This window comes from Bos mutus, chromosome 7 (genome assembly GCF_027580195.1).
Source record: "Bos mutus isolate GX-2022 chromosome 7, NWIPB_WYAK_1.1, whole genome shotgun sequence".
NCBI lineage: Eukaryota > Metazoa > Chordata > Mammalia > Artiodactyla > Bovidae > Bos > Bos mutus.
In genome coordinates, this window is record NC_091623.1 from 102,150,309 (window position 1) to 102,219,626 (window position 69,318).

Here is a 69,318-nt window from a genome sequence, read left to right on the forward strand (position 1 = left end):
AATCCTTGGGTGGTGAAGACCCCCTGTAGGAAGGTGTGGCAACTCACTCCAGACACTGACAAGGAACACAGGCATGCACACCCCCTGGGGAAGCTTGAGACAGTCAGATACTGCCACCTACTGGCAGTTCCTAGTTCTGCCTGCCTCCCTCCAGAGAGGTGAGCCACTGTTGGGTGGTCCCAGAGTTGGGTCTCATTTTACTTTTTTAAAAACTGTTTGGCTATACTACATAACTTGTGGGGTCCTAGGTCCCCGACCAGGGATTTAACTTGGGTTCCCAGCGGTGGAACTGTGGAGTCCTAACTACTGGACCACCAGGGAATTTCTGGGTCTATTTTATTTTATTATTTTTTATTTATATTTTTAGGCCACACTGCACTGCCTGTGGGATATTAGTCCCCTGACCAGGGACCAAACCCACACCCCCTGCATTGAAAGCACAGAGTCTTAACCACTGGAACACCAGGGGGGTCCCCCCAGGTCACACTTTAAATTCATTTGAGAACGGCACCCCAGACTGCTCACATGGCCACCAGGAAGAACCTTTTCCTCCACCACTCCTCTAAAAGCCTGTTTTAGTGCCTGGCATTTCTCCATAGGACTCGAGGGTCACTTCTGTCTAAGGAAAAGCACATAAGGGGTTTCACTTGGCACAAAGATTGTTTTCTGCTCTGGGGTCTTACGAGGACACTTAGTTTTGGGCAGGCAGCTCACTGAGAGGATAAAGAGATGGGGAAGCAGTGTACTAAAGGAAGACAGGCTTAAAAATCACAGACCCACTTTTCTCATTGTTTCATTCCTCATTATAAAAATAATGGGTGTGCATTATAGATAATCAAAAGATGAAAAAAAATTAAAGCCATGATTTTACAATCCAAAGATAGCCTACAGCATCACATCATTCTTTATCATAACACAATATTATTACTGTATTATAATAGCAATAATAGCAACATTTACGGAGAACTTTCGTGCCACTGGAGAAGGGAATGGCAAACCACTTCAGTATTCTTGCCTTGGGAAGCCCATGAACAGTATGAAAAGACAAAAAGATAGGACGCTGAAAGAGGAACTCCCCAGGTCGGTAGGTGCCCAATATGCTACTGGAGATCAGTGGAAAAATAGCTCCAGAAAGAAAGAAGAGACAGGGCCAAAGCAAAAACAATACCCAGTTGTGGGTGCAACTGGTGATGGAAGCAAGGTCCGATGCTGTAAAGAACAATATTGCATAGGAATCTGGTATGTTAGGTCCATGAATCAAGGCAAATTGGAAGTGGTCAAACAGGAGATGGCAAGAGTGAATATCTACATTTTAGGAATCAGCAAACTAAAATGGACTGAAATGGGTGAATTTAACTCAGATGACCATTATATCTACTACTGTGGGCAGGAATCCCTCAGAAGAAATGGAGTAGCCATCATAGTCAACAAAAAGTCCGAAATGCAGTACTTGGATGCAATCTCAAAAACAACAGAATAATCTCTGTTCGTTTTCAAGGCAAACCATTCAATATCACAGTAATCCAAGTCTATGTCCCAACCAGTAACGCTGAAGAAGCTGAAGTTTAATGATTCTATGAAGACCTACAAGACCTTTTAGAACTAACACCCAAAAAAGATGTCCTTTTCATTGTAGGGGACTGGAATGCAAAAGTAGGAAGTCAAGAAACACCTGGAATAACAGGCAAATTTTGACCTTGGAGTATAGAATGAAGCAGGGCAAAGGCTAATAGAGTTTTACCAATAGAACTCACTAGTCATAGCAAACAGCCTCTTCCAACAACACAAGAGAAGACTCTACACATGGACATCACCAGATTTTCAACATCAAAATCAGATTGATTATATTCTTTGCAGCCAAAGATGGAGACGCTCTGTACAGTCAACAAAAACAAGACCGGAAGCTGACTGTGGCTCAGATCATGAACTCCTTATTGCCAAATTCAGACTTAAATTGAAGAAAGTAGGGAAAACCACCAGACCATTCAGGTATGACCTATATCAAATCCCTTACAGATATACAGTGGAAGTGAGAAATAGATTTAAGGGACTAGATCTGATAGACAGAGTGCCTGATGAACTATGGATGGAGGTTCGTGACATTGTACAGGAGACAGGGATCAAGACTATCCCCAAGAAAAAGAAATGCAAAAAAGCAAAATGGCTGTCTGAGGAGGCCTTCCAAATAGCTGTGAAAAGAAGAGAAGCGAAAAGCAAAGGAGAAAAGGAAAGATATACCCATTTGAATGCAGAGTTCCAAAGAATAGCAAGGAGAGATAAGAAAGCCTTCCACAGTGATCAGTGCAAAGAAATAAAGCAAAACAATAGAATGGGAAAGACTAGAGATCTCTTCAAGAAAATTAGAGATACTGAGGGAACGTTTCATGCCAAGATGGGCTGAATAAAGGACAGAAATGGTAATGGACCTAACAGAAGCAGAAGATATTAAGAAGAGATGGCAAGAATACACAGAAGAACTGTACAAAAAAAGATCTTCATGACTCAGATAATCACGATGGTGTGATCACTCACCTAGAGCCAGACATCCTTGAATGTGAAGTCAAGCAGGCCTAGGAAGCATCACTATGAACAAAGCTAGGGGAGGGGATGGAATTCCAGTTGCGCTATTTCAAATCCTAAAAGATGATGCTGTGAAAGTGCTGAACTCAATATGCCAGCAAATTTGGAAAACTCAGCAGTGGCCACAGGACTGGAAAAGGTCAGTTTTCATTCCAATCCCAATGAAACACAAGGCAAAGAATGCTCAAACTACCGCACAATTGCACTCATCTCAGTCCAGTTCAGTTCAGTTCAGTCGCTCAGTCATGTCCGACTCTTTGCAACACCATGAATTGCAGCATGCCAGGCCTCCCTGTCCATCACCAACTCCCAGAGTTCATTCAAACTCAAGTCCATCGAGTTGGTGATGCCATTCAGCCATCTCATCCTCTGTCGTCCCCTTCTCCTCCTGCCCTCAATCCCTCCCAGCATCAGAGTCTTTTCCAATGAGTCAACTCTTCGCATGAGGTGGCCAAAGTAGTGGAGTTTCAGTAGCATCATTCTTTGCAAAGAACACCCAGGACTGATCTCCTTTAGAATGGACTGGTTGGATCTCCTTGCAGTCCAAGGGACTCTCAAGAGTCTTCTCCAACACCATAGTTCAAAAACATCAATTCTTTGGCACTCAGCTTTCCTCACAGTCCAACTCTCACATCCATACCTGACTACTGGAAAAACCATAGCCTTGACTAGATGGACCTTTGTTGGCAAAGTAATGTCTCTGCTTTTGAATATGCTATCTAGGTTGGTCATAACTTTCCTTCCAAGGAGTAAGTGTCTTTTAATTTCATGGCTGCAATCACCATCTGCAGCGATTTTGGAGCCCCCCCCCAAAATAAAGTCTGACACTGTTTCCACTGTTTCCCCATCTATTTCCCATGAAGTGATGGAACCAGATGTCATGCGTTAGTAAAGTAATGCTCAAAATTCTCCAAGCCAGGCTTCAACAATACATGAACCGTGAACTTCCAGATGTTCATGCTGGTTTTAGAAAAGGCAGAGGAACCAGAGATCAAATTGCCAACATCTGCTGGATCATTGAAAAAGCAAGAGAGTTCCAGAAAAACTATTTCTGCTTTGTTGACTATGCCAAAGCCTTTGACTGTGTGGATCACAATAAACTGTGGAAAATTGTTTAAGAGATGGGAATACCAGGCCACCTGACCTGCCTCTTGAGAAACCTGTATGCAGGTCAGGAAGCAACAGTTAGAACTGGACATGGAACAACAGACTGGTTCCAAACAGGAAAAGGAGTACATCAAGGCTGTATATTGTCATGAGAAATGCTGGGCTGGATGAAGCACAAGCTGGAGTCAAGATTGCTGGGAGAAATATCAATAACCTCAGATATGCAGATGACACCACGCTTATGGCAGAAAGTGAAGAGGAACTAAAGAGCCTCTTGATGAAAGTGAAAGAGAAGAGTGAAAAAGTTGGCTTAAAGCTCAACATTCAGAAAACTCAGATCATGGCATCTGGTCCCATTACTTCATGGCAAATAGATGGGGAAACAGTGGCAGCCGTTTTGGGCTCCAAAATCACAGCAGATGGTGATTGCAGCCATGAAATTAAAAGACACTTACTCCTTGGAAGGAAAGTTGTGACCAACTTAGATAACATTATTAAAAAGCAGAGACATTACTTTGCCAACAAAGGTCCATCTAGTCAAGGCTATGGTTTTTCCAGTAGTCAGGTATGAATGTGAGAGTTGAACTATAAAGAAAGCTGAGCACTGAAGAATTGATGCTTTTGAACTGTTGTGTTGGAGAAGACTCTTGAGAGTCCCTTGGACTGCAAGGAGATCCAACCAGTCCATCCTAAAGGAAATCAGTCCTGAATATTCATTGGAAGGACTGATGCTGAAGCTGAAACTCCAATACTTTGGCCACCTGAAGAACTGACTCACTAGAAAAGACCCTGATGCTGGGAAAGATCGAAGGCAGAAGGAGAAGGGATGACAGAGGATGAGACGGTTGGATGGTATCACCGACTCAATGGACATGAGTTTGAGTAAACTACAGGAGTTGGTGGTGGAGAGTGAGGCCTGGCATGCTGCAGTCCATGGGGTTGCAAAAAGTCGGACACGACTGAGTGAGTGAACTGAACTGAACTATGTGCCACACACAGACTTTTCTTTGCAAAAAAACTGTAACATATTGAAAATATTTTTTAATAAGTTGATTTTTATTTTTTTCACAAATAACTTGTTTTTAAAAGTCGTATTTATTTATTTATTTTTGACTGTGCCATGAAGCCTGTGGGCTCCTATTTCCCTGACCAGGGATTGAACCCGAACACTCTGCAAAGTCTTAATTGATGGACCACGAGGGAAGTCTTGCAAATATTACTTTATCCTCCATAAATCTTTATTTTAAACATTTTTTCATGCAATTGAATATTGTTATTCAAAACATTTAAGTAGCTGGATCAAATTCCTTTCCATGATAATAGTATAATTTACTTATCTAATTGCCTGATGTTGAATGTTTAGGTTGATTCTGTTTTTTTCAGCACACTTTTGAGATTATTTTCTAAAACTTGAATTCCAAATAAAAAGAGTAGTGAATATTTTTTGAGGCTTCTGATAAATATTACCAAATTACCCTCCATTTAGAGGAAATCAGTGTACACTGTCAAAGAGAAACCCCTGAACTGTAGAATCATTACCTGTATTTCATACATCAAGAAACACGTTGTCCTCCATTATCTCAGCACAGTTGAGGCAGACAGATCTGGTGCTATAGTCCCATCTAAAGGACATGGAACCTGAGACCCCAGGAAGCTCCGTGACTGAGTCACATAACACAGCTAGTTAGTGCCCAAGCTCAGACTCGAACTCAGGTTCTCTCACTGTGTCTCTTGAGTCTCATAAGCAAACTCACTTCTTTTACATTTGACACCACATCTAGGTCTTCAGTTTTCTTCCCATTTGCCATGAAGTGATGGGACCCGATGCCATGATGTTCATTTTTTGAATGTTGAGTTTTCAGCCAGCTTTTTTAAAGCCAGCTTTTCAACCAAGTGACTGAACAACAACAACAACAACAACATCTATGTCTTCAGAAGGCTTCTTCGACTGGAGAATGTACTGTGGACCCTCCAGACAGCTCATCACCCCACAGCAAAGCTGAACTACGAGATTCCCTTAACCCCTAAGGAGAAGGTCACAGCAAAGCTAGGGTCATGGTGGAAAAAGCAGACTTGAAAGCCACCGTAATTAGAAAAGGAGGCATAGTACAGTGCTTTAGAGCAGGCTTTTTTTTTTTTTTTTGCCCTGAGGCATGTGAGATCTTAGTTCCCCAACCAGGGATTGAACCCTTGTCCCCTGCATTGGAAGGCAGATTTTTAACCACTGGACCACCAGGGAAGTCTCTAGAGCATAGTCTTTAAATTAAAAAGCAAATAACCATCAAAGCTGTAGGGGTCTGGTTCCACCACATCTAGCAGAGCAACTGTGAACCCTTTATTTTTCTGAGATTCTGTTTTTTCAGTTACAATACATGGATATTATAAAAGTATCTACCTTGCAAGTTTGATGTTGGAATTTACTGATATAATGATATAAATCCCTTAGCAGCAATTAGCACTTAGTAGAGACTATCAATTTAAGCATCATTATGGCTCAGTCAGTAAAGAATCTGTCTGCAATGCAGGAGACCCTGGCTCGATTCCTGGGTAGGGAAGATCCCCTGGAGAAGGAAATGGCAATCCACTCCAGTATTCTTGCCTGGAAAATCCCATGGACAAAGGAACCTGGCAGGCTATAGTCCATGGTGTTGCAAGAGTCGAACTTGACTTATCGACTAAGCCACCACCAAGCTGCCACCACCATGATTACTATTTATTAAATGGATGTTATCCTGGTCTGTAAATAGTAAGAGGCAGGAGCTACTCTGGCTGGGTTATATGACCTTGCAGTGTAGTTTTTGTTTTGTTACTATCTGTACATTAGTAGAGAGGAGGGGATGGGGAAAAAAATGATCTCTTAAGATTGCCTTTCTATTTGTCTGTGAAGATTTAGTCTGTAACATTCTAAGATTCCATTTGCTGTTGAGGAATCTGTTTCTTTCAAGATTCTGTGAGATGAAGGCTCTGTAACTTTAAGGTCATCTCTCTGGGATTCTGAAATCCCATGCCTCACTCACAATTCTATTGAAAGAGTCCATTTGCATGGAATGAGAGCTTTCCTTCAAAGCTTGCCTGACTAGCTCTCATTATTCTTGTGGGTTTCTCCTTAAATAGCACTTCTTCAGAAATTCCTTTCAGCCCTTCCTCCAGTGCACTTTATACACCCTTCTCCATTGTCTCTCATGGAATCCTATCCTTTTTCATCACAACTTGGGCCCCAGTTGGTATTTATATATTTACTTGTGTGTTTGGTTAATGACTGTCTTCATGTCTCCACTGATTGTAGATTTTCATTCATCACTTCGGATGAATGAAAAATAAACTGGTAGCGCAGTGGTTAGGGGTCCACCTGCCAGTGCAGGGGACATGGATTCGATTTCTGGTCTGGGAGGAGTCCACATGCCAAGCAAAAGCGAGGCCTGTGTGTCACAAGTTCTGAGCCTGTGTGCGGCAACTACTGAAGTCTGCACGCCTAGAGCCTGTGCTCTTCAAAAAGAGAAGCCACCAAAACGAGAAGCCTGCGAACCACTTCAGAAAAGTAGCTCCTGCTCGATGCAACTAGAGAAAGTCCACACAAAGCAACAAAGACTCAGCGCAGCCATAAATAAACACATTCCACAATTTTAAGATTCCATGAGTGTTTAGTCCCACCCTTACCCCTTCGGAGGGCTGACAGGAAGGCAGTGACCTTTCCAATTCCATGATGTTTCCTCCACCATTTATGTCCTGCCCCCCTCTATTCCCCACCTTTCTGTTACTTGCCACTTTGGGAGCTCTTGGATTAGAGAAGAGGCTGGGCTATGTCCCTCTGTTGAAACCAGCCTGGAGCAGTTCATTCAGTCATTCATTCAGCACATGTGTGTCTAGTGCCCACAAAGTGCCAGGCAGCGTGCAGGAGGCTGGAACAAGGTGGGAGCCAAGCAGACCTGGTCCCAGCTTCACAGAGCTCACACCCTAGAGCGTTGCAGGTGAACAATCACAAATTATCATAAAATTACAAACTGAGTTAGATGCTGTGGGACAAAGAGGGATGGGGTCTCTGAGATTGTGTAATGACCTGCAGTCTAGACCCAGAATCTTGAGTGGCTCCGCCACGCTCATTATCTGGGACACATGGCTGCTCTCCTGGTGAAACTGCTCCCTTAGGGAATGGTCAACAAAAGCTTGAGTATGAAGTGGTGACTTGCCCAGCATCTAGCACCTCCATTAAGAGCACTGTGCCCATGAAACTGGGAGTTAAACCGGGAGCTCTAGGTGTCTCCTCTTGGAACTGATGGGGAAACTGAGGCCCAAAGGGAAGAAGAGGCTCCTCAAGGTCACACAGAAAGTGGCAAAGTGAGCACCAGACCCCAAGCCCCTCAGGCCCCCCATGCTCTGCTGCCTCCTGCCGCTACACACTACTTCCCTCCTTCTAAGAATGACTGTTAAACATATATACATGGGGAGTCTTGTCTCAACAAAGAGACAGGAGGGTTTCTACCAGCTCACAAACCACAGAATGTTGGTTAGAATGTTGACCAGACTTTGCAGGAGAGCAAGGGCCCCACCAGGCTCTGTTTAGAAAGACTTGCATGGTCGTGTTCACGTAGGTCACAAACATATGTGAATGAAAACCCATCCATGACATGCCTGTGTTGAATATATTCTTTTCCTTTAACAAACATTTTCTTGGAGTAAATGTAGCTATGTGAGCCTTGAAATGCTAGTTCCTGCTCACTGTAGCATGGTTTCCTGTAGCAAAAAAAATGGAAACGACTGCTACTGAAACAGCCTAATTAACATCTGTTGCTAAAGCAACAGATGAACGGTGGTAGAACCAAGGCATCGGCCACTCGGTAGCACTTTAAAAGGACAGCGGTAGGCCTGTACAGGGGGCTACTGCTCATTGTTGAGTTAAAAAAAAAGAAAAAGCAAGTTTAGGAAAAATATCTACAGTGTAAAACCACATACAGAAAACAAAAGAACTCATGAAACAATCCTGTATCTTTCTGTGGATACACATGTGCTTATATAAATGTAGAAATAAAATCTGGAAAAACACACACCAAGTTAATAAATAACATCAGAGGCAAGGGGAAGGGGCCATGTATTGGGGGAAGAGGTTATGTATTGGGGGAGGGACTGGTCAAATGGAACCTCATCAGCAAAAGAGACAGAGATGTATAGTCTTTTGGACTCTGTGAGAGAAGGCGAGGGAGGGATGATTTGGGAGAATGACATTGAAACATGTATATTATAATATGTGAAATGAATCGCCAGTCTGATGCATGAGACAGGGTGCTTGGGGCTGGTGCACTGGGATGACCCAGAGGGATGGGATGGGGAGGGAGGTGGGAGTGGGGTTCAGGGTGGGGAACACATGAATCCTGTGGCGGATTCTGACATGAATCCTGACATGAATCCTGTGGCGGATTCATGTCAATGTATGGCAAAACCACTACAATATTGTAATTAGCCTCTGATTAAAATAAATAAATTTATTAAAAAAAGAATAGACAAGAAAAAATTTATTTGCACATTATTTACTTAAACTATTTTAAATTATTTATCTATTTATCAATATTTATATTTTGGCCATGCTGTGTGGCATGTGGGATCTTAGTTCCCCAACAAGGGATCAAAGCTGTGTCCCCTGCATTGGAAATGCAGAGTTTTAACCACTGGACTACCAGGGGAGTCCCAAGTTACACTAGTTTATAGAAATACTATACTTTTTTTTATATTGGAGTATAATTGATTTACAGAGTTGTATAGTTTCAGATGTACAGCAAAGTGATTCAGTTATACACATTTCATATACTATTCTTTTACAGATTCTTTTCCCATTTAGGTTATTACAAAATATTATATATTGAGTAGAATTCCCTGTGCTATGGGCTTCCCAGGGGTTCAAGTGGTAAAGAATTTGCCTGCCAATGCAGGAGCTGCAGGAGATGTGTATTTGATCCCTGGATCGGGGAGGTCCCCTGAAGGAGGAAATGGCAACCTACTCCAATATTCTTGCTGGGAAATCCCATGGACAGAGGAGGAGCCTGGTGGGCTACAGTCCAGGAGTCAGAGAGTCAGACATGACTGAGCAACTGAGCATATATAGCCCCCTGTGCTAAACCGTAGGTCCTTGATGGTTATCTATTTTATATACAGTACACTGTGGTGGGTATATGCTAATCCCAAACTCCTAATTTATCCCTTGCCCCACCTTTGCCCTTTGGGAACCATAAATTTATTTTCTAAGTCTGTGAGTCTGTTTCTGCTTTGTCAATAAATTCATTTGTATGGTGTGTGTGTGTGTGTGTGTTTTAGATTTCACATATAAGTGATATCATATGATATTTGTCTTTCTCTGTCTAACTTCACTTAGTATGATAATCTCTAGCTCCATCCATGTTGCTGCAAATGGCATGAAAAATACCTTTAGAGCCAGGGCTGACAAAGTTTTCCTGTCTGTGAAGTGAAGTGAGAGTCTCTCAGTTGTGTCTGACTCATTGCAACCCATGGACTGTAGCCTGTCAGGCTCCTCTGTCCATGGAATTCTCCAGGTAAGAATACTGGAATGGGTAGCTGTTCCCTTCTCCAGGGGATCTTCACAACCCAGGGATCAAACCCAGGTCTCCTGCATTGCAGGTGGATTCTTTTACTGTTGGAGCTACCAGAGAAGCCCAGAGGTAGCAGTAAATATTTTAGGCTCTGTGGGCTATAGTCTGCTGTCGTAAGTGCAAATGCAGCCCTGAACAGTACATACAAGAATGAGTGTGGCCGTTTTCAAATACGACTTTATTTATGGACACTAAAATTTGAATTTCACATATTTTCATATGTCATCAAATATTTTCTCTAACCATTTTAAAATGTTAAGACTATTCTCAGGTCACTGGCTCTCTTGAAGCAGGCAACAGGAGATCTGGCACCAAGGCAGTAGCCAGACCCTGCTCTAAGTCCAGTCAAACCCCTCCCTGCTAGCCACACACATTTTTTTTGTCCTCAAGTATTCCTGTCCTTCAGGCTCCCTCATGGCCCTCTAGTGACCTGCAGTGGCCCCTCCAGCTGCCTCCTAGGTCCACCTGTCTGCCCTTTGGGACCCACCTTGCAGAGCTGCAGGGCCGTTTTTCACTGAGCTAGGCCTCTGAATGGCTCCATTCACCTTAGCAGGGGGAACACAGAGAAAATAATTGTGTGTGGAGCCTACTGGAGGAACCAGAACTTTGATTTGCCTTTGAAATTAGCCCTCTCCTCCCCTGCTGTTCCCAGGATCCCTCCCACTTCCCTAATCACACCTTGCTTTTGCCATCTCTCCCCTGCAGGCCCACAGCTGCATCAGCATCTCAGTTCCAGGTGGCTCCACCATGGACCCCAGAGCTTCTTGCTTCCTGTCCTGGTGTCTGCTCATCTGAGTCACGTCAGGTATGGACGACTTCTTCCATCTCAGCAGATCTTTTTCCTCCCCAGTCCTCTTGAGGACTCCCTGCCCCAACCTTGCCTCTTCTTTCCCAGGAGTGTCTCTTGACAGCACTGGAGTGATGCTGGAACTGAGCACTCAGCCCAGCTCCTCCCTCACTGTCTGTGGCCCACTCTCTGTGCTGGGTCCTGTCACCTCTTTGAGCTCAGCTTCCTTATTTCATAGTGACAAGGACGGACTGTGTGCATTATCTCCCATGTCTCTTCCAGACCCAACAAGCCTATCTGGTCTGAAAGTCAGAAACTATGAAGTCTAGTAGTCTGGGGTTCACCTGTGGTTCAGTGTGTGGAACTCTGAAATCTGACAGAATAAAACCTGGCTCCTATGATCACTGATAAGATTTAACAAAACCAAGACTCAGTTTATTTGTGAGTAGAGTGGGTATAACAGTTAATCATAGAATTATAGAGTAGTTTCAATGATTAATTTATATAATGCATATAAACATCTTTCTTTAGTGCTTAGCTTTCTTTATAGTCCAACTCTCACATCCATACATGACTTCTGGAAAAACCAAAGCTTTAACTAGACAGACCTTTGCTGGTAAAGAAATGTCTCTGCTTTTAAATATGCTGTCTAGGTTGGTCATATAAAGATGCTGAGCACCGAAGAATTGATGCTTTTGAACTGTGGCGTTGGAGAAGACTTAAGAGTCCCTTGGACAGCAAGGAGATCCAACCAGTCCATCCTAAAGGAAATAAGTTCTGAATATTTATTGGAAGGACTGATGCTGAAGCTGAAACTCCAATACCTTGGCCATCTGATGTGAAGAGCTGACTCCTTGGGAAAGACCCTGATGCTGGGAATGATTGAAGGCAGGAGGAGAAGGGGATGACAGAGGATGAGATGGTTGGATGGCATCACTGACTCAATGGATATGAGCTTGAGTAAGCTCTGGGAGTTGGTGATGGACAGGGAAGCATGGTGTGCTGCAGTCCATGGGTCACAAGAGTCGGACACGACTGAGCGACTGAACTGAACTGAACTGATATAAACATCTGGCCTGGAGCCTCACACACAAACACTCAATAAGTGGTAGCACTATTAATTTAAAGGAACTTGATTATACTTGATCATACCAAGATTATGTAATTCTAAGCATCTAGAAGTGTTTATTTCTAGATTCTATGACTCTGTTAGTTGCTCAGTCATGTCCAGGTCTTTGTGACACCATGGACTATAGCCTGCCAGGCTCCTCTGTCCATGGGATTCTCTAGGCAAGAACACTGGAGTGGGTAGCCATTCCCTTCTCCAGGGGATCTTCCCAACCCAGGGGTTGAACCTGGGTTTCCTGCATTGCAGGCAGATTCTTTACCATCTGAGCCACCAAGGAAGCCCCTCTCTAAGAATCTCTGATTTTTCTCACAAAGATCAACAGTTGTAGGGCTCCATCAGGCATACAGCCTGAAGGATTTCTGACAGTCAGTAAATGCTCAGGGGAGGCTCAGTCCCCAGGGAGACGTTCTTCTATCTCTCTGCTTCTAACCATCCCAGGAAGAGGCTGGGGCCGTAACAATCTCTGCGAGATTTCAGCTGTGGCTGAAATAGGATTTAGAGAGCTTGCATCACCCCAGATGTCCTCTCCCAGATGTGTCTGGTCATTGGCACCAGGTATTCCCATGTGGTGCTATCAGATGCTCTTTAGAGAGCCTCAGATGGAAGGGAAGGGCGGGCACCCTCTTGATAATAAGGCAGCAGTTTAAGAAAGGGTTAATTGTTGAGACTGGAGGGTTTATTTGAAGGGGAAGGAGTTGGAGGATGGGGATACTGGAGGTGATGTGGTCATACATTTAGAGCATGGGCACTGAGAATGATCCTTGAGAGCTCATCCAGACCAGAAATTTAAAAATGATGCCTGAAGGAATCCATTCTATTGCCTTACTGCCTACTTTGGGGTCAGGACAAGAGACGGGGAGAGTAATGTTTGAAAAGCTGGTTGGGTGAGTCTACAGCCCCCTCAATTCTTCAACCAGAAGGATCCCACCCCCCTTTTTTTTCTCAACATGTCTAGAGAGGGTTCTGTTATCCAGAGTGTGTCTATTCATTGGTTTGTTTTTTAAAATGGAAAATCTTGGTTTTCCAACCTCTTCATTTTATAAGTACAAAAACGGAGGTCCAGAGACAACAAGATGAGGAATAAAGAGGTAGCATCTAAGAATCTCCATCCTGGGAGGTCCGGCCTCTGCTAGTGAAGTGTTTGCAGCCACCCTGTAATCAGGGCTTGCTCTGGGTACTGGCTGAATCCAGCCAGGACAACCCTAGCACTGGGAGCTGCTCTATCCCAGTCAGTGGTCACATTTTAACTCCAGACCAAATAGGGTTTCAGACCCAAGTCCCAGAGATACCCCCAGCTGGTTGCTCTGATAAGATCTTCTCAATTTGGGCAATCAAAGAACCAGCCAGTGTTCCTGGCCCCTCTTTTATCCTGCTCACTGATTGGTTGATTCACTGAAGGCTCCTATCCATAGAGGTTTGCCTATTAAAACATTAGCTTTAGTTTTAAAAAATATACTATGGCCTCCCAAAGATGTCCACATCTTCATCCCCAGAACCTTATATAGCAGAGGCATTAAGCTCACAGATAGAGTTAAGGTTGCTGGTCAACTGACTTAAAATAAGGATAGTGTGCTGGGTTATTCATTCAGGTGGGCCCAATGTAATCACAAGGATCCTTAAACATGGAAGAAATGAAACTTTGGGTTAAATCCGGTTCACCTACCTTCACTAATCCAGGTCATCGTAAAACTTGCATGTCCCCCAAGCATCATGAAGCCTAAAGGATAAGATGTTTGCCCAAGTTATTTTCTAGGACTTGGAATCAGCCATGTCTAGTTTGAGCTGAGCTGGTGAAGATTGGGTGGACCACAGACCTTTCAACTGGGCAATCGCTAGTGACCTTTGGACATCAGAGGGTGGAAAACGCCATGTTCAGAACATGTGGCCTAGTTACGCCTGCACAGAATAATACTTACTGAACCTTTTCCGAATCACCTTTCCCCATGCCTCAGACCAAGCTGCTTCTTTATTTTTCATCCTGTAGACACTCCGAGCCCCTTGCCTTTGGGATGTGAATTTGAGACTTGGTCTTCCTGTTCTCAAACTCCAGTGGCGTCACAGTGCTTGACCGTCTATTCACTGAAAAAAACAAACTTGGTCTGTAACAAAGGGACTCACAGGAGAGGATCAGAGAGGTGGCACCACGATGAAGACTTGGTCCAACGAGGCTGGCTTTGAAGACAGAGAAAAGGGGAACATAAGCCAAGGAATATGGGCAGCCTCTAGAAATCGGAAAAGACAAACATCTTCCACGAGGCCCTGCTGACACCTGAGTTTTAGCCCCATGAGAACCATTTCAGGCTTTTGACCTCCAGAACTATAAGATAATAAATTTACGTCATTCTAAACCACTGAGTTTGTTACAGCACCAGTAGGAAATGAATAAATTATTCATGATAACTCTTTATTGAACTTCTGTCATATTTCAGGCACTGTGTTAAGTGTTTCACATTTATTACTTAATACATATAATAGTTCTATAAAGCAGGGGTTCTTGTTCCCATTTTCTAAATTTAGAAAATGGGACTCAGGGAAATTTAGTGACTTGGCCAAGGTCACACAGCTAGTGTGTAGCAGAGCAAAGATTCAAAGTCTAACACCTCTAGCTCTAAACGCCATGTACCATCAGCTTGTCCAGGCTCACCTCTGCTTATCTGGAGTGGCTTAGAGAGTACCTCCTCAGGGAATCTTTGTTTTCAGATGCCAGACCTCAGTGTCTAGGCCAGGGGTCCCCAGCCTCTGGTCCCCAGTACCTCCTGTCGGATCAGTAACAGCATTAGCTTAAAGTGCAGTATAAAAGTAACGTGCGTGAATCGCCCTGAAACCACCCCCACCACTTCCCAGTCTGTGAAAAAATCGTCTTCCACGAAACCGGTCCACTAGGCCAAAAAGGCTGGGGAGCACAGTTCCAGGCCGCCTCTCCAGTATTTTGAGTCCAACTGTTCTCTCAGAGGCTTAGTTTCTTGTAAAAAGAGGGTCATAATGCTCATTGGGTGCTCTTCTGGGCTATGGCAAGATTTAAACCAGAATGTGGGTGGTAAAATTCTCTGAACTGTTAAGTGTTCTCCATGTAAGTAATTCAGAATAAACCTCTTCAAAGTACCAAGACTTCCCAAACCATTGCAACATCCTTTCCCTCCAAGGCTAGGAGGGGCTCCCAGGATACTTAACCCACCAGGGACACCAGGGAGACCTTTTATACTGTAGTGAAATAACAGAAAAAAATATACACCGGTCCTCAGTTCCTGACACCAGTTCCTAAAATCCCTCGGAATTTCCCAAGTGATAGGTGCACTGGAAGCGTCTTAAAATGTTTGGTCTTTGATCCCAGTTCCCAACAGAGTTCCTAGAGCTCTTTGGATTTCCCAGGTGACAGGAGTGTCTTTTGTTCTAACGAGGTGACTCTTGTGGGCTCCTGGATGAGGGCTGGTCACCAGAAAGAGCAAACCATGGTTAGAAGCTTGGAACTTTCAGCTCTACCCGTGTCCTCTGGGAAGGAGAGAGGGGCTGGAGACTGAGTTGATGGAGGATGTCTACATGAAGAAGCCTCCACAAAAAATTTTAAATTGAAGTATAGTTGATTTACAATGTTGTCTTAGTTTCAGGTGTACAGCAAAGCGAATCTGTTATACGAATACATATATCCACTCTTTTTCAGACTCTTTTCCCATATAGGTCATCACAGAGTATTAAGTAGAGTTCCTCGTGCTGTAAGTAGATCCTCAATAGTTATCTCTTTTTATCTAGTAGTGTGTGTGTGTCAATCCCAATCTTCCAATTTATCCTCCCCAACCCCCAGTAACAACAAGTTTATTTTCTGTATCTGTAACTTTATTTCAGTTTTATAGATAAGTTCATTTGTAGCCTTTATTTTAGATTCCACATATAAGCAATATCATATGATATTTGTCTTTATCTGACTTAGTTCACCTAGTGTGATAATCTCCAGATCCATCCATGTTGTACAAATGGCATTATTTCATTCCTTTTATTGACTGAGTAATATTCCACTGCCTCTCACATCTTCTGTATCCATTGCTCTGTCCATGGCCACTTAGGTGCTTCCACATCTTGGCTATTGAAATATTGCTGCTAAGAATGTTGAGGGCACATGTATCTTCTTGGATTAGAATTTTGTCTAAATGTATGCTCAAGAGTGGGATTGCTGGATCATATGGTAGCTCTATTTTTAGTTTTTTTTTTAAGGAACCTCCATACTGTTTTCCATAGTGGCCGCACCAATTTACCTTCCCACCAACACTGTAGAAGGGTTCTCTTTTATCCACACCCTCTCCAGCATTCGTTTGTAGACTTTTTGATGATGGCCTTTCTGACTGGTGTGAGGTGATTTCTTATCATAGATTTGATTTGCATTTTGCTAATAATTAATGATGTTGAGCATCTTTTCATGTGCTCTTTGGCCATTTTTATGTCTTCTTTGGAGAAATGTCTGTTTACATCTTCTGCCCATTTTTTGATTTTTTAAAAAAATATAATTATAACATTATTGAGCTGCATGAGCTGTTTGTAAATTTTGGAGATTAATCCCTTGTTGGTCCCATTGTTTGCAAATATTTTCTCCCATCTTGTGGGTTGTCTTTGAATTTTGTTTATGGTTTCCTTTGCTGTGCAAAAGCTTTTGAGTTTAATTAGGTCCGGTTTGTTTGTTTTTGCTTTTCTGTTACTCTAGGAGATAGATCAAAAAAGATCTTGCTGTGATTTATCTCAAAGAGTGTTCTGCCTATGTTTTCCTCTAAGAGTTTTTTATAGTTTTGGTCTTATATTTAGGTCTGTAATCCATTCGAGTTTATTTTTGTGTATGGTGTTAGAGAATGTCCTAATTTCATCCTTTTACAAGTAGCTGTCCAGTGCAACCAGCAGCACTTACTGAAGTGACTATCTTTTCTTCATTGTATAATCTTACCTCCTTTGTCATGGATTAATTGACCATAGGTGCGTAGGCTTCTTTTGAGGCTTTATATCCTGCAAGGGCTTTTTTCTAGTTCCAGAGAGCTGGGGCTACTCTCTAGTTTCTGTGTGCACGTGGTAATTCCACCAGCAGCGTATCTGCTCGAGGCAGCAAATACTGCCTGTAGGGAGAAATGTGGCAGTGGTAAGGCCAAGAAGAATGACCTGTCGGTGCTTGGATGCCAGGCTGGAGACATCCTTCTGTCAAGGACTCCATCACAGGGAAGGCAGGAATAAAGGCAAAATCGGTCCCACAGCGTTGCCCCTTTGAGTCCAGGGGAAAATTGGGCAGAGGCTGGGAAATAAAGACTGAGTTCAGATTTCTCCTCTCTCGATTGAGTCTCTTAAAATAAGATTTCCTGGGACTCTGCCTGTTTTGGCAGATGGAGGTATTCAGAGGGCATTTGCTGGCCTGAACAAAGGGACACAAGCAAGAAGCCAAGAAGGGCAAAGGGATTTGTGAAATTCCATTTGCAAAGTGTGGGCAAGGTCAATGATGGTGGTGGGGAGGGGAGTGGTAGATGGACCACTTAGAAGCTGCACTTGAGGCCAGTGGGGTAGGAGAGCTGGTCAAACTGTGGGTGGGGAGAATTCCCTGGCCATCCAGTGGTTAGGACACCATGCGTGTTGGGTTCATCTCTGGCCAGGAAATTAAGATCTTGCAAGCCATGGTGGGTAGGGCCAGAGACCAATACAAATCCCGACAGCTTGACTGGGGACGAGGGGAAGACTGAGTGGGTGGAGTGATAAAAGCTGGGGAAGGGGACTGTCAGCTGAACAAATGCTGCTCACTAGGTGTCTCAGCTCTTGCCCATCCCCTGCCCACCCAAGCTAGCACCCCAGAATGAAGCCAGCACAGTCAGTTCAGCTGAGAGACTCCGTGGGTACAGACACAGGGAAATACAGCTGCTGGGCTCTGCACTGCCAGGACAGCACAAATGCAGAAGGAGAGGGCCACCAGGGAAAGACCTGCATCTTCACAAGGGCCCTGGAGTCAGGGTCTCCAAGAACCTCAACTCAGAAAGTCCTTCACACCTGCCTTAAGTATCTCTTCTTAGACCCACCTGTAAACTGAGGGAGCTGCACTAGCGGTTCTCTAAGATCCTTCTTGTGACATTCTGGGATTTATGGCTAGTTCCACGTGGAACGGGGGAGTCAGAGTCCACCTTTGTCCAACAGAGGAAAGAGATGACTCTTCTAGACTCAACGGTGTCTCTCCCTTACTCAATTCCAACCGTAACAGTAACGATGATCCAATTTAGAAGGTCTTGACCATGACTATCAGCATCACTTGGGAGGCTGTTAAAAACAGATTCTTAGACCCCCCCTGCCATTAAGTCTGGACAGATTCTAGAAGCCTAACAAGTCCTATAGGTGATTTCAATCTTCAGGAAGATTTGATAAGCAGTGTGTCTCAACTATAGCTGCACAGTAGGGTCACCTGGGGAGTTTTCTTTTTAATATTTTTTATTGATTTATTATTTTGCTGTGCCAGGTCCTAGTTGCGGCACACAGGATCTTCTGTCTTCATTGCTGCATGTGAACTCTTAGTTGCAGCATGCAGGATCTAGTTCCCTGAACAGAGATTGAACCTGGGCTCCTGCATTGGGAGCATGGAGTCTTAGCCACTGGATCACTAGGGAAGTCCCCAACTGGGGAACTTCAAAACTACTGGCACTAAATCCTCACCTCAAGCCATGTTCCAATGGGTTTGGTCTGGGGGTGGGGCCCAGGAATTGGTTATCTTACAGGCACCTCAGTGACTCTACTGTGCAGCCAAAGTTAAGAAATCTATGCATTTGTCTACCTCTGAGCTGCTTCACCCAATACAGAAGGCTTTTAACAGATGTGGCTATTTAAATCCAAATTAACTAAAAGCTTAAAATTCTGTTCCCAAGTTGCACTAGCTACATTTGAAGAACCCTATAGCTACATGTCTGGGGAGTCTGGGGAGTCTGGCTGTCTGGGGAGGCCTTACAAATAGCTGTGAAAAGAAGAGAAGCGAAAAGCAAAGGAGAAAAGGAAAGATATAAACATCTGAATGCAGAGTTCCAAGGAATAGCAAGAAGAGATAAGAAAGCCTTCTTCAGTGATCAATGCAAAGAAATAGAGAAAAACAACAGAATGGGAAAGACTAGGGATCTCTTCAAGAAAATCAGAGATACCAAAGGAACATTTCATGCAAAGATGAGCTCGATACAGGACAGAAATGGTATGGACCTAACAGAAGCAGAAGATATTAAGAAGAGGTGGCAAGAATACACAGAAGAACTGTACAAAAAAGATCTTCACGACCCAGAACTGACCTAGAGCCAGACATCCTGGAATTTGAAGTCAAGTGGGCCTTAGAAAGCATCACTACGAACAAAGCTAGTGGAGGTGATGGAATTCCAGTGGAGCTATTCCAAATCCTGAAAGATGATGCTGTGAAAGTGCTGAACTCAATATGCCAGCAAATTTGGAAAACTCAGCAGTGGTCACAGGACTGGAAAAGGTCAGTTTTCATTCCAATCCCAAAGAAAGGCAATGCCAAAGAATGCTCAAACTACTGCACAATTGCACTCATCTCACATGCTAGTAAAGTAATGCTCAAAGTTCTCCAAGCCAGGCTTCAGCAGTATGTGAACTGTGAACTTCCTGATGTTCAAGCTGGTTTTAGAAAAGGCAGAGGAATGAATCAGAGATCAAATTGCCAACATCCGCTGGATCATGGAAAAAGCAAGAGAGTTCCAGAAAAGCATCTATTTCTGCTTTATTGACTATGCCAAAGCCTTTGACTGTGTGGATCACAATAAACTGTGGAAAATTCTGAAAGAGATGGGAATACCAGACCACCTGATCTGACTCTTGAGAAATTTATATGCAGGTCAGGAAGCAACAGTGAGAACTGGACATGGACCAACAGACTGGTTCCAAATAGGAAAAGGAGTTCGTCAAGGCTGTATATTGTCACCCTGTTTATTTAACTTACATGCAGAGTACATCATGAGAAATGCTGGACTGGAAGAAACACAAGCTGGAATCAAGATTGCTGGGAGAAATATCAATAACCTCAGATATGCAGATGACACCACTCTTATGGCAGAAAGTGAAGAGGAACTCAAAAGCCTCTTGATGAAAGTGAAAGTGGAGAGTGAAAAAGTTGGCTTAAAGCTCAACATTCAGAAAACGAAGATCATGGCATCTGGTCCCACCACTTTATGGGAAATAAATGGGGAAACAGTGGAAACAGTGTCAGACTTTATTTCTCTGGGCTCCAAAATCACTGCAGATGGTGACTGTAGCCATGAAATTGAAAGACGCTTTCTCCTTGGAAGGAAAGTTATGACCAACCTAGATAGCATATTAAAAAGCAGAGACATTACTTTGCCAACAAAGGTTCGTCTAGTCAAGGCTATGGTTTTTCTAGTGGTCACATATGGATGTGAGAGTTGGACTGTGAAGAAGGCTGAGGGCCAAAGAATTGATGCTTTTGAACTGTGGTGTTGGAGAAGACTCTTGAGAGTCCCTTGGACTGCAAGGAGATCCAACCAGTCCATTCTGAAGGACATCAGCCCTGGGATTTCTTTGGAAGGAATGATGCTAAAGCTGAAGCTCCAGTACTTTGGCCACCTCATGCGAAGAGTTGACTCACTGGAAAAGACTCTGATGCTGGGAGGGATTGGGGGCAGGAGGAGAGGGGGACGACAGAGGATGAGATGGCTGGATGGCATCACTGACTCGATGGACGTGAGTCTGAGTGAACTCCGGGAGTTGGTGATGGACAGGGAGGCCTGGTGTGCTGCGATTCATGGGGTCGCAAAGAGTCGGACACGACTGAGCGACTGATCTGATCTGATCTGATAGCTACATGTGAGTAGTGGTTACATATTCAGCAACACAGATGCCAGTGCAGAAAGTTCTATTGGTAGCACTGCTCTAGAAAACTGGTCCCCAGATATTCATAATTCCTACTCACTGCACCATGATGTACCGAAGAATCTGATTTGAGATTGTGTTGCTCAGAGTACCATGAAAGAGTTTGACAAATGTTTGCCTCCCACAGGCCTGGGATCTCATATCCAGTATCTCATTTGCTTCTTATCAGCTCTGCAAAATAGGCCAGAGTAGGATTATTGCTTCCACTTGATAAACAACCAAGGCTCACAGGAAGAAAGGGTTTTGTTTAAGGTCCCCCACAGCTAGCGGGTGGCAAGGTTTGGAATCAAATCAGAAACCTGGACTTCTAGTTCAGTACTTCCAGTGATGTTTTTCACAAAAGGCCCTTTAGAGACCAACTGGTATGAACACCGTCATTGTATAAACGAAGACACTAAGATCAGAAAGGGAGGGAGACTGCAGATGCACAGCAAACTGATGACAAACCGAAACTGGTAAACTGGTTTTTAGTCTTCAGTGCAGGACCCCATATAAGAGAGCAAGGAGCATGGAGAATGGGGATGGGGAGGAAAAGCGGGATTTCAAGTCCCTACCAGGGACCTCCTGCTTGTAGGTAGTGGTAGAACATCAGGAAGCTAGAAGTCAGGCAAGCTCATTCTCTCCTTCCAGACCGAGAGGAGCTCTTCTTCGTCCTCAGGGAGGATTATATGAGATGGCACAGCTGTGCAGCTATCGGCCAGTTCTGCTTCCCTGTCAGATGAGCAACCCCCTGGCCTAGGGGACACTGCATTCAGTTCCCCACTTTAGAGGTGGCAGTGGATGGGACCAATGTCTCCCTCTTTTAAAGTTTCATTTTCATAATTTTTAATTGAAGTATGGTTAGTATATGACATGTTAAAAGCATACAACATAGTGAATCAAAACTTTTACATATTGTACTCCATTTACAGCTATTATAAGACCATGTGATGCTGTTAGAGCAGGTGCCACAGTGGCCACTGCTGCCCCACCTGGACCACACACACCCAGGCCCCCGGGTCGCCTCTGCATCCCTAGACGCTCTGTTCCCAGATCCTGGCTGTCCTAGACCCAGTGCCAGGCTGTGGTGTGGACTGAGTGGGGCCCGGCATTTGCTCAGATCGGTGAGGTGGTTGTTGCTAGGGCAGACCTCTCTGCCCTGTCTATTGACAGGTCAGCACCCATGTACTCCTCATGAGTGGAGTCTAGGCTCTGCCAGCATTTCTGTCAGTCCCACTGGTTCTCCAGGCAGCCACAAGGGCTTGTCCCTTCTGTGTGGGACCCTAGGACTGGAACGTCCAGTCTGTGGCTCCACCCGCTCACTCCCCAGGATGAGTGTCCACTCGTGTGATCAGATTTCCTTCTCAGTCCCCTTCCAGGGTCACAGGTGCTCACCCAGTGCTTTTCTTCCCGTCCTACCTGATTCTGTGGGAATCTTTTCGTAGCCTTGGTTACACAGGAACTCTTCCAGTTTCCAGATAGAATTCTGAGAGGCTTATTGCACACGTAGATGTGTTTTTGGTGTGTTTGTGGGGGAAGGTGAGCTCTATGTCCTCATACCCAGCTATTTTGTTCAGGCTCCAACTCAGATCTTTATTCCAACCATTCTAACAATCAGTTCAACATGTGTGTACCCATGTCTCTCCCCTTCTCTCCATGGCAGACCCTTCTTTCTCCCCTAAACCCGCCATCCGAGCTTCAGCGATCTTGGTACAGAAGAGTGCGACAAAACCCATTCCAGGAAGTACCGAGTTACCTTATGTCTCTCCTCCACTGGGGAGGAGCCCTCAGCTTCTCTCCAGGGACCTGAACAGCTTATCTTTGTCCACAGATACCTGGCCTTTCAGGTGCTCTGATACTGACGTGTGACGGTGGCCAAGTCACTATTCTTTCACTGTGCCTCTTACCTGCCCACCATGCCCCATTCAGAGACAGCACATGGGGCAGCTGATAGACAGTAAAATTTTGTCCCTGCAGCTGGGCCCACCCCCTGATGTCAGCGCCAGGCCCACAGCGATACATGATGCGCTAGGAGAGCCAGGTGGGATGCAGGGAGCACCCTCGTGTGGAAAAGACCTAGGCCAGGGATGCTGCCATTGATACCTGCCAGGCCAGGAACCCCAGGGTGTGGGGACAGCTACCACCCATGTCCTTGTGTCCCCCTGTACCCTGACCCCTGGCATGCAGGTGTAGGGCAGTGGGTAGAAGCAGGGGTAGGTAACTGTGTGAACCTTGGTGGTTTTGATGCCAAGGCTGCTACTGCTGCTAAGTCGCTTCAGTCGTGTCCGACTCTGTGCGACCCCATAGACAGCAGCCCACCAGGCTTCCCGTCCCTGGGATTCTCCAGGCAAGAACACTGGAGTGGGTTGCCATTTCCTTCTCCAATGCATGAAAGTGAAAAGTGAAAGTGAAGTTGCTCAGTCGTGTCCGACTCTTAGCGACCCCATGGACTGCAGCCTACCAGGCTCCTCCGTCCATGGGATTTTCTAGGAGGTGCCCCTAAAAAGCAGAAAGAACCTTCACCATCACCCTTACACTCTGCCAGCCCATCAGTGCTTTCACGTCTTGTTTCAGCCTCAGGGCCTCACTCCAAGCCTTGGCCTATTCTGACAGGCAGCATTTGAGCCAGCCTTTACTCCAGCCTCAGCCCCACACCAAGCCTGGGTAAGGCCAGGGCCCATGGGATGCCAGTTCCTGAGAAGTCCAGAACTGCTGGTGAGTCCCTCAGCTCCCAAGACTTACTCAGCAAGGAACGCTGCCCCCAGCACAGGCTTTGTGTAAAGACCCACTTCCTCTCTCTCCCAGGAAAGCAAGGCCAGATGAATGCAGTATCACGTGTTCTTTTTATTTTCCATAGCTTGCCTGCCCCAGGGTGAAGGTATGACCACAGCTCACCTCTTCACAGCCACCACAGGCTACACGAGGGAAACCCCACCTCCCTCAACCTGCCCCTTCTCCAGCCTGGCCCGGCCCTTCTCAATTAGAACAATGTTTTCTAATTTGCATTCTGCAGCCTGAAGAGCTCAGGTTGGGGGAGAAACTTAGTTAAAGATGTTTAAGAGACGCTGGACTCTTGGCTCCTTCTTTGTGAATTTGCAATGCACATTAGCATATTAAAGGATCTGAAAAGTCCTGCAGTTTGCAGAGCTGTGTAACTTGAGTGAACCTGTGTGGTTAGTTGCTCAGTCTTGTCTGACTATTTGCGACCCCATGGACTCTAGCCTGGCAGGCTCCTCTCTATGGGATTCTCCAGCCAAGAATACTGGTGTGGGTTGCCATGCCCTCCTCCAGGGGATCTTCCCAGCCCAAGGATTAAACCCAGGTCTCCTGCATTGTGGGTGGATTCTTAGCTGTCTGAGCCAACAGCAGAGCTGTGTAACTTGAGTGAACTTAGAGTTTCCCAAATTACTTGGCCACCCCTTCTTTTATCGGTTGTGACCATTCACATCCAGAGCTGTCCCCAAGGCTCCTGGATAATGTGTTTGCACAGGTTTGGAGAAGCAGAGTTACATCTGAATACCTAGAAGGAGAAATGGATGAAGCCCAGATGGAGGGGAATGAAGAAAGCGGTCTGGGTTGATGCAGGAAACCTCTGTTCCCATGAGTCGACCTTTCCTACACGCTGGCCCCTGGGGGCTGGGAACCTCAGGCAAGGCCCACTGGATCTTGTGATCTCAGTGTGCCCTCTGCTAAAGCTTGGAAAGAAGCTGCTTGGAGGATCTTTCACAGAAGGGGAGCGAGGTGTATGTGAAGGCATTTAATCAAAATGCTGATGCAGAGACGGGATTGTTACTGTCTCCAGATGACCCAGTGCTTCCTGAGAAGAATCTTGAATCCACAGATGGTCAGGCCTAGACAGGCCTGCGAAGGTTAGTTCCTCCAGCCACCCCTCTGCACTGATGGGGAGGCTGAGGGCCAGGATCTACAGGCCTGGGGTCGGGGTGCTAGAAGGGACTGAGTGGAGAGCAGGATTGAGAGACTGGTCAGGGTGGGGCAAACAGAGCAAGGAGAAAGACCACATCTCATACCTGACCTCCTAGACTTCAGGGAGGAAGACAAAGTACGCTCAGATGACAGATGAGCCCCAGTCCTGGCTCTGGGTCCCTCTCCCCGCCTCGGTTTCCTCATCTGCATGGGGATGAGGTTCCAGCTCTGGCTGTTGAGGATACTTAGATCCACTAGGGGGCACCCGAGTCCTGATGGTGCTGAGGCTGCGGGAGCAGGAAGGTGCCAAGTGAACCCTGCCTGGTCCAGGAGGAGGAGCTCTGGCCTTAGCCCTTGGATGGACCAGACTCTGGGCCTGGGGCCGGTGGCGTGCCCGATGCTCTGCCCAGGGGGCAAGGGACTCCAGTGCCTCCCCACTTTGATTTCACAGCGTGCGGTCTCCACGCTTCCCTGCTGACCCCCCAGCCCCTAGTCTGACCTTCAGACAAGTCTAGAATGGAACAGTGAGTGACTCAAGGGCGGTCTGTTCAGTTGCCCTAACTGGTTTACAGGCTGAGGAAAGGCCAGGCGGGGTGAGGTGGCTGGGGCAAGTTAGGTCACTGAGGAGCTGGCAGCAAAGCTGACAAGTTAGGACCAGGGGCGTGTTCCCTCTTGGTCGGATGCCCAGTGTGGCACGGTTGCCCCTGGGGAAAGCCTCAGTACTCCCTGACCTGAACAGAGAGAAGGGTCGGGGTGGGGCGGGGAACAAAAGGATTCCTCTCGCTTGTCCTCTGCACCGGCTCGAGGGAGGGCGCTACTCAGGGCCTAGGCAGCCCCCAGGTGATTCTGTGTGGCCCAAGCCCCCAGGGCCTGCTGGGCACACACCCTGGCTCCCCGTGTCACTCCTGCCCTGATCCCCTTCTGGGAAAAGGACAAGAGGCCCCTGCTGCCTTCTCTACTAGGTCCTGGAGAGGAAGCTGTGACCGCAGGCATCCTAGAGGCCCAGGCCCTATGTGGCCAGGAAGGAGACCTCAGTGGGGGTGACAGAGGCCAGAGGGAAGGCAGGGGCAGCGTCAGCCCCGAGGACCCGGTACAGCAGCTCCTCCTTCTCCTGCTGGAGCTGCCGCCGTGATTGCGACTCCTTCTCCAGGGCCTCACGGGCAAGAAGCAGGTCCTCGGAGAGCTGCCTGTGGACACAAAGCCAGCGCTGCCTGAGGGGACCACCTCTCGGGTGGTCCAGCAACTGCAAAGACCAGCCCATTCCTCCAGAAACCCTGCCCGGTGGCCCCACTTGAAAAGGCAATTCCAGCTGTTGACCAAGGTGGCCCTCAGCTTTGGGTTCAGATCTGCTCCACCTCTAAGAAGTGTAATTCTGCCCCAGGTATTCACTCTGGGCAAACTTGCAAAATGGGAATGCTAACAGGACCGGCTCCCAGAGTCAGTATAATGATCAGGATTAGATGAGATAATATGTTGTCAACAAATTACATCTGACACATGATCTCAGCTGTCATTGACCGACCCCTTACCACTGATTCAGTCATTCTTTTGGCCTCTTGAACCCTAAGCTTCCTGTTCCTTCTTCCTGAACTGGGCTTTCCCATGGAGCCCACTCAGCTGGGATGGGGATAAACAGATATTAATCAGTCCTGCTACTTCTGTTTCCGGGCAGAGCTGGTCCCTTGGGACTCCTGACCCCCAAGCAAAGAGGAGCCAACCTCCTCCCCCAGACAGGCTTGGGCCTCCTGGAGACTCTCCCAACTGGAAATTCACAAAAAATAAGCGGTGGGATTGGGAGGAGCAGGGCATGGGAGCAGCTACCTTGACACAACCATCTGGTTGCGTCCTCTGGCGTGGAGGTCCTCGTTCTCCTGCTGTAGGGTGGTGATCTTCTCCTCCAACAGCAGATTTTTTTCTTTCTGTAACAAATCAGAGTGAGCTCAGAAAGCCCCCGGCACAACGTGTGCTATCACCTCCCTCTTATCCGTGGCCACCAAAAACACTGATTCACTTTAGACCAAATGTTACATTTCATGAGGCACTAAGATTACTTGGAACAATGCAACTAAGGCGTGAACACAGGACTGCCAACTTTTCACTTCGCCAGATGAGTATTAAAAAAAGAAGACAGCCACTACCATCTAAAATCTCCATCAGTTCCCAAGAGAAAAAAAATAGTTTGGTTCTCCAAAAGACAGAAATAAATAATGTATATAAATGTAAGTGTATCTGTTATGCTAATCCACAAAAAATGGTTGAACAAAATGGATAAGGGTCCACTGAAATGGTCTAACTTTATGTTGTGCGGCACACAAGAGGCCAGGGAACTTCTTCCAGGACAATGTAACATAATCTGTTTGGATTCAATCCTAAATCCCCCAAGGCCTTCCTTCTGGAGACAAAGCCACGGTGTCCCTAACGCCCACCACTGCCCAGGCCCGTCCTTGCTGACTCTAATTTCCCATATCTGTCTGATTTTTTTTTTTTTTTCCGGCATTGACTCCTTCCTCAACCCTTGCCAGACCTGTGACATCTTCCAGGCCCTCCTGGTTAGCCAGGCTACTTGCTCTGGTGTCACCCAAGTGATAGCATCGCGCATAGTCAAAAAGTACAAGACCAGGATGAGAAGGAGCCACTGCTGGGCCCAGACCAGCCCCAGGGACTCAAGGGCCAGCATGGGCGGCAGGTCAAAGCTGGTGTGGACCAGGCTGGGCCTTCCTCAGAGTATAATCAGTACCTACCCTCTGCACACATGACAGAGGAAATACCCAGAAAGTGGAAGCGTAAGGCTGCCTTCCCCTAGCCCCCTTCCCCATCCCTCATCCCAGCTGCTGCCAGCCACGGACCACTGTCTCCATGAGGATCAGCCGCTTGTCCAGCTCATGGATTCGCTCATTCTTCATCTCGATGACAAAGTGTAAGCTCTCCAGCTCCTGCTCCCAGAACTGGCTGAGGCTCCCGTGCTCCTAGACAGGAACACAGAGTGACCTTAGACCAGCCAGCATGGGGAGGGGAGAGCAGTGGGGAGAGTGGGCTACCTCCCTCCTCCCCATTCTGCCCCCAACGGTGTTTGACAAGTCACCTCCCCTTCTTGGCCTGTGGCAAGTGCTTAACGTGCTGTATCTTACTCTATTCCAACAGTGCCTGCTGCGCCCGCACCATCACGGACGAGGAAACCGTGGTTCACAGAGGTTAAGTTGCTTCTGCTACGTGGTAGGTCTGCTCTTGGCACTTCATTCTGAGTCCAGAGCATGAGCACTTGACCACCCACGTGCTTCTCTCTGATCTTTACGTTCCCCCTCAGTGACACGGGGACACTGTTTCTTCCAGACCCTCATTAAGGTAACAGCATCAGTTCTAGCCCCAACCTGGAAGAGGGACTGGCCTTTCCTGTTGCCCAGACCTGGACCTTTCTGGAGACTGAAGGAGGACAGGCTGTGGGGACTGCCACCTACCTGGATGTGCTTCTTGTAGTCTCGGCTCAGGATGGACTCCTCTGCCCTCTTCATCTTGGCCTGGAAGGCCTCTAGCTGTGTGGTCAGTCTGTCAATGGTCTCCTGGAGGGGGGAGCAGACAGGAAATGATGCAAGCCTGGCTCATAAGGCTGGAGGTGGACTTCTCCACCCCTTGGGGAGGGGTCAGTGTTGGCTTCTTCATTCTGTCTTTGCTCTACCCAGCACTGCAGGCTTAAGCTACTTCAACCACTGTTCAAAACATACAGCCCCAGCTCTCCATACCCTTGGGGATGATGTCAGGGTATTCACGGCTGGTGGCAGACTGGCATTCAAAGTACATGCAAGCCAGGCTCAGCATCCTTGCTCTGCCTCTTCTCTCACTGCTCCCTCTACATGCCTTCTCCTGCAGCCAACATCACATCACTCTTGCAGCTGCCAGGTACATGCCTGCCTCCATACTGCTCTCCTGTCAAGGATTTTCCTCCACCTATACTTTGTCCGTCGCCTCTAGGATAGGGCACCCCCTTACTGGGGCTCACAGACTCCCATCGTTTGGTCCCTGCCTCCCTCTCTGGCCTCCACTGTTTCCCCCTCATGCTCTATACCCAGGTCTCCTGGACTTGTTTCAGTTCCACAGCTACTCTGTATTTTTTCCCCTTTCCTCCATGCGTTTAAACACGTGTTTTTTGTATGTTTGTTTTCTGCTAAGGCACTCTTCCTACCCTTTCTCATCTGAAAAATCCCAACCCACCCTCAGATTCCAGCTTAGACCTCACCCTCTCTAGAAAATCCCTGACCAGTCAATCTGGGTCAGAGGCCTTCCTTCATTCTTCCACAGCTCACTGCGCAGCCACCCTCGGCTCTAATCATACCGTGGCCCCAGGCCCACGACGTCTCCAAGATGCTCCCAACCATCCCTGAAAAAGAGGCCAACCCTCATCTCAGACCAAGACCTCCTGAGCTGACAGCAGGGTGGCCACATCACAGAGACTCACATGGCCCAACCCTTCTCACCTGCAGGGCCGCCTTGGCCTCCTGGAAGGAGTGGGCAAGGGCTTCCTTGTCCTGCTCATAGGAGGCCTGGAGGACTGGAGGGAAAGGAGACGCAGTGAGCTCAGAGCCCTGATACTTCACCCCACAGGGCCAGAGAGCCCAGGTGACCCCTTGGGACCATAGGGGTCAAGAGTCTGAGAGTGCTTGTATTCATCTTTCTATCTCATGGGCTTGGGGCTGAACTAGAACTATAGCAGATATTTAATAGAAGCTCATGGAAAGGGAAACAAATGAGATCCTGGGAAGATCTTGCATCCTGCCTCCTCTACAAAGTTCCTTTCGGAAAATTCCAACCTTGTCTCAATTGAAAGAAGACAACAGGGAAATGACCAGTCACTGGGTGGAATGGAAAACAGGACAGAGAACAGGAAAGTGTAATACAGCCGAAAGCCCAGGGATGCAAGGGGCCTGGGTCATAGCGGCAGTGACACAAGGAAGAGAATGCTCAGTAATATAAATGTGATAGAGCTATCAAAATGGATAAGGTCAGCTTTAGAAAAACTATGTAAATTGTTATAAAAACGAATTTAAAACTTTTTGATAAATTATGGGACAGGTAATTTGCCAAGACAGGTTCGGTTCCAAGTAAGATGAAGGGAGCACATGCCATCCGGTCTCCTGAATTTAGCTATAAAACCAGGACAGAATGAATGGCACAACTATTTTCAGACTCTGAACAGTAAATTGTGGCAGGCAGACTGGGCAAGAAGATCAGAATTCAAAGCACTGCTCAACCAAGGTATTTATTTAATTTAAACAGGACCCAGAATCTGATGTATTCAAATACTCAAAATGTTCAGAATGCAATACAAAATTGCTCAGCATACAAATCCAAAATTCCCCAGGTGACAACTCTAAATATTCAGCATACAAAGTGGGAAAATCTCATCTCTCCTGAGAAAAGACATTGAACAGATGCCAACACTGAGGTGCCACAGATTTCGTCCTCCAGGGGATCTCCCTGACCCAGGAATCAAAGCCAGGTCTTCTGCATTGCAGGCAGATTCTTTACTGACTGAGCTACAAGGGAAGCCCGTTGGAATTATGAAGGGACCTTAAGGAAGCCACTATATATATAAAGAAGCCCTGAAACAAAGGTGAAAAAACCTTTGAAAACAAAGTTTGAAAACAAAGAATGAAAAATTAGAAAGTGTAACCAAACATTAAAACCAGGAGGGAATTTTAGAACAACAACAAAAAAAAATGAAGTGAAAACTCACTTGGGGGGCTCAATAGAGGAACAGAGATGACATAAAAAAGAGTCTGTTGGTGATGAATTCTTTTAGTGTTTCTTCATCTAGAATGTCTCTATTTCACCTTCTTTCCCGAAGAACATTTTTTTCTGAAGATAGGATTCTTGATTTACAGTTCTTTTATTTTAGCACTTTTAAAATATTCTTATTCCTTGTAGCCTCCAAGCTTTCTAATGAGAAATCCACAATTCATTCAAACTTATTTCTTCTACGTAATGCACCATTTTTCTTTGGTTCTGTTCCAGATTTTTTTGTCATTAGTTTAAAAAAAGAGATATGTTTGAGTGTGGATTTTCTTGGGCTTGCTTTGGGGTTCAATACACATCTTTCACCTGTAGGATGATTTTTTGCCAAATCTGGGAAGCGTCCAACCATTCCTTCTTCGAATAGTTTTTCTGCACCGCATCCTTTCTGAGTCTGACACAAATGTCAGACATCTTAGGATTATTTTACGGATACCTGAGGCTCTGTCCATTTTTTTTTCCAGTATCTTTCTGGCTTTTGTTCAGATTTATGGTAATTTCTATGGATCTTCAAAAGTTCACTAGCTCATTTTAATCCCTAGAAGATACCTACATTAAATATGTCACAGGTAGGTTAAAAGTAAAAGAATGAAAAAGCAACATTTAAGAATAAGGAAGATTTTCAGGGATGAAGAAGTACATTACATCATGATAAAGGGGTCTATTCTCCAGGAAGACATAACAACCTTAAATATCTATACAAGTATAGTTATTCTTCAAATTACATGAAGCAAAAACCGACAGAACTGAAAGGAGAAACAGACAAATACACAAGTACAGTTAAGACTTAAACATTCCTCAATACTCGATAGAAAACATAGGCAGACAATCAGTAAGAATATAGACCTGAACAATACTGCCAACTTGTTTTAACTGATTAATTTATAAAGTACTCAACAGCAGAATACACATTCTTTCTGAGGGCACATGAAGCATTCATAAGATAGACCATATCTTGAATCATAAAATAAGCTGTAACAAGTTAAAAAAGGAATGAACTATAAACTATGTTCTCTGACTGCAAAGGAATCAAACTGGATACCGGTAACAAAAAGAGAACTGGAAAACGTCCAAACACTTAGAAGGAAATACCCTTCTAAATTGTCAACGAGCTAAAGAGGACGTCTTGAGGGAGATTAGAAGAAATTTTGAACTGAACAAAAAATATAAAACGTCAGTTTCTAGGATGCAGATAATGCAGTGCTTAGGGGGAAATTTTTAGCATTAAGGGCTTACGTTAGAAAAGTGAAAGTCACTCAGTCATGTCCAACTCTTTGTGATCCCATGGACTATACAATCCATGGAATTCTCCGGCCAGAATACTGGAGTGGGTAGTCTTTCCATTCTCCAGGGGATCTTCCAAACCCAAGGATAGAACACAGGTCTCCCATATTACAGGCAGATTCTTTACTAGCTGACCCACCAGGGAAGCCCATTGAAGTTAAATTTGTACTTAAATACTGCCTAGAAAAGAAATGGCCAAGCATGTCTTTTCTTGTGTTTATCTGGTGTATCCTCCATGGTCAAATATCTGTTTAAATCTTTAGGTTTCTCTGAAAAATTCTACTGAATATTTTAAAATGATATAGTGCAACTCTCTATAATCTCTTTCAGAGATAGAAGAGGAAGGGACATTTCCCAGCTCGTTCCATGAGGCAAGCTTTGCCCTGATACTACAACCAGACAGATGGTACAAGAAAACTATAGACCAGTAGCCCTTATAAACACAGACAAAAATCTTCAATTAAATATTAGAAAATCAAGTTCAGCAACATATAAAAATACCAAGAGAGGTTTTGTTAATGCAAGTTCAAAAATTGAAGGCTCAAATTAATGTAATCTACCATGTTAACAGTATAAAAAAGGAAAATCACATGATTATATGGATCATGGATCTAAATGTAAAACTTAAAGCCATATAATTTTTGGAAGAAAAGAGAGAAGATCTTTGTTACCTAGAGTTCAGCAAAGAGTTCTTAGACATGATACCAACAGCATAATTGATAAAAGAAAAAATTACCTAGAATTTATTAAAATTAAAGGCTTTGCTTTGTGAAAACCATTAATGAGAGAATGAAAAAACAAACAAACCTTAAACACACACACATGGACTAGGAGAAAATATCTGTAAATACAAAGGACCTGTATCCAAAATACATAAAGATCTCTCAAAACTCAACAGTAAGAACAAAACAGGCTAATTAGATACGTAGGACTTGAACAGACATTCTGCCAAAGAGGTTATACAGACAGCAAATAAACCCAAGAAAAGATGCTCAACATGATTAATCATTATCGAGATGTAAATTATACCCACAATGAGATATCACTACCTATTTATTAGAGCAGCAAAAAAATAAAGTCTTGACAAGTGTCAGTGAAAAGGAACAGTGGAACTCACTCATCACTGATGGGAAGGTAAAATGACAGTCCCTTAGGAAAGCAGTTTAGTTGATTCTCACAAAGCTGAATATACATGTACCACGTGACCTATCCATCCCACTCCTAGATATTTACCCAAGAAACTTAAGAACACACAGAAACCTTACACAAATGTTGAGGAGAGCACTATTCATAATTACCTCCAGTTGGAAATGACCTGTCCCCACTTGGACAAGGGGAGGAGTGAACAATGGATCACAATTCAGCCACGAAATAGGAGGCATTCCTGATATAACCAGTCACTTAGATGACTCTCAAATGCACCATGATGAGGGAAAGAAGCCAGTGTTAAATATTATATTGTATTATTTTGTTTCTGTAATAATCTTAAAAAGACAAAACCATGAGTGGAGAACAGATCAGTATTTCCCAGGGGTTAGGGTGGGAGAGGATGTGAATACAAATGGGCAGCCTGAGAGAGTATTTTGGGGGTGATGGGACTGTTTTATATTGGATTATGGTGGTGGCTGCATTAATCTATATATGTGTTAAAGTTTATGAAACTACATCAGAAAGTCCATTTGAATGTATAATAATTAAAAAACAAAAATAGAAAATAAAAGACAATAAAGTGTCATCAAGTGTTAAAAAAACCACCACTAGCCTTTCCCAGTTACACTTCCCCCATGGTATATTTCTAGTCATTTATTTAATTTTCACTTTGTTGTTGTCATTTAGTCACTAAGTTGTGTCTGACTCTTTTGTAACCCCATGGACTATAGCCCACCAGGCTCCTGTGTCTGCGGGATTTCCCAGGCAAGAATATTAGAGTGGGCTGCCATTTCCTTCTCCAGGGGAATCCTTCTAACCCAGGGATCGAACCGCATCTCCTGCATTGGCAGGTGAATTCTCTACCACTGAGCCACCAGGCAGGCCTTAAGCAGCACCTAACAGGTGCCAAGCAACTGAAAAATAACTATGAAAGAATTCTGACTGTTGGGAAGAACACAAGACAGGCAGTCCCTTCCCCTCTGGGTTTCTACAATAGGAAAATTGTCTTATTAATATCTTTATAACACTAAAACTAGTATCAAGTCAATGCTCTGCTTGGAGAAGAAAGCTGTTTTCCCATAATAGCTTTGAGAAGGAGGGAAGGACTTTAGAGATATAGATACTGAAATGAGATTCAAAGTAAGTTTCAGAGATACTGTAGAAAGTGAACTGAGGTCAACTGACAGGCCCAGTTTCACAGGGTACATTAGTACCCTTCAAATTCCCAGGGCAAAGGCTTCAGTTCTATTTCAAAACGTTTTATGCTAATGTTGCAATATGTTTCAAGATTCCTAAAATTGTTCAGACCTCTGTTCTAGTTATTCCATTTCTGGAAATCTAAGGATATAATGTAAAATATGGGCACATCTTTAGGCAAAACACATTTAGTGCAGTATTACTTAAACAGTAGTTAAAATCTTTATGTCTAGACTCACAGGAAATAAGGAAAACCATGTGTGCAGTGGTCTAGACTTTACACACATTTTAGCAGCAGACGAAGTACTTGCAAACATGTTTGTCACAATGTTAAATAAAAAGAACGGTATATACATTTTACATATAAAATAATCTTAACTGTGTTTTTAAAAGATAAAAAATTCTGGGGGAAAGTCATAAAAATACTGATGATGAAAAAAAACTGGTATCACTTTTTTGAGGTAAATTTCAATAGCATCAAAAATCTAGATAACCTTCCCCAAAGAAGCTATACAAATAATCAACATGCACATGAGAAGATGCTCAGCAAAATTAGTCATTAGGGAAATACAAGTCAAAACCACAGTGAGATACCCCTTTGCACTCACTAGGATGGCAATAATAAGAAGAACAACAATGATGAGCATTGGCAAGGATGTGGTACAACTGGAACTCTTGTGCATTGCTGTTGGAACTGAAAAATGGTACAGCTACTATGGAAAACAGTTTGGTGGATTCTCAAAAAGTTAAGCATAGAATTACCAAATGACCCAGCAGTTCTACTCCTGGGGGTACAGCCAGGGGAACTGAAAGCAGGTGATCAACCAGGGGCTTGTACTGAAGGCATTTGTTCACAGCCCATCCATCAGCAGATGAATGGATAAGAGAGAGTGTGGGGTGCCTAGGCAATGGAATATTACATGCCACAAAAAGGAATGGAATAAATTTTTTAAATGGTGTTGGGGAAAGGAATGGAGTGTCCATGCACACTGCAGCATGGATGAGCTTTATGCTGGGTGAAGGAAGCCAGCTGTGGGGGCTGTGGGATTCCATTCACATGAGTGTCTGTAGTGGGCAAAGTCATGAGACTCAGAGCAGATTGGTAGTTGCTGGGGGGCTGGAAGGGTGAGTGTGGGGTTGGGGAGTGACTGCTTAGTGGGTATGGAGTTTGCTTTTAGGATGGGAGAGCTCTGGAAGGGTACAGTGGTGATGGTTTCAGGGGACTGTGACTAGACAAAATGTCACTAATGGTAAATTTTATGTTTATTTTACCAAAATAAAAGATATTTGTACATAAACTTTGTCATACCAACCCTACTGGAATGTTTTTCTAATGATAAAATCATGAATGTGGCAAAGATTTTACAAAATGGGGTTCACTGTGTATCATTGATGTTATAAGCAATGGTAAAAGTTTGAACTTGCTGAAATGCCTAACCCAAGGGGCTAGTTAAAAGAACAAGGGAACACACTGGAATGCTATGTAGTTACTAAAAGTTGTGCTACAGGAGTTTGATGACAAGATGTTAATACAATGCACAGTGAAAAATCAATTTATCTCCTCCCCCCAAAGTAGGTGTGTGTATAGATGTATATTCTAGGTAAATACACACTAAAGAAGTACAAGGGATCTATATCAAAGGGGTAACAGTGACTAGTTCTGGGTGGAATTACACACAATTTTAATTTTCTCAGTAATAAAACAATAAATGCTAATAAATACTTGCTAAGTATCTTGCAAAATATCAGGGACTGTTCTAGATTCTTTCACTATCTGCCTTTCTTTCTGTCTATCTATCCATCTGTAAATTAAATTGTTTGACTCTGTAAAAGACCCTATGAATAAGAGTTAACTGACTTCTTCAAGGTTACACAGGTGATAAGTGGTGAAGCTGGGATTCAAACCCTGAGACCATGGCTGCAGAGCCTGAGCTCCAGCCATTACAAGATCATCTTTTTAATCCATACATTCTAAATTTTTTATGATAAGCATTATCACATATAAAAGGAAAGAAAGGTATTTGAAAAAAATAGTCAACCTAAGTATATGCCAAAGCCTTTGACTGTGTGGATCACAATAAGCTGTGGAAAATTCTGAAAGAGATGGGAATACCAGACCACCTGAGAAACCTGTATGCAGGTCAGGAAGCAACAATTAGAACCGGACATGGAACAACAGACTGGTTCCAAATAGGAAAAGGAGTACATCAAGGCTGTATATTGTCACCCTGCTTATTTAACTTATATGCAGAGTACATCATGAGAAATGCTGGGCTTGAAGAAGCACAAGCTGGAATCAAGATTGGTGGGAGAAATATCAATAACCTCAGATATGCAGATGACACCACCCTTATGGCAGAAAGTGAAGAAGAACTCAAAACCTCTTGATGAAAGTGAAAGAGCAGAGTGGAAAAGTTGGCTTAAAGTTCACCATTCAGAAAACTAAGATCATGGCATCTGGTCCCATCACTTCATGGGAAATAGATGGGGAAACAGTGGAAATAGTGTCAGACTTTATTTTTGGGGGCTCCGAAATCACTGCAGATGGTGATTGCAGCCATGAAATTAAAAGACACTTTCTCCTTGGAAGGAAAGTTATGACCAACCTAGATAGCATATTCAAAAGCAGAGACATTACTTTGCCAACAAAGGTCCGTCTAGTCAAGGCTATGGTTTTTCTAGTGGTCATGTATGGATGTGAGAGTTGGACTGTGAAGAAAGCTGAGTGTCGAAGAATTGATGTTTTTGAACTGTGGTCCTGGAGAAGACTCTTGAGAGTCCCTTGGACTGCAAGGAGATCCAACCAGTCCATCCTAAAGGAGACCAGTCCTGGGTGTTCATTGGAAGGACTGATGCTAAAGCTGAAACTCAAATACTCTGACCACCTGAATGGAAGAGTTGACTCATTGGAAAAGACTCTGAGGCTGGGAGGGATTGGGGGCAGGAGGAGAAGGGGACGACAGAGGATGAGATGGCTGGATGGTATCACTGACTCGATACACATGAATTTGGGTGAACTCCAGGAGTTGGTGATGGACAGGGAGGCCTGGCGTGCTGCAGTTCATGGGGTCACAAAGAGTCAGACACGACTAAGCAACTGAACTGAACTAAACTGAAGCATAGAGCTGTCGTCATTGTGGGGAAGAAACATGGGTATTTAAATATTCTCCTATTTGTCTAGGTTTTCCAACTTTCCTATAATGAATACAGATTGTTTCTTAAAATGGAAAGGAAAAACACCTCTCAACTAAGGTAAAACAAAGCATGGGGTCAAATATTGTAAGCCTGAAAGGACAAGTCTTAGGACCCTGCAGACTCCAGTCCTGAAGTGACAATTGCTTAGGGACCAGAGGTGGGTGGGAGGGGAAAATGGGAGTCCCACGTGAGCTCGGCAGGTGGAACAGAAGGAGTCTGGTCCACAGCCTTCCAAGTGCATCTTGTCCTTACCTCGAAGGGCCTCCACATGCTCTCCCTCTAGGACTTTTCGCTGTTCATTCAGTTTCTCTCCAAGTTCTAGCTCCCTCTCCTTCTCCACCTGGAGGCAGAGGGTCCCGAGCAGAATGAGATTCAGTAGGTTCAGGGCAGCCTGACTTATCCACTTATCACCCCTGGAGCCTTTTGGAGGTTGGTGATCAGAGTCCCCCCAGCCCCACTGATCTGAGTGATGGAAATAATGTGTACATTCCTATGAGGGCACAGAGAGGGCACAAGGCCTCCAAGACATAGCTGATGTGACTGACTTCTCCCTCTTTAGGGCTTAAGAGGGGGCTTCCAGAGATTTACCATGTGGAAAGAGATTTTGGAATCTTCTAATCCTGATGCCATTGAAGGCAGAAGGACCTTTGCTATGTTGGTGGTTCCCCACTTTTATTGCATAGAATAAATAAAACAAATTATATGCCCACAGTTACAAATATTTGTTCAACAGATATAGGACTCTTTTCTGGGCAAAAGGAGTAAGAGATACTTGCAACAATGATAAAACCAAAAGTTGGTCTTGCTCTGGAATTTAATGAAGTTAGTGGAGCAGGAGGAAAAGAAACAGCTTGGGACTTACCTGCTGCGCCCATTTCTTCTTGTCCTCTTCATGTTGCTGGAGGATTCTGGTGATAGCCTTCTGGTGCTGCTCAGCCTCCTCAGATGCACATACATGGTCAGTTGTGGCTATTGGTGAGGGAGAAAAAAATCACAGAGTGAGGTTGGGTCCAGGCCCAATGGAGAGGGTGTGGGAGGCAGGAGCTACGGTGTGGGGAGCCTGGTTTCCCCCTCAAAAATAGTTTCAGTTGGGGGATCAACTTCTAGAGGCAGCTCCTTAAATCTCCCTGCCTTTGGAGACCCTCCTTCATGAAGTGGAGGAGCCAGAGGCCTCATCTTGCCCCTAAGATCTACAGGAGAGCAGGTGACTCACTGAACACATTCAGCCTATAAAGGTGCTGTTTGCTCCATCCAGTGTCTAAATTAAAAAAACAGTGGCTGACTTAATAACTGGGCAGCTTTGACTTAATCCTACAGATTTCCAGCTTTTTTTAAAAGTCCTGATCTAAGCTTTTATTTATTTATTTATTGTCTTTATTGCTGTGTGGGCTTTCTCTAGGTGTGGCGCGCAGGGGCTAATGCCTAGTTGCAGTGCAGGGGCCTCTCACTGTGGTGGCTCCTCTCCTTGTGGAGCAGGGGCTCCAGGGCACACGGCTTTCAGCAGTTGTGGCAAGAGGGATCTTAGTTCCCAGACCAGGGATCAAACCTGTGTCCCCTATATTGGCAGGTTGATTATTAACCACTGGACCTACAGGGAAGTCCTCCAACTCTTCTTGAAGAAGCCAAAGAAGTAGCAGTGTGTGATTCAGTGTCCAGCAGAAGCTGGCCTGAGGAACAGCGGCCTCCCCCTCCATCCAGGATGTGGTTCTGCCGTGCACCACCGTCCTCACCTCTCCTCTCCTCACTAAGGGGCTATTTGGGCACTGTGTCTGTGTGACACCTCACAGCGCAGAAAGGCTGCTGTGAGCAGGAAGAAGACCTTGAAAACAGGAAATCTAGCCATTGATGAGGGAAACTGCGAAACAGGCCTGGTGATGTCACTCTGGTGAGTCCAGCAGGCTCTGGGTCTCACCTAAGGCGGGGATCCACCCTCTCCGGGCCTCTGTTACCTAATACATTAAATCAGGATAATAGTAATACCTACCTCATAGGGCTATTGAGATGATTAAGTCAGAAAACAATGGCGATGAAAATAACAACAGCATGTAAAGAATGTGGAGACTAAACAAAAACAACAATAACAAAGGATACCAGGAGCTTATTATGCTCAGAAACATGCCCGGATCTGCTCCAAGTGTCTCCCAGGTATTACTCACTGAATCCTCAGAGCTACCCAGAGCGGTGCGTGCTGTGATTATTCCCATTTCACAGATGAGGAAGCTGAGGGACAAAGAAATTATGCAACCTGTCCAAGATTACCCAGCCCACAACTGGGGTAAGGGGCTGTGAACCTGCGCAAGCTGATTTCACAGCAAACACTCTGAACTACCATGTTGTTCTGTCTGCTCATGCATCAAAGCAGTAAGTGTACCGACACAGGGAGGCAACCTAAGGATCTTCAACATATGAACGAATAAATAAGATGTACAACAAAAAACGTCTACACATACAAAGGAGCGTTACTCAGCCATAGAAAAGAATTAAATGCTGCTATTTGCAACAACATGGATGGACCTAGAAGGTATTATGCTTAGCACACTAAGTCAGAGAAAGACTAATACTGTAGGTAATCACCTATTTGTGGAATCTAAAACTACAACAAACAAATGAATAAAAAACTAAAGCAGTAGGTGTAGCGCCAGGCATTTGGAGGTGCTGAATGAGTGCTCTTCAGGACTTCCCTGATGGTCCAGTGGTTAAGCTTTCACACTTCCACTGCAGGGGGCACAGGTCTGATCCCTAGTCAGGGAACTAAGATCCTGCGTGTTGCGTGATGTGGCAAAAAAATGTTCTTCACTGTTCTTTAAATGTTTTTCAGGGCTCATGACAGCATTGGAGGCTTAGATTAGCATTGTTATAAATGTAGCAATAATATTATTATAGAATTTCATAGGCCAGGTTGGTTACAAGGTACAGTGAGAAGTGTGAAGAAAGAGGCTGTGGTCAGTCCATCAGATAGGAGCCCTGGGTGTCGGGGAGGGGGGCTGAGAGGAGGCAGTGGTCATGATCATGGAGTTCCAGGCTCTCATAAACCATTTGGCTCAAGATCTCAAATGTTGGTCAGCAGTACCAAACTGGTCCCAACTTGTGTGCGGGGTGCTACTTACTACAGGGACTTACCATCACTAACAATGCAGACTGTGGCTCAGATCATGAACTCCTCGTTGCCAAATTCAGACTGAAATTGAAGAAAGTAGGGAAAACCAGTAGACCATTCAGGTATGACCTATATCAAATCCCTTATGATTAGACAGTGGAAGTGAAAAATAGATTTAAGGGACTAGATCTGATAGACAGAGTGCCTGATGAACTATGGATGGAGGTTCATGACATTGTACAGGAGACAGAGATCAAGACCATCCCCAAGAAAAAGAAATGCAAAAAATCAAAATGGCTGTCTGAGGAGGCTTTACAAATAAAATAGCTGTGAAAAGAAGACAAGCGAAAAGCAAAGGAGAAAAGGAAAGATATACCCATTTGAATGCAGAGTTCCAAAGAATAGCAAGAAGAGATAAGAAAGCCTTCCACAGTGATTAGTGCAAAGAAATAAAGCAAAACAATAGAATGGGAAAGACTAGAGATCTCTTCAAGAAAATTAGAGATACTGAGGGAACGTTTCATGCAAAGATGGGCTGAATAAAGGACAGAAATGGTATGGACCTAACCGAAGCAGAAGATATTAAGAAGAGGTGGCAAGAATACACAGAAGAACTGTACAAAAAAGATCTTCACGACCCAGATAATCACGATGGTGTGATCACTCACCTAGAGCCAGACATCCTGGAATGTGAAGTCGAGCAGGCCTTAGGAAGCATCACTATGAACAAAGCTAGGGGAGGGGATGGAATTCCAGTTGCGTTATTTAAAATCCTAAAAGATGAGGCTGTGAAAGTGCTGCACTCAATATGCTAGCAAATTTGGAAAACTCAGCGGTGGACACAGGACTGGAAAAGCTCAGTTTTCATTCCAGTCCCAAAGAAACACAATGGCAAAGAATATTCAAACTACCGCACAATTGCACTCATCTCACACGCTAGTAAAGTAATGCTCAAAATTCTCCAAGCCAGGCTTCAACAATACGTGAATCGTGAACTTCCAGATGTTCAAGCTGGTTTTAGAAAAGGCAGAGGAACCAGAAATCAAATTGCCAACATCCGCTGGATCATTGAAAAAGCAAGAGAGTTCGAGAAAAACATCTATTTCTGCTTTGTTGACTATGCCAAAGCCTTTGACTGTGTGGATCACAATAAACTGTGGAAAATTCTTTAAAAGATGGGAATACCAGACCACCTGACCTGCCTCTTGAGAAATCTATGCAGGTCAGGAAGCAACAATTAGAACTGGACATGGAACAACAGACTGGTTCCAAATAGGAAAAGGAGTACGTCAAGGCTGTATATTGTCACCCTGCTTATTTAATTTATATGCAGAGTACATCATGAAAAATGCTGGCTAGATGAAGCACAAGTTGGATCAAGATTGATGGGAGAAATATCGATAACCTCAGATATGCAGATGACACCATCCTTATGGCAGAAAGTGAAGAAGAACTAAAGAGCCTCTTGATGAAAGTGAAAGAGGAGAGTGAAAAAGTTGGCTTAAAGCTCAGCATTCAGAAAACTGAGATCATGGCATCTGGTCCCATCACTTCATGGGAAATAGATGGGGAAACAGTGTCAGACTTTATTTTTCTGGGCTCCAAAATCACTGCAGATGGTGACTGCAGCCATGAAATTAAAAGACGCTTACTCCTTGGAAGGAAAGTTATGACCAACCTAGATAGCATATTCAAAAGCAGAGACATTACTTTGCCAACAAAGGTCCATCTCGTCAAAGCTATGGTTTTTCCTGTAGTCATGTATGGATGTGAGAGTTGGACTGTAAAGAAACCTGAGCGCTGAAGAATTGATGCTTTTGAACTGTGGTGTTGGAGAAAGACTCTTGAGAGTCCCTTGGACAGCAAGGAGATCCAACCAGTCCATCCTAAAGGAAATCAGTCCTTAATATTCATTGGAAGGACTGATATTGAGGCTGAAACTGCAATACTTTGGCCACCTGATGCAAAGAACTGACTCATTGGAAAACACCCTGATGCTGGGAAAGATTGAAGGTGGGAGGAGAAGGGGACGACAGAGGATGAGATGGTTGGATGGCATTACTGACATGATGGACGTGAGTTTGAGTAAGCTCCAGGACTTGGTGATGGGCAGGGAAGCCTGGCATGCTGCAGTCCACGGGCTCACAAAGAGCTGGACATGACCGAGCAACTGAACTAGCTAGCTAACTAACAATGCAGAGTCTTCAGCCCCACTCCTAGAGATCCTAATTTAGTTGGTCTGTGGTGGGGCCTCAGAATTGGTATTTTTGAAAATCTACCCCAGGTAATTCTTATGTATAGTCAGATTGGAGAACATCTAAATTCTGACCCAGTTGCTTATCTGGTACTTTAACTTCATCTGCAATATCCTGATAGTCTCCAGGTGGTAATTAAACACTTTCAGAGATGGAGAGCGCATTCTATCAGTAGCTCTGATGACTTTAAAGCATCAACCAGACAAAAAAAATTCCTTTGAGACTGAACTGAATTCTGCCAGTGTGTTTGGCTACATTCAGGCTGTGGTACTGACCTCTGGGTCACACTGAACAAGGCTCATCTTTCTTCTCTGTGAGTCACTTGGAGAGAACTGTTGTGTTTTATCGCAACATCTTCTGTTTCTTTACCTGTTCCTTAAAGGACATGGTTTCCAGATTCCTCATCAACCTGATTCTTCTCCACTGTAGTCTCTCCTTTTCCAGATTTTTCTGAAAATGTACTTTTCAGAAATAAACTCAGCACTCCAGGTGTGGTAGCAATAGCCAGGATCAGGGAAGAACTATCACCTCCCTGATCTTAGAAATGATACTCCTATTAAAGTAACCGAAGTAAAATCTCAGGAGATAATTAAATAGCCATATCGTGTTTGTTGATTATAAAGTAGGAAGCCTCACAGATGTCAGAGAGGACATTTATAGGGCTGACTACTCACCTGTGTCACCATTGAGGGGACCCAGTTCCTGAGGCTCTGGTTTGGGAGGCTGATCTGGTCTTTGGCGCCTCTGGAAGAAATGAGATAACAGTGAGGATGAAGGTCGGAGGTGAATGTGAGGATAGATGCTATGGTAATTCTTCCAAAGGCAAGATAGGAATTCCAGTTGTGCCAGCCCCTGCACTACACCCAGTTCCCTTAGGCTTTCTTCCTCACAGTCCCAAGGCAGCACCCGCTCTGTGGGGAAGGGGTTCTCAGATAGGATTTCATCTTGGCCAGGGAACCCCTCAGGGGGGAGCTTGATGCTGGTTGACGTCTCCTTAGATTCTTGTACTTTGGCTCAGCTACCAACCATGGGCCCCTCCCTGCCCTTATCTTCCTTCTCCATGGACTTGGCCAGACGTTATGCTATTCCGCTCATCCCAGTTATGGCCTTTAAGTATCTAAAACTTCCCAACCCCCAGTTTAGAGACAATTCCCCTTCTTCCTCAGGGCCCTTGGCTACCACAACTTTCAGCAAGTTCGCTGTAGTGAAGCCAGAGCATCACACGTCAAGCCGTGGTTTTACTATGCTTCTTCTCTGCTAGAAGAGCTGTTTCCCCAACTATATGGAGGTGGCAGTATATAATGTGACAGCTGGAGGTGAAATACTGCAGCGAGGTCATACCAGGCACTATCTCAGCTATTCTTCAGAAGAACCCCGGAAATATGTATGTCCCCCAATTTAAAAATGAGAAGGCTGAGGCAAAAGAGGATTCCATCAAGGCAGATCAGGGGACATCTGGCAGAGTCAAGTATTTGACCCATACCTAGTAAGCACTTTAACCTTGGTCAGTGGGGGTTGAATCAGAGGAGAGAACTGATGCAAAAGGGCTTTCTCTAATAACTTTTAGAAATAATTGTTTCTTTAATGTTTATTTACTTGACTGTACTGGGCCTTAGTTACAGCACACAGGATCTTTCATTGCGGCATGCGAATTTTTAGTTGTGGCACGTGGGATCTAGTTCTCTGACCAGCCATCAAACCTGGGCCCCCTGCACTGGGAACAGAGTCTTAGCCACTGGCCACCCGGGAAATCCCAAAAGGGTTTTCCATACCACAAAACAGTGTCAGTGGCTCTAAGATTTCGGTTTTCATAAATAATATTTTCAAATAGGAGATTTGGTATGGGTTGACAAGCAAGAATGCTGAAAAAAAATAATTTGCAGACTACCACTATCATTTCATAAAATAGAAGACATTTTAACCTTTCAAAATCTACTAAGGAAAGCTCGAGATAGTTCTTTCAGGAAAGGAGAAATAACATCTTACTCAAAGTTACACACAATGAACACCTTTAATTTTCTCATTTCACCCCAGAGATGTGAAAAGTTGGTCAAAGTCCAGCACTGGTCACTGGACCAAGATGTGGGGTAGAAAAAAATTTAAGCCGTTTTGTATACTTTTCAAAATGTTCTAAAATGTTAGCTAGACTTACTGTGATCATTTCACAATGTGTACAAATATTGAATCATTCAGTTGTACATCTGAAATAGTATGTTATTTTTCAATTGTACCTCAAAAGAGTTTTCTGATTTTAAAAAAAGATAGTCTAAGCCTCATTTTAGAAAATACTTAGATAAGTCAACTCATGAAAAAACTATGAAAGTGTTCAATTGTGAATTACCACTGTAAAAGAAAAACTTTATTTTTTACTGTGATAATAGATTAAGTGATTAATAGAATGAAAATTATTAACAATTTCCTGAACTCGAGAATGAATGAAATGCTGCTAGAAAGCATAGTTCTGGTTGGGGATGGATGAGAAGGGAAGGCTTCTAGAACCTTCTGTTCCTGCCCCACAATGCCCACCACAGAGCCTGGTGCAAACTGAGCCTGGCAAACTGAGCAAGAAACAGTGTCTCCCCCAGGTCCTGGTCCCCAGGGTCTGTTCAGTGGCTGGCAACCCAGCCACCCTCCTCCACCCACCCTGTGAAGTCTCATCTCTTCCCGCCCAGGGGAGAGGGGACGCTTGGCCCAGGAACAAGCTGTCAACACAGGACTCTGGGGTAATGACAGGAGCCAGCCTCTCTCCCTGGGCTGGAGGAAGGAGGCAGACAAACACCAAAGGTTGATGGCCTTGTCCCTGTTGCCACTCCTGGTTACACTCAATCTGGTCAATGTTTTTATGGGAGTGAGACTTCCAGAATTCCAGTTCCAGCTCTTCTACAAACTCGGACAAATCTCTTCCCTCCTCTGGGCTCCCGCTTTCTCCTTTGCAGAGGAAGTGGAGGTGTGAGGCGTTCTTACTTTCACTCAACAATGCCCATGGTATTCAAACTCCGAGTGTTTGATCTCAGCTCTTCTCAACTGCGCTGAGAGATAAGGGTTATTACGAGGGAGGAGACTGGAGCTCAGGGAGGTAAGACAGTCATATGCGGCCTGGATGTCAAAATCAGCATGAGAACCAGGTCTCAGAAGAGTAGAGACCAGAACAGTATTGTTAAAAACTCAGGGATTCTAGGGACTTCCCTGGTTGCCCAGTGGTTAAGACTCCATGCTTCCAATGCAGGGGGCATGGGTTTCATCCCTTGTTGGAGAACTAAGATCCGACATGCCACACAACACAGCAAAGGAAAAGGAAAAAAAAAGAAAAAACTCTTGGATTCTAAAATCACCCAGATCTGGATTCAAACATTAAATTTAACACTGTGTGACCACACTGCCTCTCCAAGCCTTGATTTCCTCACAAGGTTATTTTAAGGATTAGCTAAGATAAAGCACCTATAACTCCATAATTCTAACAGCTCAAACATGGCATGATGACTTTTATCACTTTATATCTCAAAAAGCATGGCAGGATCTAAGACCACAGTGCTTTGCTAGACTGCTTAGGCTGCCACTGGCCTCAGGTTGCCTGAAATAAGATCATAAAGCTCATGATAAACTTCTCCCAAACAACCACCATGGAAGGTGAAAAACTCTTCTCCACTAACAGCTTCCAGACCTTAGGCAGGACACGGCCTCGTGCTTGAGTCTCCAGATCCTGACAGCACCTCTGCCCCCAGGATAACCATCCAGAATCAAGGCATTCAAGACTCATCTTAGGACATCCCTGGGGGTCCAGGTCCCTGCAATGTGGGGATGTGGGACACCCCAGCTGGAGAGCTCAAGCCCATGATTTCACAGGCCACACCTAGGGCCCAACTCCACAGAATAAATAACTATTTGAAAAATAAAATAAATATTTTTAAATAATTAAAAAAGACTCATTATAATAGTCCTCATGCTACTGTTCTCTCTATTAACATTTAAATATTGATAAACATCTTTTTCCAAATATAGGGGTAATAAAGAATACACATTTATTCACTTTTGGAATTTATATATATTCTCTTACCTCTCATTTTTTTAAATATAAGCATTTACTACATGGCATTAAATATTTTATAATTAATTTTAATGACTTCAGTATGATGAATTTAATCATTTAATCAATAATCTACTGTTGAATGGACTTCCCTGGTGACTCAGATGATAAAGAATTCATTTGCAATGTAGGAGACCTGGGTTTGATCCCTGAGTAGGGAAGATCCCCTGGAGAAGGGCATGGCAACCCAATCCGTACTCTTGCCTGGAGAATCTCATGGACAGAGGAGCCTGTGGAGTCTGTGGGGTTGCAAAGAGTTGGACACGACTGAGTGACTTACACTTTCACTTTCCACTGTTGAATATTTACATTATTTTCATTTTTAAATTTTCAAATCATGCCTTAGGGAACATAATGATTGTAAGACTTTTACACATCTAAAGTTACTGTCTCTACACTTCAAAAAGGCTCTACCAATTAACTAACCTACTAGTAGCATACAGAAGGCCAGTTTTACTACAACTCTGCCAACATGGACTAGTGTCTTTTTTTTTTTTTAATGTTGATCAATTTGCTAAGCCAAAACCAAACCAAAAACAACCTACTGTACTCCTGGCCCCAACAGGCACAACCATGTGTTCAACACCATCCCAAGTTGCTCAAGACCATCCCAGCATGACATATGGTCGATAATTTCTCAGGCCTCCAGGCCCAGCTCATATATAATTTCTACTTGGTCTCTCCCCAGGGCTGAGTTAGTTCCTATCAGCAGGCCGGTTCAAACACCCATGCGATTAGTTCCCCAGTTACCCGTGCTTCTGTTAATCCAAGGGGGCTCCTTGAGGACAGGGACCAATTTTGAAACTGACTTTGGATTTGATGCCTGTTGTGATGCCCAGACAGTATTTCTAGGGATTTTGAGGCCTAATAGAAGGTCTCCTGTTTCAGGACTATCTGAAGCACTTGCTTAACACAGCTCCCAGGCCCAGCTCTGGACCTACAGAATCGGAGGGTGTATGTGCGGTCTGGGAAGCTCCGATCTACCACCCCATCCAGGTGATTCTGAGGCTCCTGAAGACACATAGCCCAGGACTGAGCAGGAATCAATAAGCAACTACTGCATGGAAAATTCCCACGGCGGGGCCTTGGCTGCTTTCTCCTCAGAGGTCATGGAGCAGAGTTCACTCTACAGTGGGCAGGGACGGGAGCTGGGAGGGGCTCACAAGGATTTCCCCTGCCAAAAGCAGAGTGGGGCAGGCCTCAGGCTGAGAGGGTCATCCGGCTGAGCTCTGGAAGCGGGCTGGAGGCTTCCTGTGTCAATGGAAACTTGGGAGAAGAACACTATGAGGTGGCTGCTAGCAGCACAGAATGGACCTGGGAGGAGGGGAAGGCCAGCACACCCAGGTCTCAGCTTCACTGTGTGACTTTAGGGAAGTGCTGTCCCCTCTCTGGACCCTCTTTGATGGGTCAGGGTTGGAACAGAGGTTCTTCTCACTCCTTATGGGCTCCAGGGCAGCCCTTTGACCAGGAGGGCTGGAAACAGGGCCTCTCCGTCTTGGGAACATGCACAGTTCTGGGGCCCAGCTCCTTGCTAAGGACCAGAGCCCTGCTCTGGGGTCAACCGGAGGTAAACCTGGTCTGTGGCAGAACATGGTTTCAAACACAGAGTCCAGGCAGAGCAAAAGGACAGCACCCAGAGCGGCGGGAAGAGCAGCAAGCTTGGACTGGTCCTGGCAAGACCCCCTCAACCTTGCTTGCATTTTGGAGGGTAAATTAACAGGAGGGACTAGTAATGGTTGATCAGGCTTGAAAAATAAAAAATGTGAAAAACAAAGACTCTGGACTCTGGACCACCATGAGGTAAAGGCTGCTAGTGTGTGGCCCACAACCTCAGAGGACAGGATGGTGACCAAGGACTAGAGGTTTTAAGAAGCTTTAGTGCGACATGAAGGATCTCAGAATGGTCCCAGAGATAGGCTGCTGTCTTGGAGGGTGGAGTGGGCTGGCAGTAGTGAGCTCTCCATCACTGGTAGCATGCAAGAAGCAAACTTCATTTTGCAGGTTGGACTGACTGATCTCAGAGGTCCCTAAACTCCAACAATCCAATTCTGTAAGATATCCTTGACGTTTAAGAAGTAAATATCTCTGTTAAACAAAGTGTTTAGCTAGTGCAGATGGTATGAAAGACCCATCAATAGTATCAGAGTCTCAGTGGGCTCTGCTGAGTATTATTCAAGTTGAATTCAGGGTGAACTTTCATAGTCTTATACTAAAGCATCAGGAACAGACTCCTCAACTTCCCTCAAACTTGAGCTGGGAATTTCTTACACCATGAAAGACTGAGGAAGGCAGAAGCAACTTGGATAGAAGCTGCCCAGCTATTCTCTCCTTCCGGGATCCTACCAGGATGGAAGTCGAACCCTGAGGATGGCACAGCCTTTCCTGAAGACACTTGGTCTCACCTTGCTTTAGAGACCATCATGCGATCATCCTTTTCATGGCCCTTCAGGCATTGTGCATTTCTGACTGAGTGGTGTGATTTATGGCCTCATTATCCCTGACTAGCTTAGAGAATTTAGTGATCAAAGGACCCTTGAGAGTTCACCAAGCTCCTCCACTGTCCCCATAAACTGCAGACCTGGATTCCCTTGGCCGTGTAGTTCTGTCCAGCTCCTTGGCTGTGGAAGGCTTACTGGGACCCAGAAGATAGGGTTGGAAGGGATCCTGTAAACAGCTTATCCAATCCCCACCTTCTATTTCCAGATGGAAAAACTGAGGCCCGGAGGTGGAGTGGGCAGGGCCTGTCAGAGGGGCCACAAACCAGGATCAGAGCCTCCTGGGAGTCCAGACTTAAGCCAGAGCCCTTCCCTTTCCTTCGTGCATACGCCAGATTGATCCAAGTAATCCAACATTTAGGGAATTCTGAGCCTCAAGGGACTCAGGTCACACTCCTTTGCAACATCAGAGCTGCCTTTCCGGTGTCAGGACTCGTGCATGGGTGGGGCCCTGGTTTCGGGATCTGAACAACCACAGGCAGAGCCCATTGGCTGAGGGTAGAGGCAGGAAGGAGGTGGGGGCGGAGACCCAAGGGGCTCCCTCCAGGGCCTGGGGTGGAGGAAAGGCGGGGCCTAAATGTTCAGAGCTGTTGAGAAATGTTAGCCTTCACACCCAGAATACAGAGGCTCAGAGGTAAGAATACCACAATCACTGGCCTCAGCTTCCACATCTCTAAGATGGGCAGAAGTATTTTGCCAAGTAATGCCTGAACGTGATTTTATTTTCACGCAGCCAGGACAGCTAAAGATTTACTTTGACTTGTTCATTTTACACATTACAGTGTCAAGCATCACCCAGTACCTGCCTGGGACACACCAACGTGACCACACCACCAAATGAAAGGCAGGAGCAACCGCAGGTTCTTCCCGGCTGTGTCAGGAGGCCCTGCCTATTCTCCAAACACCTGCAATGCCCCCAGAACACCCCAAGTCAGGGGCGGATGTGGTCTCCATCCCTCCTGTCTGACCAGGCGATGAAAGGTCTCAGGGGAGGACAGAACCACTTCCCCCCAAGCACCTGCTGAGACCGCCCAGGCCAGACAGTGAGCGCAGGGCCCAGCCCCTCCTGCACGGATGAGAGACTGAGGCCTAGGGAAGGGTTTCCAATACACCATAGCCCTTCCTTCCTCCCTACAGCCCACCTTCTCCTGTCCTGTATCAGCCTCGCATGGGTCTGCCTCCTCTGATCTCCTGGGAGGGGCCAGAGCTGGCAGAAGCACTCAGCAGCATTTCTGGCATTTGGGTCAGCCGATCAGGGAGAAGGACCCTGAATTAGCAGGACAGAAAGTGGTGTTAGTAGCCACCACGGGAGAAGAGACAGGCTGAGGACGCAGACACACGGCCGGATATCCGCCTGTCTCACCAACCCAATGGGAAACCCCGCAGTGTGAGTCCAGAGTCAGGGCCCTGACTTGCTACTTGCTTGCTGTGTGACCTTGGGGGAGCACCCTCCCCTCTCTGGGCTTCTGTTTCCTCCTCTCTCTGGCATGGAGTTGGGCAATGGGATACATCATGGCCCTTCTAGCCTTGATATGCTATGGACGCAAAAGAAGCGGCAGAGTGAGTTCATTCTGACACCTCACCCTCCATCAGTCCTGTCATGCTAGCTGGTTCCCAGCACAGCAGGGCTGGTGGCTGCACACACTCAGCGATCAGCCCCCTCATGCAGAGGGCTTCTCTGCAGGACAAGGCAGGAGGGGTACTTGCTCAGGAGGGCCTGCGGGGGGAGTGTCCTGAACCCTTCAGACCACCCTCTGTTCTTGAGCAGCCCCTGTGGGGAAGCTGTAAAAGGGGGGACTGGAGTGCCTAGAGAAGAGGAGGACATAGCCCAGCAGCCACCACGCAAAGTACAGGCGGCAAGCGCCCTGCCTCAGAACTGCCAGCAGAGAAAGAGGCATCCATTAGTGAGGACGACGGCCCCTGCAGGGTGCTTGGGGCAGGGTCACTTAGAACAGGGAAACACTGGAAACCAGCCTCACATCTACAATGGGGCATTGGCTCCATATCCATACATGACACTATGCAAGGCCACTCATCTGTTTAAAAAAACAAAGTAGGTATTTACCAACAAAGGTGGAAAGTTGTTTGGTAGAATATCAATAGCAAAATAAATGATTTCTATGGTACAAACATGCAGAGGAAAAACTACCTAGAAAAGCACACACCAAGGGCAGTCAGTCATCATCTCTGGAGAAAAGACTAGAATTACTGTGGTCAAGGAGGGGGAGCCGCAGTTTTGCCTAAGTTCTTAGAATTTTTAAAACAACGGAGTATTCAAGTTTGACTCATGTACAAAGAAATGAACAGCAGACAGAATCAATACCTCTCTTGGAACCTAAAAGCAGCCAAGGGCGTCATTTTACAGGTGGGGAGGTCAAGGCCTGGGTAGCGATCACACAGCAAGTTAGTGAACCAGGAAGGACTAGGATCCACTCTTGACCCCCGGCCCAGTGGTCTTTCCCCTGCAGATGCTGCAGCTGGTCTGAAAGCACTGGGGCCGTGTCCAAGCACCTCCTTGTGTGCCGTGCTCCCTACTTTGCTGCCAAAGAAGAGGCACTGGGTCTCCCCTGCCCATTTCAACCGGTGGCCAGGTCAGGAAGGGGTTAGAGAGGGTGGGGAATTAATAAAATATATACATCTCCTAGGGCTGCTGTAACAAATTGCCATGCAGTTGGTGACTTAAAACAACAGAAATTTCTTCTCTTCCAGTTCTGGAGGCGAGAAGTCCAGAGTCAAGGTGTCAGGTGGATCGGGTCAGTCTGGAGGCTCTGAGGGAATTTCTGCTCCATCCGTCCTTCCTAGCTTCTGGTGGTCGCAGCAACCCTTGGCGTCCCCTGGCTTGCAGACGCATCACTACCATCTCTGCTTCTGTCAGCACATGGCCTTCTCCCGTGCTTCTCTGTCCACATTCCCTTCCTCTCACAAGGACATCAGTCCTTGGACTAAAGCCCACCATCCCCCAGTATGACCTCATCTTGACGGATTACATCTGCAAAAGCCCTGTTTCTAATAAGGTCATACTCACAGGTCCTGGGTGTACATGAGTTGGGTGGGGGGACACTATTTAGCCCACTACAGGTAACTTTTCTGATGTCACAGCTGTTTCCTCAAGGAGGGGGGTAGAGTTCACAGGGTGGAGGAGGAACGACAAAGTTTGTTGTACACTCTGAAAAAGAACTTCACTCCCGGGGAAGAAGAATTGGAAGTAGGCCAGTCTGTACATCACTTATCTGGGGAGAAAGCATGGGATGTGGGATGTGTGGGATGGATGTATTATGAGGCGTTTGGCCTAGATATTCTGGAAGATTCAGTCTTGAAAATAAAGTGACACAAGATAAATGATTTTTAGGGATTCACATTTACCTGGTGAGAGAAGTCACATGGCTTGTCTGCAGGTGATGGAGAGATTTAGATGTATCTATGCTAAAGATGGATGGATTTTTCTCATTTTCTCTTGCTCGTTCTCTCTGCCTGCGGTGGAGTCCTGGTTCGTCCCTCTGTCAGACCTATATATGTCACAGCACATACGTATGAAAGCTTGTATTGGCTTTAACTGGGATGAGAGGACATTATATTGTGGGTTGGGCAAAAACCAGGGCTTCCCTGGTGGCTCAGTTAGTAAAGAATCTGCCTGCAATGAGGGAGACCTGGGTTCAATTCTTGGGCTGGGAAGATCCCCTGGAGAAGGTGAAGTCTACCCACTCCAGTATTCTAGCCTGGAGAATTCCATGGACTGTATAGACCATGGGGTAGCAAAGAGTTGGATATGACTGAGTGACTTTCACTTCACTTCATACCTAGATAAAGGTCTAAATTACTGAAGCTACATAAAAGATCATGGCATCTGGTCCCATCACTTCATAGCAAATAGATGGGAAAACAGTGGAAACAGTGACAGACTCTATTTTTTTGGGCTCCAAAGTCACTGCAGATGGTGATTGCAACCAAAAAATTGAAAGACGTTTGCTCCTTGGAAGAAAAGCTATGACCAACCTAGACAGCATATTACAAAGCAGAGACATTACTTTGCCAACAAAGGTCCATCTAGTCAAAGCTATGGTTTTCCCAGTAGTCATGTATGGATGTGAGAGTTGGACTATAAAGAAAGCTGAGCACCGAAGAATCGATGCTTCTGAACTGTGGTGTTGGAAAAGACTCTTGAGAGTCCCTTGGACTGCAAGGAGTCATTCCTAAAGGAAATCAGTCCTGAATATTCATTGGAAGGACTGATGTTGAAGCTGAAACTCCAATACTTTGGCCACCTGATGCAAAGAGCTGACTCATTTGAAAAGACCCCAATGCTGGGAAAGATTGATGGCGGGAGAAGGGGATGACAGAGGATGAGATGCTTGGATGGCATCACCAACTCAATGGACATGAGTTTGAGTAAGCTCCAGGAGTTGGTGATGGACAGGGAGGCCTGGCATGCTGCAGTCCATGATGTCACAAAGAGTTGGACACAATTGAGTGACTGAACTGAGCTGGGCAAAACTCACTAGCTTAGAAGCCACATACACACGAGTGTCCCCACAGTGTTTGGGACAGGGGGCTCAGTGCCTTGCAAAGGCCATTTTCTTTCACAGACCCTATGTCTAAAATGAGTTAAAAATTCAAGTTTGCTCTACTCCTACGGATCAGGTGTTAGGGACCCTGCATCTTGTGTACCCCAGTCACCCTGATACAAGTGTTTGGCCCCCACCCACCTTCAGAACCCAGCCAAGATGCCATCTCTTCTCTGGAGGCCTTCCCTCCCCCCACCTCTTCCCTTCAACCAAAAGGCACACTCTCCCAGGATTAGGATGATAACACAAGGATACTCATGAATAACAAGGGTAGGAGTGGAGAGTGTAAATAACCAAGTGTCCAAACTGGTTAAAAAAGCCACAGAACATCCACAGAACCTTAGATGGCCATTAAAAATCACATTTCCACAGACTTTTAACATGCGAGACTGCCCCCAGCAAAATATTAGGTATAGGATTGGTCATAAAGTTTGTTCAGGTTTCTCTGTAAGATGTTACAAACTTTTTAGTCACCCCAATAACTATTAATATAATATAATCGTTTAAAATATATCCCTAGTTCTACAAAAATAGTCACACTCACATATAGCATACTAGTGAGGAAAAACAGAAGAAAAATGACACTAAAGTGTACATAGAGGTGATCTCTTCATGGTGGGGTTAAAAACTATTTTAAAATTTCTTTATATTTTACCAAATTTTAAATTTTGCCTCAAACATTATGAATAATCACAATAATTAGGTGTCGAGTGGAATCTTAGTACTTCCTACTCCGAGGTTAGCAACACCTCTTCTATTCCTCCCCGCCCCCCTTCTATTTCTGTCGCAATCACATCTGACCTCTGCTTGAACTCCTCCAGGATGGGGAACTCACTACCCTTCTTCCTGGTGAGTAGAATCTGGCTCCCCTTAGCTTCCCCTCACTGGCCACAATCTGCATTCTGGAGTCAACAGAGAACCAGGTTGCACTCCATGCCGCTTGACAACACTTCAGAGGCTGGAAGGCAGTGGCCAGGCTCCAGACTTTATCTTCACAACCCCAAACGGCCTTCCAAGTACATTCATGGCCGCCTTCTCCCGCATCCCTTTTGCTTTCCTTGGGTCCAATCCAGGTGGTGATGTCCCTCACCTACATTCCCTGCTAACCAGTCAGTGTACCAGGGACTCTACCACATGCATTCTTTCATCTAATCTCAGAACCCTATGACTCAGGAGCTACATCACGTCTATTTTACAGATGAGGAAATCGAGGCATGGAAAACCCAAATTCCTTCCAGGGTCACTTAATGGGTCCACGATGGTGCCAGGACTGAAGTGGCACCTGGCCCAGAGTCTGGAGAGCAGAGTTAATAAATGAATGTGCTCAGGCACTCAGTTGTGTCCAACTCTTGGCAATCCTATGGACTGTAGCCCCCCAGGCTCCTCTGTCCTCGGGATTTTTCAGGCAAGAATACTGGAGCGGGTTGCCATTTCCTCCTCCAGGGGATCTTCCTGACCCAAGGATTGGACCTGCTTCTCTGCACTGGCAGGCGTTCTTTACCACTGAGCCACCAGGGATGCTCCAATAAATGAATACGTGGACTCAGTGCTAAAGCCCAGGCCCTTAGTGTCCACGGTTTTGTTTTGGAATTAGTTGTGCCCATGCCAAACTTCCATGTCTTTCACTTCTGTATCTCTGCCTCTTTCACCTGGCCTGCTGCCTGGAAGCACTCATGAAGGGATACTGACCCCAGAGAACCTGTTGCCCGAGGCCCCGCTCTGGAGCAGTACTGAGCCCAGGTCTCAGGTGTGGTGCTCAGGGCTGTGGCATGGGGGCCAGAGCCAAAGCTCTGAACCCTGGGCCACACGAGGCACATTCAGAGGGTTGACCATGAGGCGCTAGGTCTCCCTTCCCACCTTGGCCCAGATGGGGCTGGTAACTTTTGGGGGATGGAAGGGCCCTAAAAACCTCCATGTCATCCTATAGGCAAGTCCACGGAGGGCTTGTTTCCTTGGCCACGCCCTCTCTGTCTGGCCTTCTCCCACATCCTCCTGATGTGGCCACAACAGCCATAGTCTTTGTTAAAAAGGGTTTAGGAAGGACCATATCACACAGATGATTCTTCAGTATCTACACCCAACCTGCTAGGGATCTCCACTCATTTTTTCACCAGGATTTCAACTTGTCACCAAAAGTCCCAGTAACACTTGGCCCCAGGTCAGGCCTCTCAGTGGGGTCTAGGACAGCTGGCCAGCTAAGGCTACTGGCACTGCCAACCACAGGACTCAGCAAACCCTTAGGGCCTGGCCCCTGGAAGGGACCTTGAGAAGTCCTAGTGGTCAAGCCCCTATCCCTAGCTGGGCAAGTCCCCCCTGAAAGCCCTGGCCTCATTCCTCACGGCTGGCCACTCCCACTCTCCGCAACCAGCACCATCACTCTGCTTCTTCGGCTCAGCTTCCACTCAGGCTGTCCTCTCTGCCTCAACTGGGTCATTCCTACCAAACCTTCATCACCCAGCCAAGGCATGCCCAGCCCTCAGCCAAGAGGCCATCCTGTGTCTCTCAAGGATAGATGAGATACTCCTGCTGCACACTGGGTTAACTTCTAGTCCAGCTCTGATATGGCCCTTATTCACACTCAAATATTTAGGAGGCACCAGCTCTGGGCTCTGTGCAAGGCAGTAAGTACCAACGGGGAGGGCAGAAAAACCAGGCTCCATTACATGGTTTGGCTACCAACCTACTGAATGACATCACTCCTCCCTGAACCTCAGTCTCCTCATCTATAAAGTGGAGAAGATCCCACAGCTCAGCCTGACTTCCAGGCTTTAGTGAGGTCGGCAGGATGTGAAAGTACCCTGTAAACTGCCATTCAGGGTGAGTCATTGTTGTCGTGACTTGAGCCTCCGGGGGTCTGAGCTCATTTTTGTACATCCCATCCTCAGAGGTTTCCTCTCTCCTAGGGGGCTGACAACCTGCTGGGGGTGAGCTTGGACGTTTAGGCCTTTTAGGGGTTGTCACCTGGATGAGAAACCAGGCAGAAGCATAGCACAGAGGGATGGAAACTACCATGAACTTTAAACAAAATCAGCTTATAAATCCTGCCACTCAGGGGCAGGAGCCTGGCACTGACGGGGCAGAAAGGCAAGCCAGGCTGCTCTGAGGCAACAGGGCAAAGGCTTTAATGCCAAAGGGCTTTGGAATCAACAAGAAGCCACTGGAAGCACTGAGTAGGGGCAGAGACAAAGGACACGGGGCTTGGGGATTGGGAATTTGGGTTCTGCTCTAAGTTGTTCTCTGACCTCAGTCAAGACCCTTCCCTCTCCAGGCTTTAACCTCCCAGCTGCATGTTGCGTGCATCAGCACAGGTGGTACCCAAGGTCCTTTCCCTCTGGGATAGTCTCTGCTGACTGTACTTGCCCTTCCTTCACAGCTTGGGACAGGGGGTCCAGTTCAGGCTGTGCCAGGGATGGACAGGGACAGCTGGCAAGGCTCTCAGACAGGCAGGGGAATCCTTGCTCACTGTGGGCTCCTTTCCCAGACTACCGAAGAGTCAAGGCCTGGAACAGGGCTACTCCAGTCTCTTCCCGCCACCGAGTAGATGGAATTCACCCTTGGCGGACTTTGCAAGCTGAGTGGTTAACACAGGTGCAGAGAACACAGGCTCTCTGACTCCTAGAAATCACCCTGCTCAAAGCCCTCCCTGTCCATATAGAGGGAGAAACTGAGGCACAGAGAGCACTATGGGCATGTTTGTGGCAGAGCCAGGATTAACACTGAGAATCGATCAACAGCTTTGTTATAAGTCTCAGGCAGGTCTCAGGTGTATCTGTTCATCATCCCATCAGCCAGACTTCTGCTTCCACGGATGGAGGCAAGCCTCAGTTTCCCTCTTGGAGCCAGGAAGACAGGAGGGCTTCTGGGTCAAAGCTCCATGAGGTATTTTGAATTGGGAATTAAGGAGGAGCAAGGATAAGGGGGAAGGCGCTGTACTTGGGACAAAAGTCCTTCTCCCTGGACTAGGCACAGAGCAGAAATAGAATCATCCAGGTTCGGGACAGTACTGCATGCCCAACAGGCAGAAAAGCTTGGGCTCAGGCGCAAGCAAAGCAGCAGAGGCTCAAGTTCAGTGAAAAATTACTGAATAGTGTCACAGTGTGGGGCCTCTCGGGGCCTCAGGGGACTGATCTTCAAGTTCCTAGGACCACCTCTTCCCACCTGACTGAAGTAAGAAGAAGGCTCAGGACTTGAGGGTCCGCCCTTCCCTCTCTGTGCCTCAGGTTATCCTCTGGCTTTAGGCTCTGACCTTCTGGGCTTGTCAGAACCCAAGGGGCAGCTGGTCCCACTGCTAGAAACCCGAGTAGTGTCTCCTGGGCCCTAACCCAGCTCGGAGGCCCCTTGGGGGAGCGACAGGAAGGGAGGGAAGGGCAGCAGAAGGCCGCAAATCTCCTCCCTGGTCTGCCCCTCCCAGCTCCCCCGCGGACAGCCCACATGCACCGGCTCTAGGGCCTGAAGAGGCTCTAGGCCAGCGCTTGTCAAACTTTAAAGCGTATTGTAGTCACCTGGGCATCTTATTAAAAGACAAGTTCTATTTAAGCACGTCGGGAACACAGCCCGAGATTCTGCAAGTCCTAGGTGATGCCGATGATGTAAATCTGTGGGCCATTCTGCCGCGCAAGTAGCGGCCCTAGAGAGAATCTGCCTCTTAATGGTAGGAAAGCCAAAGGCCCAGAGAGGTCAAGTCAAACGTCCATGGCCACAAAGCGAGCAGCGCCTGACCAACGGAAAAGGGCACCTGCTGCAGCTGCTGCTAGACAGTTCCCACCTCCGCCAGCTGGGATCAGTTGCCTGTCCCGGCCCTGGGGCTGTGTTTGTAAACTCGGCTGCCCCGCGTGGCTCAGCCCTGGATCAGGAAGAGAGAGCTGCCCGGCCGAGCCTTACCCGCCTCCCTGCCTGCCGGCCTCTAAGTGTTCACAGCCCGGCATCCCCAGTACACCCGGGGCGCCCTGGGTCCCCAGCAGCGGAGCGGTTCCGCACCCGCCTTCCTTTCCGAAGGCAAACTTCTCCGCCGGCGCCCTTTACCTTTTTGGGGGGTTTGCAGCAGCTCAGTCTGCTGTGTCCGCAGCCCATCCTCCTCCGGGGGCTCCCGGACTCCGCCTCCCAACTCTGGGGCCCCCGGAGAACCCTGCCGTCCAAGCCCCGCTGCCCGCTTGGCGCCCGCCGGCCGGGGCAGCCGGCGAGACCCTGAAACTGAACCTGGAAGCGCAGACTTGAGCCGGAGCTGGGGCGGCCGTGTGCCGTAAATACCCGAAAAGCAGGGCCTCAGGGAAGCCCGTGGGGCTCGCTGCGCTGCCGCCTGAGACAGGTGATCAGAAACTTAGTAAATGACAGAAAACCCGAGAAAACTCGGGTCAGGGCCGAAAAGGTCCCAATGAACAATGGATTTCTTTCCAGACTCGCAGCAGAGAAAAGGCTAGGAAAAAAATTAAAACAACTATTTAGTAAACACAACAGCTATCATTTTTAAAGAGTTGCTTCTGTCCTGGCTTCCTTGCACATATTATTTCTGTTTCTTGCCATCTCCTTGCCACATAGGTATTATTAGTTCCTCCACTTTACACGTGAGGGAAATGAGGCTCAGCTATGTGATCTGCTTACACTCACCTAACTAGTCAGAACCAAAGCCCAGATAAAAACCAGTTCTAACTCCAGAACCCAAGCTTTCAGCCATTTCCCTACAAATACATAATAATGTGAAAATTAATTGTAATGATCTTTCACTCTGGGTCCATAACTCTTTCCAGCTCACACTCATCTGTAGTATTCTACTGTATCCATTTTGAATAGAGGTTACCAATCACAACAACTCTGTGAGGTAGATAGGCAGATGCAGGGAGAATAAGGGACATACAATGTCAGAACCTAGGAAAAAGAACTTCTGTTTACCCTTGCTTTGTTATTAGCTGAGGTTTCTGGGAGTGGCAATGCAGGGCAACTTTGAAAGTCAGTGTGAGTGTGTATGTTAGAAAATGATACACAGCCCAGAGACACTTGGAAAGATGTGTTGATGAAAGGGACTTACGGTCGGGAATGGAAAAAGAACGTGAGGCCCCAAAAGAACTTCCCCTCCAGAGTAGACCAATCACAGTAGGTTCCAAGAAAGGAAACTGAGGACACAGATTATGTTAGGTCCTTGGAAAGAAGAATAATAGAAGATGGTGATTCACAAAGTGTGGCCTCCAAGTCAACAGCATCAGCACCACCAGAGATCTTAGTGAGAAACACAAATGCTCGGGACTTCCCAGTGGTCCAGTGGCTAAGACTCCACGCTCCCAGTGCAGGGGGCTCTGGTTTGATCCCTGTTCAGGGAACTAGATCCCACATGCCAAAACTAAGAGTTTGCATGCTGCGACTAAAGATCCTGTGAGCCGCAGCTGACTGCAGCTAAATAAATAAATAGAAATAAATATTTACAAAAAGAAATACAAAAGCTCAGACCCCACCCAGACCTACATATCCTGAACCTGAGATGGGGCTCAGCAACCTCTAGGTTCGCAAGCCCTCCTGGTGATTCTGAGCCATGCTCAAGTGTGAGAACCACTGCTGCAGAACATGCTGAACAGGTAATGAGGAAAGAGTGTCTACTTAAATTATCAGTGACTGTGAAGCAATGCTCCTGATTTACTAAAAATCCAAACCAACAAACCAGCAAAAGACTAGAACAATCTAAATATCCAAGAAAAGGAGCTTGATTAATAAATTATGATATATCCATGACTATCATGTAACCTGCTAACATACTGATAAGGATAAAGTTTTAAAATGTCACACAATGTAAAAAATTCATTCTTATTAAAAAAAAAAATTGGACTTCTGTGGTGGTCTAGTGCCAATCAATGCAGGGGACACGCTTCAATCCCTGGTTGAAGATTCCACATGTCGCAGGCAACTACGCTGGTGAGTCGAGACTACTGAGCCACACACGGCAACCACTGAAGACTGCAAGCCCTAAAGCCCTACTCTGCAACAAGAGAAGCCACCACAAAGAGAAGCCCACACACTGCAACTAGAGAAAGCCTATGGGCAGCAACTAAGACCCAGTGCAGCCAAAAATGAATAAATAAATCTATATATACTTAAAAAGTGTTAATAGTGATTACCTCTAGATGAGGGTGAGATTTTGATTACTCGTTTTTTTTAATGTACATTAAAAAAAATGAGTACATACTTGCTATAATAAAAAAATTTATTGTGATAAAAAGTTTTCTAAAAACTATGTTTTTGAACCCAGGCATGAGATTGAGACTAGTTTTCCACCAGCAAGTGATAAGTATAAATATGTGAAATCTCAAAAAAATAGACAATGATTCTGAACGAACTAGGTAGAAAAACCACGTAAAGGGTCAACAGGGCCAAAAATGTGTAGGGAGATCCTAACTGGCAATGCCCTGCGTGATTCTGAGCCTCTTGTTTCTCCTTTGGGAGAGTTTCCTGTCTGAACATCAAACAACTGAGCTTTCTAAAATGGATCTCCAATTTTAATATCAGGAGTTGAAATCAATAACTTGAGCTGGGTGCGTAGGAACCAGGAAGGCAAATTCTGTTTCTGAAGCCTCTGTTCTCAGGAGCTCTTGCCTCCAGCTTCTTTAAACTTCTTGGGAGACCAGGTTCAGATTTCCCACTTTCACACAACCAGTGGGAAATCTGGTTTTTTGGCTACATGCTTTGAAGTTTCCGCTTGAGAAAGAAGCCCTAAGTATTTTTTTTTTTTCCCTTTAGGAATTTGATTTTGAATAAGCTGTTAATGAGATTTTTAGAAGTTGTTGAGCCAGTCAGGTTAGGTTAGGTTTTGCTGCCGTGATGAAAAACATACAAGTTTCAGCAGCTTATCATGAGTGAAGTGGAGTTTTGCTCATACCATGTGAGGCCAGTATGCGGAGGCTGAGGGCTGTGCTTCACAGAGACATTCGACAGCATCCCAGGATGCAGCCATCCCCACACCAGGGCTGCACGGTTTTTCAGGTCAGGAGGAGGCAGTATATGGAGAGTGGTGCTGGGGTCTGAGCGACACATTAAGTCCACTCGCATTTTATTGGCTAAAGCAAGGCACACGGCCATGGGTAACTTCAAGGGGATGGAAACGTGTAATGTGTGCCCCGAGGGAGAGGAGAACCAGAAATACTGGTGAACAGCAGAGATGTCTATCATAGACAGCAGTCAACAAGCAAATACTATGATGTGCCCATTTCTTGGGCAAGCTCATCTTGGTCTGCTCAGGATTTCCCACTTGTAGCTTTCAAAGTCCCACAACCCAGGAAACTCAGTACTAGGTACCCTGGAATGGTTGGTCACCCTATGGCAAGGCATAGAGAAGACTCAGTTTTTGTCTTGAATTAGTTATAACCTATTTTCTTGGTATTAGACCTATACATAGTAAAAGATGGAAAATATAAAAACAGGTTATAAAGCAAATGTAAAGTTGCATAATCCACATGGGCAATGTTAGAATTATAAGGAGATAAGAGACCATGGTGGATGGGGATGGGGAAGGGGCATTTCCTGGAGAAACACTAAAGCCAAAGGGCTTTCATGGCAAAAGGAATCCTAGAGTCTCAGGTTGAGATGGAATCTGATGCTTTGCTTTCATTGCTTGCAACTCAGATAAATCTTTTTTTATAATTTCTCTTCTATAATTACCCTTCTGACTGTGTTTGTGAAGTCTACATTAAAATACTTCCAGTGATTACCTATTTTCCATATCTAGGGGGAAGAGGAGAAGCAAGAAGGAGTAAATACAAGAGGGAGGATCAGCTTATAGTCTTTGGGAACATGAATAGAATTTGTATCCTACCATTGTGTGAGAATTGTATAATTCTTAATTATGATGAATTGGTTCACAGTGCTTTTCAGGTCTACTATGTCCGTCTACTTTCCTGTATATTCATTCTATTAATTTTTCAGAGTTTGATATGGAAACTCTAACTAAAAATCTTATTTTATCTACTTTAAAATAACTGTAATATACAGTGGAACTATAAATAACTCTGTTCTGCATTTTCCATATCTCCTGTAAACGTGTTGTCATACTTTCATAATTTAAAAAATAAAAGAGAGGAAAAAAAAGGGGAGGATCAAGAGCATGGGTCAAGTCAGGATAAATGTGGAGGCTGGGGAGCTGGGGAAGGAGGAATGTGTTGGTGACTAACTTGGTGTAAAGAAACAAAAGCTGAGACTGGAGTGAACAATTTTGGGGAAAGACTGGAAAGACCGATATGGGACTTATCTTGAACATCTTTCATATGAAAATTACAATATACTCACACATAACAAGTTTTGCCTAGAATTTCAGGAAGCTCAGGGCTCCCTGCAGCCCACACACAGTGGGGCTGTGTGTGGATACTGGGTTAAGTACCTCTCAATGCAGTGATCGCTAACCACATTCTAGCCCTGAAAGTTTTCTCTGTGTGGGTTCCGACTGGGCCCAGTAGTTTCCCAAACATGTTGTCTCCTGGGAGTGACTTTCTTCACCATCTGTCTGTGTGGTTATCATTCTACCTGCACAGCAGCAAGCAGCTCAAATCCCCTCTTCTTCCCAAAGCCCTACAGCTCCTGCCCTACAACTCTCTTGTTTGTGTGCTTTGTGAGTCCTCCCTAAGGGACTACAGGTCACACAGCTCTGCCTCCTCCCTCCTCACACCCCCTGCTCCTTAGTGGGTCGTGGCAGAGACTTCCAGTCACCTTACTCAACTTCCATTCTTCCTCCTCCCTTAGTGACGGAATCCGGATATTCTCTGGGTCAGCGGTATGCTGGGAGAACACGTTACTTACTCAGCTAGTCAGTGATAGGTAAGGGGACATTACTGGTTGGAGCTTCCAGGAAAACATGTCATAGAAGAATGACTCAGCTGGGAGCAGGACTCCCCTTTCCTTGCCCCTGCTTTTCCTGCTTGGAATAGACATGATGGCTGAATTACAGAAGCCATTGTATTACCCTGAGCAAAAAGGTGGAAGGAGCCTTGATCTCTGAATTGATGCAGCCTCAGGGCCAGCTTTGATCAATTTCTTCCTAATATTATCACATTATAGAATAAATAAAATATTTGTTTAAGCTACTGCCACTGAGATTCTGCAGTAGAATGCCATTTCTAATCAGTTCATAAGTCACTAATTAAAGTTTGTTATATTTAATTTAATTAGAATAGTTTACTCTTAGAGATACTGCATGTACCCCAGCTTCAGTTCGAGGGGCAGAACAGGAGGACCTGCTGAAAAGGTATCCTGGATCTGCCAGACTATTGACAGAAATGTTAGTTTTGACAGCTTCCTCTTGGAAATATATATAAGAGAAATAAATGAGAGGGGTCCTAAAATTGTTGAATTCTTAGGCTTCCATTGGAGTGTTTCTCAAGGCGTGGGCAGATTCGTGTGCTACAGAATCATCTGGATCCTTTTGCTATCTATTTAGTCAGGCTCTGCAGGGCTGAGTCTGAGGCATTTTCACACTAAAATTTGAACCTGATTGCTCCAATGGTTGTGGGGGGTCATCTCTCCAGGGAATTGAATTGCTACATTAATCATATTGAGTTGGGTTGAACTGAATTAATGGGGAGTTCCTTGGAAAGGAGAAGTGAGCCTGAGTAATGATAATTAGCAAGAAGCCATCCCTGCCTATTTTCCCAGAAGACCAGTGGTTTGGGACTTGGGGCTGCCTTGGGAGAGGCAACAAGATTCACTTTACCATTTCCTTTAAACCAAGAATGATTTCATGCCACAATCATCGTTTAGGGGCTTCCCTGGTGGCTCAGTGGTAAAGAATCCGCCTGCCAATGCAAGAGAAGCAAGTTCGACCCCTGGGGTGGGAAGATGCCCTGGAGAAGGAAATGGCAACCCATTCCAGTATTCTTGCCTGGAAAATCCTATGGGTAGAGGAGCCTGAACAGTCCACGGGGTTTGCAAATGATTGGACATGACTTCGTAACTAAACAACAGCAATCATCATTGGTTGCTGCTTTCTCTGTTTGATGAAGTTTGGATGGAGGTCCTCAAGGGGCCTCAAGGGGCTTCTTTGGTGATGCAGAGTAGGAGGGTAGACAGCATCGCCAAGGGAGTCCAGGGAAAGTTATTAATAGACGTTACCTCTTTAAGTGCTTTCTAGGGTCTGCAGGCTGCTAGTAATGAACAGTAGCAACCCCCTCCCCCTTTTTTTTTAACATCAGTGGTTCTCAAATGTGGTCTGGGGATCAGAAGCATCAGCATTTCTTGGGAAATGGTTAGAAATGCAAATTTTGGGGCTCTGACCCAGACCAGCTGCATCAGAAATTCTGGGTGGGGGACCCAGGAATCTGTGTTTTATGAATCCTCCAGATAATTCTGATGTGTGCTTACGTTTGAACTGCTTTCAACCTTATGTCTTCCTGACATCCATTTTTTAATGGGCACAGAGACGAGAGACTGAGTGGGGTCCAGGGCTGAGTCCACGAGTGGTGCCCCGTTTTCCATATTTTCTCATCTATGTCACCTGCTATGTAATCAAAATTTAAGCAATCCTTTTCTAACAGATAACTTGCCCTAAATCCCTCCTTCCTGGAAAATCTGTTTCCTGCCCTGATGCCTCCTTCCTTGCTCAACTCCAATGGGAGCATCTTCCCCACAGGGAACTAACAGGAGCAAGAATTGGAAGATGGTGAAGCAGGGACTGTTTTCTGAGTCAAAAATTGGAACACATGATTTAGCAAAGGAATTTGTGACATGTACATTTTTTATTTACCTGATTCTATTCATTTACTCTTTGCCAACATACTGGAATTTCTAGGGCATCCAAATGGTTTATGGGGACAAGGATGCAGAATATTTTGTAAACAGGAGTAACCCAGAACATATGAGAGGTATGATCCAGCTCCAAGGCTTAAAACCTGTCTACGAGACTGGGAAGGTACATAAATGAGGAGAGGCATAAGACAGGGAGGGGGCGTATATCAGGGACCACATACCCCTCTAAAAGAAGCACAAGTGGATGTGTTGGGGTGGATGGTGTTAGAAGGAAATGAAACCCCAAGCTGGCCTGACCTTCCTTTTCAAGAGAAACTAGAAATCTTGGGGGATTTTTAAAATCTGGTTTTTCTTTCCTCTCTCTCACACACACACCATCAGGCAAACTAAAGAAAATATTTTCAGGCGGTTACATCTCTTCTAGTCTAGGTAGGCAGATAATGCAACAAGGGGTATGGAAAAATACCATGGAAGCAAAAGGAGTAGCCAACACTATCTGGGAGGAAAAGGAAGGGCAGGCTTCCCCAGGGATGTCATATTTGACCTGAGCTATGTAGACTAAGCACGGATTCTTCTTATCAAAAAAGTGGGGAGGAAGTATAGCTCTGTGAGGAGATGGCTGCGTTAACTAACCTTATTGTGCTGATATTTCTGCAATCTAGCCTGGTAGGCTGTGGTCCATGGGGTCGCGAAGAGTCTGACACAACTGAGCGGCTTCACATTCACTTTTCACTTTCACGCACTGGAGAAGGAAATGGCAACCCACTCCAGTGTTCTTGGCTGGAGAATCCCAGGGGCGGTGGAGCCTGGTGGGCTGCCGTCTATGGGGTCGCACAGAGTCGGACACGACTGAAGCCACTTAGCAGCAGCAGCAGCATACATGTATAAAATGAAAAGAAAGTGGGGAAGAACATGCGTGCCCAGTGCACAGAGCTGGGTGGGTTTTCAGAGGGGCTCGGCTGCTTTGCGTGTGTCTGGCGAGAGCAAGGAGTGTGGGGGACGGAGAGAGACCAGAGAACATTGACATCTTGGCCAAGACGTTCTTACTTAATCATGTGGACAGTGAGAGCGGCGCAATCGGATTGGTGTTATTATTCACGGTCACTCTAGAGGCTCAGGTGGAGAGCCGACAGAAAGTGCTCTTCCGAAGCTCTCAAACATCTCCTGGAACTGTTCAGGAGGGAACGGGGGCGCTTCCCAAAAGCACTAGGTTCCAGAAGGCCTGCAGCCCCCGGGTCCGGCTCAGGTCCCGCCCCCGCTGAGCTTCCAGCCAGAGATAATATGGTAGGGAGGCGGGAGCTGCACGGAGGCTGAGCATGAGTGTCTGTCCCGTAGTAGGCGGGTAGGCGGGGAGCAGTTTCCTCTCCTCTCGCCTAGGAGGCGGCTGTAGCAGCCGGCAGTGTTGTGGTTACCAGGGCCTTGGGTTACAACACATATTTTTTTTTTTCAAACCGTTGCAATACCTTTTAAATCAGGGCCCTGGACAGGATCCAAGGACAGTAGCAGGACCAGTTCCTATGATGCGTCTTAAAGAAGCAGCTGCAGAGGGAGGGAGCTGGAACCTGGACTGCTGGGGGAGCCCGAGGTCAGGAAGGCCTTGGAAGTTGGGCAAAGTGGGAAGGAGACCAGATCTTCAGGTCACCCCACTGCCACTGTGCCTTTTTCAAGGCACTTTTGCATCTCAAGCACTTGAAGATCATCAGTGTTCCTGGAAAACTAGAAGCAGTGGGTAGAGCAATCAGGGATTGTTGGGGCTCCAGCTCCTTGGGAAGAAAGACCTTCCAGCTGGTCCAAGGTTCAGGGGTCCAGCTTGGCAGTGAGTGAGGTCCCCATTGAGGGAGGCTAACATTGGGAGGTAAAGCATGTTGGAAAAAGCACGCAAGGGCCTGCTGGGGTAGGGGTGCTGAGGGAATGGACGCTCAGATCCATTGTGATTGTGACTTGAAGTCTTCGTTGTGGTCCCCTTTCAGACATGGGGACACCGTCTGATGGCTCAGAGGGTTAAGAATCTATCAGCCTGCAATGCAGGAGACCTACGTTCGATCCCTGGGTTGGGAAGATTCCCTGGAGAAGGGAATGGCTACCTACTCCAGTATTGTTGCCTGAAGAATTCCATGGACAGAGGAGCCTGATGGGCTACAAGTCCACAGGGTTGCAAAGAGTCAGACAAGGTTGAGTGACTAATTTTTTTTTTTCCAGACACAGAAATTCTTCCTCAAAGAAATCAAGATTGGCACTCAAGACACTTGCATTCTGGTACATGTTGGTGGGAATATAAAATGGTACAGTTGCTATGAAAAACAGTATGGAGGTTTCTCAAAAAATGAAAAAATACGGTAATATAATCCAGCAATCTCACTTCTGGGTATATTTTCAAAAGAATTGAAATCAGGATGGTAAAGAGTTATTTGTACTCCTAATGTCCACTGTAACATTAACAAAAGCCAAGATCTGGAATCAGCCAAAGGTCTGATGACAGATAAATGATTGTATGCATACAATCAAAGTTTAGTTAGCCTTTAAAAAGAAATTCTGCCACTTGGGACAACATGGCTGAGCCTGGAAAATATTGTGCTAAGCAAAAAGAACCAGTTACAGAAGGACAAATACTGCATGAATCCACTCATATGAGGTATCTCAAATAATGTCTTAGAAGCAGAGAGGAGTTCGGTGGTTCCAGAGATTCTGTGGAACAACACAGTGTCTGGAGTTAACAGTAGTATTGTGCGCTTGAACATTGTTAAGAGGGTGGATCTCATGGTAAGTGTTCTTGCCACAAAAACAAAACAAACAAAAACAAAAAACAAAGGGGAGAAAGGAAAATTTTGGAAGTGATGGACATGTCTATTACCTTGATTGTGGTGATGGTTTCAGGGGTGCATGCGTATGACCAAACTCATTCAGTCATATAGGTTAAATATGTACAGTTTTTAAAAATTTTGCTTATAAATTATACCTTAAGAAACTTCTTTCAAAAAAGAGAGAGACTTTCATTCTAATTTTTAACTTGCTATTGGTTTCCATTTTTAACCCTGGATAATTCACATACATTCCCTTCTCAGGCCTCACATCCCCCTACCCTACACTTTACCCAGTGCCAGGCATGGAGTAAACTCTAGCAAAATCTGTTGAACAAATGAATGAATGGTTGAATTAGCTGAATTGGGTCCAAAGTTGGACTGGGATCAGCAGGCTTCAGGGGCTACCTGAACCTCCTGAAATTACATTCACAACTGTACATGTATGAGCAATTCTGTTTTTTCTGGGTAGAAAATCTGTAGCTTTAATCACTCTTGCCATAATTTACTAAGGATTTGTTATGACAGGCTAAGGTCTGTACATATTTTATCACATTTAATCTTCAGGAACCATGATGGAGGTTGTGGGCAGGGGTGGGAGGGGGTTACTATTTCCACTTTACGGAAGTGGAAGCTCAGGTTTGGGGAGTGTAAGGTCTTGCTTAGGGTCGTGTGCTGGAGTTGAACTCAGGTCCATCACACTCCACAATGTAAGCTCTAA

At 45.6% G+C, this 69,318-nt stretch overlaps 1 protein-coding gene across 1 annotated transcript; it reads right to left on the reverse strand.

The window, feature by feature from the left end:
- Positions 1–23,888: 23,888 nt before the first annotated feature.
- On the reverse strand, positions 23,889–59,306 carry CCDC69 (coiled-coil domain containing 69). Its single transcript, XM_070374653.1, has 9 exons — positions 59,113–59,306; positions 43,624–43,693; positions 38,460–38,566; positions 37,850–37,937; positions 29,458–29,531; positions 28,444–28,545; positions 27,835–27,954; positions 26,810–26,907; positions 23,889–26,175 (listed from the first exon to the last, which is right to left on the reverse strand). Exons 1-9 carry the CDS (start codon positions 59,158–59,160, stop codon positions 25,998–26,000), a joined length of 885 nt encoding a protein of 294 aa, XP_070230754.1. The 5' UTR covers positions 59,161–59,306; the 3' UTR covers positions 23,889–25,997.
- Between the last annotated feature and the right edge of the window lie 10,012 nt (positions 59,307–69,318).

What these genes read in the sequence shown, in the direction of transcription:
- CCDC69 (XM_070374653.1), bottom strand. Translation starts at nt 59,160, where the DNA reads ATGGGCTGCGGACACAGCAGACTGAGCTGCTGCAAACCCCCCAAAAAG. An exon ending in GCTGCAAACCCCCCAAAAAG is followed by an intron (nt 43,694 to 59,112) that starts GTAAAGGGCGCC and finishes CATTTCTTCCAG; the next exon opens with AGGCGCCAAAGACCAGATCA. An exon ending in TCCCCTCAATGGTGACACAG is followed by an intron (nt 38,567 to 43,623) that starts GTGAGTAGTCAG and finishes CCTCACCAATAG; the next exon opens with CCACAACTGACCATGTATGT.